At 40.6% G+C, this 60584-nt stretch overlaps 7 protein-coding genes across 10 annotated transcripts; all 7 read left to right on the forward strand.

The window, feature by feature from the left end:
• The first annotated feature begins 4462 nt into the window (after positions 1-4462).
• On the forward strand, positions 4463-10150 carry LOC114426558 (C-type lectin domain family 10 member A-like). 3 transcript variants are annotated; one of them, XM_028394052.1, is made up of 7 exons: positions 4463-4607; positions 4685-4786; positions 4905-5069; positions 5246-5388; positions 5975-6078; positions 9452-9624; positions 10035-10135. In XM_028394052.1, the coding sequence occupies exons 1-6, from the start codon at positions 4547-4549 to the stop codon at positions 9594-9596; spliced, it is 720 nt and encodes a 239-aa protein (XP_028249853.1). In that variant the 5' UTR covers positions 4463-4546; the 3' UTR covers positions 9597-9624; positions 10035-10135. The 3 variants fall into 3 exon arrangements, with proteins under 3 accessions (XP_028249853.1, XP_028249852.1, XP_028249854.1); XM_028394051.1 differs by having other exon boundaries at positions 9452-10150; XM_028394053.1 differs by lacking the exon at positions 4685-4786 and having other exon boundaries at positions 4463-4626; positions 9452-10150.
• A 9070-nt stretch (positions 10151-19220) lies between these two features.
• LOC114426319 (CD209 antigen-like protein C) lies at positions 19221-43765 on the forward strand. Of its 2 annotated transcripts, none has more exons than XM_028393654.1 (7): positions 19221-19344; positions 19422-19523; positions 19632-19796; positions 19989-20131; positions 20965-21068; positions 21358-21525; positions 43711-43765. In XM_028393654.1, the coding sequence occupies exons 1-6, from the start codon at positions 19284-19286 to the stop codon at positions 21500-21502; spliced, it is 720 nt and encodes a 239-aa protein (XP_028249455.1). In that variant the 5' UTR covers positions 19221-19283; the 3' UTR covers positions 21503-21525; positions 43711-43765. The 2 variants fall into 2 exon arrangements, with proteins under 2 accessions (XP_028249455.1, XP_028249456.1); XM_028393655.1 differs by lacking the exon at positions 43711-43765 and adding an exon at positions 21652-21822.
• On the forward strand, positions 23002-29881 carry LOC114426828 (neurocan core protein-like). Its single transcript, XM_028394474.1, has 10 exons — positions 23002-23049; positions 23127-23228; positions 23326-23481; positions 26429-26530; positions 26637-26816; positions 27056-27235; positions 28132-28396; positions 28979-29114; positions 29463-29572; positions 29654-29881. Exons 1-10 carry the CDS (start codon positions 23013-23015, stop codon positions 29820-29822), a joined length of 1437 nt encoding a protein of 478 aa, XP_028250275.1. The 5' UTR covers positions 23002-23012; the 3' UTR covers positions 29823-29881.
• LOC114426318 (CD209 antigen-like protein E) lies at positions 32587-34459 on the forward strand. Its single transcript, XM_028393653.1, has 6 exons — positions 32587-32721; positions 32799-32900; positions 32998-33144; positions 33544-33686; positions 34036-34145; positions 34232-34459. Exons 1-6 carry the CDS (start codon positions 32664-32666, stop codon positions 34398-34400), a joined length of 729 nt encoding a protein of 242 aa, XP_028249454.1. The 5' UTR covers positions 32587-32663; the 3' UTR covers positions 34401-34459.
• LOC114426829 (secretory phospholipase A2 receptor-like) lies at positions 36510-43637 on the forward strand. The gene is made up of 13 exons (XM_028394475.1): positions 36510-36643; positions 36721-36822; positions 36920-37066; positions 37466-37608; positions 39014-39123; positions 39238-39394; positions 40067-40118; positions 40199-40300; positions 40419-40505; positions 41063-41347; positions 41539-41681; positions 42998-43107; positions 43420-43637. The coding sequence occupies exons 1-13, from the start codon at positions 36586-36588 to the stop codon at positions 43562-43564; spliced, it is 1641 nt and encodes a 546-aa protein (XP_028250276.1). The 5' UTR covers positions 36510-36585; the 3' UTR covers positions 43565-43637.
• Positions 43766-45614: 1849 nt separating the features above from the next.
• Positions 45615-48494, forward strand: LOC114426770 (C-type lectin domain family 10 member A-like). The gene is made up of 5 exons (XM_028394387.1): positions 45615-46034; positions 46226-46368; positions 47685-47788; positions 48086-48254; positions 48382-48494. Exons 1-4 carry the CDS (start codon positions 45803-45805, stop codon positions 48186-48188), a joined length of 582 nt encoding a protein of 193 aa, XP_028250188.1. The 5' UTR covers positions 45615-45802; the 3' UTR covers positions 48189-48254; positions 48382-48494.
• A 1122-nt stretch (positions 48495-49616) lies between these two features.
• On the forward strand, positions 49617-52042 carry LOC114426830 (C-type lectin domain family 10 member A-like). The gene is made up of 6 exons (XM_028394477.1): positions 49617-49674; positions 49752-49853; positions 49951-50106; positions 50281-50423; positions 51144-51247; positions 51901-52042. The coding sequence occupies exons 1-6, from the start codon at positions 49617-49619 to the stop codon at positions 52040-52042; spliced, it is 705 nt and encodes a 234-aa protein (XP_028250278.1).
• The last annotated feature ends 8542 nt before the right edge of the window (positions 52043-60584 follow it).

Raw genomic sequence — 60584 nt, forward strand, 5'->3', positions numbered from 1 at the left:
AGTCAAAACTGCTGATAGTCAAAACTATCAGCAGTTTTAGACCTATGACCTATGAGTGCTGTGCAGCTGTTTGTTAATTTAATCTGCACTCTTAAAATTGATGAAGGACATTGATGTTAACATGGAGGAGGCTAAAGGTTGCCTAGACAAAAATGATAGTACCCATACCTCAATGTGTTGTTGCACCACTTTATAAGGTCATCACTGCAATCAAACGATTTCTGTCTATAAGACTTCTGCACCTGTCCACAGGTATTTTGGCCCATTCTTCATGAGCAAACTGCTCCGATTGTCTTTGGTTTGAAGGTTCTCTTCTCCAGGTGGCATGTTTCAGCTCCTTCCACATATGTTCAATAGAATTTAGATCAGGGCTCATAGAAGGCCACTTCAGAACAGTCCAATGTTTTGCCCTTAACCATTCTTGGGTGTTTTTAGCTGTGTGTTTTGGGTCATTATCCTGTTGTAAGACCCATGACCTGTGACTGAGACAAAGCTTTCTGACACTAGGCATCACATTTCACTCCAGAATGCCTTGATATTCTTCAGATTGTACCTTGTACAGATTCAAGACACCCTGTGCCAGATGCAGCAAAGCAACCCCAGAACATAACTGAGCCTTTGCCATGTTTCACAGTAGGGACAGTGTTCTTTCATTTTTGCATCTGTAAACATAGAGTTGATGTGCCCTGCCAAAAAGCTCTAGTTCTGTCTCATCCGTCCAAAGGACATTCTCCCAAAAGTCACTTTACATTTTGGCAAATTCCAGTCTCACTTTTTTTATGATGTGCTTTTAGCACTGGTGTCCTCCCTGGTCGTCTCCCATGAATTCCACTTTGACTCAAACAGCGACTGATGGTGCGATCTGACACTGATGTACCCTGACCTTGGATTTTGCTGTTATTGTCTTTGGAAGTTGTCCTCAGCTCTTTAGTTACCATTCAAATTATCAGTCTCTTCAATTTGTCATTGATTTACTGCGAACATGTAGGGACGTTGGCTACAGTCCTGTTGAAGGACATCAAGCTGCTTTGAGATGGTCCTACAGCCTTTACCTTTAACATGCTTGTCTATGGTTTTCTTTCTGATCTCCTGAGACAACTCCATGTTCAGTGTGGTACACACTATGTCACCAAACAGCACAGTGACTACTTGTCACCCTTTAAATAGGCAGACTGACTGATTACAAGTTTGAAGACACCTGTGATACAAATTAGAGGACAATCTTTTCTAATCTTTTCTTGGGTACCCTCATTTTTGTCCAGGCCAGTTTCATTAGTTAATTGTAAATGGATTATGTTGAACAAAAATTCAAAAGCAATGTCTGCTTTACATTGGTTAATTTTCAGTAATATTTATTTATTATTAGTTTTGTCAGTTTCAAGTTGTTTTTGTGTAGGTTTTTTTTTCTTGAAATAGGGGTACCAACAATTTTGTCCACGTGTGTATGTGTACTTTTTGTCATCATTACAGTTTCATTGATCTTTGCGTGTAAGGAGCTTCCATCAATGTTTATATTCAGCTGTGATTCTGAGACAGAAAGAGAAGTTAGAGGGTTCTGTGGCTGATTCTGCAATCTATATCCATCACTTCTGAAAAGCATCTTCCTGATCAAAGTCAAAACCAACAGCAGTTTCAGTTAAGACCTTTGAGTCCGGACAAATATACAACAGTCTGACCTGCACAGCTGTTCTAGATCTAATCTGCTCTCCTACTTGATGGAGGACATTGATGTTAACATGGAGGAGGCTAAAGGTGTCTCCTCAAACCACACAGGTAGGAGTTACCAGAGGAGGTGAGTAGATGTTATTCTTTGTCATCATTACAGTTTCATTGATCTTTACGCTGTTCAGGTGTGAGGAGCTCCCATCGACGTTTCTATTCAACTGTCATTCTGTGTTTGGGGCTGCTGAGTGTTTTCCTGCTGCTCAGGTTCATTATACTCGGTCTCTACTGTGAGTCTGCTTTATATTAATAAACAGTGTAAACACACTCTGACCTGATTGTGTGGAAATCCTGCAAATGTGCCTCACAATTCAATTTTTACCATTTCTGTGGTTTTATTTGTGTCAGATCAACGTGTGGGTGATCTCACCGCCATCAAAGACAACCTGACTGAACGTCTCCAGACCAGTGCTGTCAAACTCTCCTCCATGACTGAGGAGAGAGAAAGACTGACTGCCAACCTCACAGCCATGAATATAAAGCTTCAATGTTTGACTGCACAGAGTGAGTGGGGTTCTGTATCTGTCTATATGAAGATTCAGAATATGGCTTTACATACTGTTACAGCAACAAGTCTTAGTCTATAAAGTAAGAATCAAATTAAATATACTTTAGTTCTTCATGTCAGAAATCTAAATAAATTAACTGATGCAGATCAAACACCTTCAATCTGAATATGACTGAAGTTTGGCCCACATGTCTTTACATTTTGTACTGAGTATAATAATAACACAGTGATTTTTAACATTTTATTATTAACAGTTATTAGAAATAAAATCAGTCAGACTGTGAGGGATCATCAGAAGATGAAAATATTTTATCTTAAAAATCTGTTTCAATCCTTTGGGTTTGATCTTTAATGTTTTTATTTACATTTTACAGACAAACATTGTCCTGAAGGGTGGAGGTTGTGCAGATGTGGCTGTTATTTCTTCTCTGCTGACTCTGCTTCCTGGGAAAGAAGCAGACAGGACTGCAGAGAAAGGGGAGCAGATCTGGTGGCCATAGACAGCTATGAGGAGCAGGTAGGCTGACCTGATGGTGTCCATCACTCTGAAACAAGACTAAGCTGGAGTCTAGCTTTTTGTCCTTCAACGTAAACAGAAGTTTTTTTATTAACTTCAGTCATAAGTTTGTTTTTCTTGTGGTTGAAACTCATGTTGAGTTCTCTTCACAGCGTGCATGAGGAACTGATTACAAAAGTACAACTGTGTACAGCTGTTGTGGTTTTTTTCATCTGGGTTGTGGATCCCCATCCATGGGCTGTTAATATTGTATGTCAGAAATGTTTGAGGGAACTGTGATGCTATGTATGTTGTAAGATGTCAGCTACTATTATTAACATCTACTGCCTGGAAACACAAACTGATGTGTGGGAAAGATTATCCCTTAGAGGACAATAAAGATGATCTCTCTATGTAAATTAAGTTTTTCTTCATCCTGAACAGGTGTTCCTCACAGCAACCATCAATGAGTTTTCATGGATTGGTTTGAATGACAGAGACCATGAGGGCACCTGGAAATGGTCTGATGGGACTCCACTGGACACTCCAGCGTACGATTATTATGTGATTTAACGTTCAAAAATGACAAGTTTATAAACTTAATAACTAAATTAATTGGTTGGAATTGTTGGTTAACCGGTACTGGAGGGAAAAACAGCCTGATAATGGTGGTGGAGACAGGCTGTGGGGTGATGAGGACTGTGTACACATCACATCTGGTCTAGAGGCTAAAAATAACTGGAATGACCGGAAATGTGATGCCAGTCAGCGCTGGATCTGTGAGAAGAGGGCGAAGGAGTTTTAAAGCAACATGTGTATTCATACTTTAAACTGTAACCTGTGACTGAGGTTTTTAGTGTCACTATAGCAGAAGAGGAACTTAGACCTCTGACCCGTTTATCTCAGCTTTCAGCTCTGCCCTCTAGTTCCAAATCACTTCTGGCTCCAAAATGTCAAGATGGCGACCAGTCTGCGCATAGCATGACTGTACATATATGCTAATCGTAGTGACCATCGGATGGACACTACTTTCCATGATGCATTGTGGGATACAGAGGGCCCTTTACGGGGTCTACAATTTCTCACTACAAATTTGTACAGCTCTACAAAATGGCAGAGGCACTATATAGGGCCATATGTAGTGATCAGATAATGACACAGCCCGAGGCTTCATAAAGTGCTGATCTCTGCCGTCATCATGTTTTTTAACATTTTTCATTTGCATATATTAAACCCCCTCGACTTGCCTTCAGATGTCAGCATGCATGTCCAATAACTTGTGTTGAGATAAAATTCTCTGGCGGAAGTATAGAACATCAGATAATTGCCTGTTGCTTTCCATCATGTTGCACAACATTCTTTCTAAAACTGTAAGTTTCTCTCACACCCATGAATCAAATGTCTTTAACACTGCCTGATCAACTAATTTGCAGCATTAAAGCTTCAGATTATCAGTTCATATTTGTGTGGATTTTTGTCTTGTTGCTTTATCAATCCCTATATTTACTTCCATTCTCAGCTGTTCCGATCAGGGGTGGTATCGCCATATTTACACCATTTACTCCTGTTTAAAGGTGATTTGATGTCACCAGTTAAAAACGTAAGGCTCTGTTATTATCACATCAAGTAATCAGTTTTAAGACAACTGTGATATAAAGGATGTTGGGAGGGTTTTGACGCTGATTATGTTATCTGTATCCATCACTTCTGTAATCAAACCCAGTCAAAACCAGCAGCAAAGTCAGATAAGACCTGTTTCAGAATAAATGTACAGCAGTCTGAGCTGTGCAGCTGTTTGTTGAAGTAATCTGCTCTCTTACATGATGGAGGACTTTTATGTTAACATGCAGGAGGCTAAATGTTTCTCTTCAAACCACACAGGTAGGAGTTAACAGAAGAGGTGAGTAGATGTTATTCTTTGTCATCATTACAGTTTCATTGATCTTTACTCTGTTCAGGTGTGAGGAGCTCCCATCGACGTTTCTATTCAGCTGTTATTCTGTGTTTGGGGCTGCTGAATGTTTTCTTGCTGCTCAGGTTCATTATACTCGGTCTCTACTGTGAGTCTGCTTTATATTAATAAACAGTGTAAAAACACTCTGACCTGATTGTGTGGAAATCCTGCCACTGTGCCTCACAATTCAATTTTTACCATTTCTGTGGTTTTATTTGTGTCAGATCAACGTGTGGGTGATCTCACCGCCATCAAAGACAACCTGACTGAACGTCTCCAGACCAGTGCTGACAAACTCTCCTCCATGACTGAGGAGAGAGACCGACTGACTGCCAACCTCACAGCAAAGATAAAAGAGCTGGACAGGCTTCAGAGTTTACTCAAACAGAGTGAGTCTTCTTTTTTTTAACTAAAGTTCAGTCTTGTCTCTTCTAAGTCTGGGTCCTTAGTTTGTGATTCTTTAGACACAGGGTGGGCTTTGGTTTTCAAGGTGGTTACAAATCTTCATGGACTCACTTCAGAAAGACTTGTTTATTTTTATTGTCTCTCATTTGATGCCTTCTAGAGAAAACGTGTCCCTCAGAATGGACCATGTTTGGTTGTAGCTGTTATCTCGTCCCTTCTAAGTCTGGTTCCTGGGATGAAGGCAGAGCGGACTGCAGAGGAAAAGGAGCTGATCTGGTGGTGATCGACAGCATTCAAGAACAGGTACAGTGAAGAAATGTGTGCTGTTGTATTTACATGAATATTGCAGTATAGGTCGGTTAGTTTGTTAACAGGCAGCTGTTAATTCCGGGGCAGCATTTTTGCTTGACGCACCTCCGCCGGTGCCAGAGTACCAGCTGCAGGGTCTTCAGCTGGGAGCCATCCCTCACTGATGTTTCGCCCCTATAATCTCCAGAACAGTGGACAGGGACGTCTCCCTGCCGCTCCCTGCAGCTGGAATTTGGTGGTCAGCCTAACACTGGAGTCCCTCTTGTCATTTCTTCTCAGCCAGAGCCAGAAGGTTCCCTTCTCTGCTTCTTCTGAGAGATCCTTTAAGACCCTCTTGGCCTTGGCTGATGTGAATCTAATGTCCTTCAGGAAACATCTTAATACCTCTGATGTGAACATGCAGGTTGAGGGCGACCGGGTTGAAGGTAGAAATGGGATTGACCCTAGAAACAGCACAGGTTCATGTTTGGCGTCTTGTCTTTTTGATTTCATGCTGTAGTGCAGCATGAATGTTAAAAAGAAAACAAAATGATTATTTACGGCATCTTTTCATCTTGTTTGCACTCCCGATATTGAACAGACATTTCTCTCTACGTTCACCACTCAACGAAGTTGGATTGGTTTGACAGACAGAGAGAAGGAAGGAACCTGGAAATGGATAGATGGGACTCCTCTGACTCTGACGTAAGTCTTTATTTTACTAATAATTATATTTTCATATGATTAAAACTAGGGATGTCCCGATCAGGTTTTTTTGCCTTTGAGTCCGAGTCTGAGTCATTTGATTTTGAGTATCTGCCGATACCGAGTCCCGATCCGATACTTTCTATAAAGGCACTCTTTGCGGCAAAACCTGTGTGTGTGTGTGTGTGTAGGCCTGTCACGATAACGATTGGCGATTAATTGCCAAGAGAAATTATTGCGATAAGCGATAATATTGTCAACTAACATAATGATAACGACATATAATGCAAGTACACCCTTTAAAGATCAATAAACTTCAATTTCTAAAGAACATTTAACACTGGAAAGGCCCCCAATTATCAACACTATTATTATTATTATTATTGTTATTATTAATGATATTAATATTATTATTATGAGTAGTGGTAGGCCTATTACCATGGCTTATCTGAGCATAGTCAATGGAGTTAAGTCAAACCAACTAGCACGTCATGAGCAACAGAGAGCCAAACAACACGCACTCTACCTGCTGCTGGGAGTGGGCTCACCTGTGCGCACATGTGTTTGTGTGCGCACGCGTTTGCGTGTGTGTATGCGCATCAGCGAATTTTAAAAACGCCACCATGTAGACAGAAACACATAAAATAGCAGAGATGGCACAAGAGGACTGGGCAAGAGGACTAGACTGGGTGGCGCTGCAGCGAGTGCCGCCAGTGAGAAGGCAGAGAACTTCACTCGTACAACGCGGACTCTCTCTGATGGCACGTTGTATTCATAAGCATGTTTAGTCTTGTGGTGAATTGTGTCGAAGTGTTGAACCGGTGTTGTGCAGCTTCACAGCTCTCTGTGTTGCTGTGACGTCCAAGCCCTGCAGCACTGTGACGCACCGTGACGACGCAGACCGCGAGCTGGCCGTGGTCTGCTCAGAACATCCCGTAAACGTTACACAATGAGTTAAAAATAAGAACTACCTGTTGATTTGACACATTTTAAGACAGAAGCCGCGGGCCATATTAAATCTGACGGCCGGACTTTGCACACTTTATACGCTACGACGCACCGAGTGACGCCTTTTGTCATCCAGCCTCTTTGGCAGAGAGAGGGAGAGAGAGAGAAAGAGAGGAAAACAAACCAGCATGCAAATGTAATTTAACGCGGCCGAAAAACCTATCGAGCACATTTAAAGTTATCGTGCAATTAATTGATTTATTGTTTATCGCGACAGGCCTGTGTGTGTGTGTGTGCCGTGGCGGCGTTAACTTTGACAGCCCTAATAAGTATATATCCGAGTCCTGATCGGGAGGTAATGTCCGATTCCGATCGAGTCTGAAATCACGTAATCGGGCCCGATTTCCGATCATGTGATCGGATCGGGACATCCCTAATTAAAACATCAAATTATAGCCCGGGCCTTTATTTGCCTAAATCGCAAAATTGTCCTTGCTTATATTTGGGGCAGGCCTTTAATTATTCTGGCGAACAAGCCATCCAGAACTAGCTGAAAAGTTCTCCACATCCCTTCCATCATTAATGTCATCGTACATTTCTTTAGCCTTATTTATGTGTCTCCATGACAACGTCACATGTTGGCATGAATTGTTGTTGTTGTTTATGTTCTTCCCTCTCACCAGACACTTCCTCCAGCTACTCTGGGGGAATCCTGAGGTGTTCCCAGGCCAGCCGAGAGACATAGTTTTTCCACCGCGTCCTGGGTCTTCCCCGGGGCCTCCTCCCCGTGGGACATGCCTGGAACACCTCCCCAAGGAGGCGTCCAGGAGGCATCCGAACCAGATGCCCGAGCCACCTCAGCTGGCTCCTCTCGATGTGGAGGAGCAGCGGCTATACTCCGAGGTCCTCTCGGGTGACTGAGCTCCTCACCCTATCTCTAAGGGAGTGCCCAGCCACCCTTCGAAGAAAACTCATTTCGGCCGCCTGTATTCGTGATCTCATTCTTTTGGTCACTACACAGAGCTCATGACCATAGGTGAGGGTAGGAACGTAGATTGACCGGTAAATTGAGAGCTTCGCCTTTTGGCTCAGCTTCTTCTTCACCACAACAGACCGGTACAGCGACTGCATTACTGCAGAAGCTGCACCGATCTGTCTGTCAATCTCCCGCTCCATTTTTCCCTCACTCGTGAAGAGACCCCGAGATACACAAACTCCTCCACTTGGGGCAGGAGTTCTCCTCCCACCTAGAGAGGACAAACCACCTTTTTCCGGTCAAGAACCATGGCCTCAGACTTGGAGGTGCTGATTCGCATCCCAGCCGCTTCACACTCAGCTGCAAACCGCCCCAGTGCACACTGGAGGTCCTGGCTCGATGAAGCCAACAGGACAACATCATCTGCAAAAAGCAGAAATGAAATCCTGTGGTTCCCGAACCAGATCCCCTCTGGTCCCTCGCTACGCCTAGAAATTCTGTCCGTAAAAATTATGAACAGAACCGGTGACAAAGGGCAGCCCTGCCGGAGTCCAACATGCACCGGGTCTGACTTACTGCCGGCAATGCAAACCAAACTCCTATACAGGGACCTAACAGCCCTCAGCAGAGGGCCACGGACCTCATACTCCCAGAGCACCTCCCACAAGATGCAGCGAGATCGAACGCCTTCTCCAAATCCACAAAACACATGTAGACTGGTTGGGCGAACTCCCACGAACCCTCCAGACAGAGTCCCCGGTTGGGGCGTCATCCAGCACCCCTCCCAGAGACTGTAAGAAGGTCAAGAACTCTACACTGCTGTTCGGCACATACGCCGAAACCACAGTGAGAGACCTCTCCCCAACCCGAAGGCACAGGGAGGCGACCCTCTCACATACTGGGGAAAACTCCAACACATGGGCAAGCCAACACCAGCCCGCTGCCAGCCCCTTATGGTTCCCCCCATCAGTGGTGGGCCCATGGGAGCATTTGGACCGCTCTTAGTCTGACCCATCACCCAGGACCTGTTTGCCTTGGGAGACCCTGCTGGGGGCATTGAGCCCCCGACAACATAGCTCCTAGGATCACTCAAACCCCTCCACCATGATAAGGTGGCGGTCCATGGAAGGTGCCTTTATAAGTCCAAATCCATAATCGGACCAGGCGTCAGTTTGAGACTCGGCTATTCTTTGAAGTTTTTACGGTACTTTTTGTGGACAGATTTGGGGCATTCACAAAGCAGCTGGAGAATGGTGCTGGTGTAAAAAGTAGGAGTGAAACATTTTAAAATGTCCCAAAGAGCTGAAAGTTTGATTTGTATTTTTCCCCAGATTTTATTATTACAGACAAAGATTTTCATCTTACTTCTAGTATATATTTTTCTATATTTCAAGTCTGATTTCTGGGTACAAATTTAACAGTGTAATGCTTCTCTCCTCGACTCTGCAGGGACTGGGCTCAGAAGCAGCCTGATAATGGCAATGGAGACCCACAGTGGGGTGAAGAGGACTGTGCTCAAATTAGAACTGACAAGAACACTCGTTGGAATGATTTGTCGTGTGCAGCTCAGCTGAAATGGGTCTGTGAGATGTGACTTAAAGGTGTTTAAAGGTCGTACATATGTAAGTGTTTCACAGTTATACTCTTACTATTTTATTATTATGCTTTACTGCCTACTCAAATCAAGCCTTTGTGCCTGAAGACAGATTCATGACTTTAAATTCAGAAATCTTTTTTTTCAGTCTGAACATGATTCCTTTGTCATGGGGAAAATTGAGAAGAACCAGTTCTGGTGTGTTTAGAAGAAGTTCTCATTGGTTTATAGTTATACCAACAGATTGAGCCATTGATATGTGATGACCTCAAATGGTGTTAACATGATGGTTTTAAAGCCATGAATGGCCTGGCCCCCTCTTATATACAGGACCTTTTACAGTTTTTTCTGATTGCTTAAGCACATTTCTGTAACTATTGGCTATGTTACGTCCACTGGGGTGTCCGTTTTTTTGGTTTGTTCTGTGCTTTGTTTCAGATGCCCAATCAACGGGGAACCTCTACTGATCAGATGCACCTGGTCATCTGCTGAGGGTATAAGAAGGCCCTTCCTCCACTCCTCTCTCTCTCTCAGCCAGCAGGAGCAGAGCCACACCACACCACCTTGTTTATTTTGTTAGTTCTGTTGTAAATTAATTTGTAAATAAATGTAAATCTTATTTTAAACCACTTGCTGTGCTGTCATGTTGCTACCCCCTGAGCCAGGGTCGTAACAGGCTATTTGTACAAAACTCTACACACAAATAAAAAAACCTTACACCAAATATGCAAAACATTGTAGATCTCTTGCAAAAGCCAATACATCTTGCTTAACTCTTCAAACCTTTGTAAAAATGGTATTTTTGTAACCACACAGTTAACACAAACCATCATATTACTAAGCACACAATGTGCCAACTACACACTGATGGTATTAACTGAAAACACATCTGGCTTTTGCTTTCTCTGTGCACAAGGTGCGTCCATGTGAGGTCAATCTTTTGTCATAAATAGTTACAGTTTTTTCTGATTGCTTAAGCACATTTCTGTAACTATTGGCTATTTGTGCAAAACTCTACACACAAATTAAAAAACCTTACACCAAATCAGCAAAACATTGTAGATCTCTTACAAAAGCTAATACATCTTGCTTACAGTTTTTTCTGATTGCTTAAGCACATTTCTGTAACTTTTGGCTATTTGTGCAAAACTCTACACACAAATAAAAAAACCTTACACCAAATCAGCAAAACATTGTAGATCTCTTGCAAAAGCCAATACATCTTGCTTAACTCTTCAAACCTTTGTAAAAATGGTATTTTTGTACCACACAGTTAACACAAACCATCATATTACTAAGCACACAATGTGCCAACTACACACTGATGGTATTAACTGAAAACACATCTGGCTTTTGCTTTCTCTGTGCACAAGGTCTGTCCATGTGAGGTCAAACTTTTGTCATAAATAGTTCTATAAACACACAGGGATTCAAATTTCAAGTATGAATGTTTATTCACACACATCAAAACAATCACAAGAAAACATACAATTTCACTGAAAGAGAGAGAGAAAGAGAAAATCAGTCTCATTGTCTCTCTGGGTCCGGCCACAGAATTTCATCAACATCACATGCAATGTCTTCTAGTCCAAGGCACCGGGGAACATGTCTCCTGGAGTGCTGTATCCAGGCCTGACATGATGCCTGGTCCATATCCTCGCATGCCTCCTTCCAGATGCTGGATGTCTAGTAATTCTGTGGAGTAACAGTTTCAGTTTTACATGTACAGTATTGTTGTTTTTCTCATTAGATTATGGTACACCTACAAAACTTAGTGTGAAGGAACTGTACTAACCCATTCTCATCAATATGTCCTTATGATGCTTGCTACAGTGTAGCGGCTCAGGCTGAACCCGTCCAGCTTCCCTCAGGGTCAATCCATGGTTGATCACATGATCCACTATTGTAGCTCCGATGACATCAGTAATTCTATTTCTTCTTACCCTTCCTCCTTCCTCTTCACCTCCTCGTCCTCTTCCTCTAAATTCACCTCCTAGTCTTCGTCCTCCCCCTCTTCCTCATGTTCCTCCTCTAATTCTCACTCTTCTCAGTTTCCTTCTCCCTCCATTGTTCTCCACACTGAAGCTTACCTGTGTCATAATAATAATAATGCATTGGTCTTATACTGTGCTTTTCTGCTCTGTTGGGCAGGCACTCAAAGCGCTTACATTGAGATGCATTATTCTTTCACACCACATTCACACTGTGGCAGTGGTAAGCTACCAGTTGTAACCACAGCTCCCCAGGGGGAGACTGACGTCTTATTTATAGAGCTCATGCTGATTGCAAAGTGAACTAATGATGTAAAACAGTTCTCACATGTGACAGTGTAGCCAGACAGTTGGCAAAATAGTGTAAATACTAGCCATACATGTGTATAGTTTTACTAGGAGTGTGTTGATCATTTGGAAATTGTGTGTAAAGCAGTGCGTTGTGTTTACAGTTCAGCAAAAACAGTGCTGTGAAGTGGATTATATTTATACATTTGCAAATTGTGTGTTACAAAAGTGCAAATTGAGTGTAAAGCAGTTTTTTGGCTTTTAGTTTTGCAAACTCAGTGAGTGTTATTTTGCTATAACTATTAATAGTTTTAGAAATTGTGCTATAAGAATCATTGTTAGTGTTTAAGCATTCAGAAAAAACTGTAAACTGTTTTCATTCTACTTCACTTCATCTTGGTTTTGTTTATTTTGTTTTATTGTATTACTCCTTCTACAGTGCTGTTGTATCTAACTACTCATTCATTGTCATTTTACTTTGCTATTTTTATATACTTACTTTGTAACTGCAAGATATGAAGTTATTATTATTAAATGTGCATAATGCTAAATAACTGTAGTCTTTCTGTGTTGTTGTTGCTGGTAATACAAACCAAACAGTCACCAAACAAGTGGATTCATGGTAAAGTGGGATCATATTTCCTCCTGGTTAAAGGTGAGCTGATGTCACCAGTCCAACTAACGTTCCTGTATCCATCTACAGTTTATCTTTTTATTTTATAGAGATGTTTTCCAGGTCATTTTCGTTAAGACTAAAACCAGGTATCTGGACTTGTAGACTTTACACAGGACTGTGAGCTAAAACAGAAGTTGGAGAGTTCTGTAGATGACTATTCAGTGGACTATATTTGCCACTTCTGAAATGTGTAACTTCCAGTTTCAGATAAGACCTTTTTCAAAATAAATGTACAGCAGTCTGAGCTGCACAGCGGAATGTTGAAGTAATCTGCTCTCTTGCATGATGGAGGACATTTATGTTAACGTGGAAAAGACTAAAGGTGTCTCTTCAAACCTCACAGGTAGGAGTTAACAGAAGAGGTGAGTAGTTCTTATTCTTTGTCATCATTACACGTAGAGAAGATTGAAGCAAGGCGTCTGGACTTGTAGAGTTTTCTTGAAGACGTTTCACTGCTCATCCAAGCAGCTTCATCAGTTCTAACTGTTTAGTGGGGAAACATGGTTTATATGTGGTTACAGACCTCAGTGGGTGGGTCTGGGTAAAACTTAAAAAAACAATAGCACTAAATGTTTCCATACTTACCTGTGATGATCTGGCTGACTGGGCCAGGTGTGTCTAATGACTGGCTAACGACTATGAAACTGGTTGACCGCCCTTTGTTCTTGCTGTGAGTATGTGTAAACTTCCTGGGAATGGACGGAATCACTGCATTGTATGTGGTAGAAAGATGATGTCTGAGGCCACCACCTCTGTTAAGGGAAGGTTTTTCCAGCTTAACATAGATGGCTTCCTTGACTCCTCTTTCATACCACCTTTCCTCCCTGTCTAAAATATGAACATTGTTGTCATCAAAGGAGTGTCCTTTGTCTTTGAGGTGGAGGTGAACAGCTGAGTCTTGTCCTGAGGAGGTGGCTCTCCTGTGCTGAGCCATTCTTCTGTGGAGTGGTTGTTTAGTTTCTCCAATGTACAGATCAGAGCATTCCCCACTGCACTGGACTGCATATATCACATTGCTGTGTTTCTCCCTGGGAATCTTGTCCTTTGGGTGAACCAGTCTCTGTCTCAGTGAGGGCGACCGGGTAGAAGGTTGAAATAGGACTGACCTTAGAAACATGCAGGTTCATGTTAGGCCTCTTATCTTTTTGAGTTCATGCTGTAGTGCGGCAGTGAATCTTAACAAGAAAACAAATTGTTTTATGAGATGTACAGTGTCTTTTCATCTTGTTTGCACTTGTGATGTTGAACATAGATTTCTCACTACATTCACCACTCATTGAAGTTGGATTGGTTTGACAGATGGAGAGGAGGAAGGCACCTGGAAATGGATAGATGGGACTCCTCTGACTCCGACGTAAGTCTTTATTTTACTAATAATTATATTTTCATATGAGTACTTTTTGTGGACAGATTTGGGGCATTCACAAGGTACCTTGTTTGTGTCATGACCTTGTGTTTTGTTTTCCTTGTTTTGAGTTTCTGCTTTACCTTGTGCTCACTTATTGTTATTATCCTGGTAGTTGTAGGCTTGTGTTTTGTTTTTCGGGGTTTTTGTTAGTTCTTGTTGTCCTTTGTGGTGTTTGTCTTGTCTTGTGCTTCCTGTTTTACTTTGATAGTCCTGTCCTTCTTGTGCTTTACTTCCAGTGGTATCACCGTGTTTACATAATTTACTCCTGTTTAAATGTGCTTTGATGTCAACAGTCCAAATAATGTCTATAAAATGATCTTAACAATTGATCCATTTCTGAAATCTTCCTAAAAATCAACTGTACATTTCTGTAAAGTCCTCACAGTACTGTGATCTAAAAGAGAAGTTAGAGGGTTCTGGGGCTGATTAGTATGCAATTTATATTTATCACATTTGAAATGTGTAACTTCCTGACTGAAGTCAAACCTAGCAGCAGTTTCAGTTAAGACCTTAGAATCAGGACAAATATACAGCAGTCTGAGCTGCACAGCTGTTCTAGATCTGATCTGCTCTCCTACACGATGGAAGATATTTATGTTAACCTGGAGGAGGCAAAATGTTTCTCTTCAAACCACACAGGTAGGAGTTAACAGAAGAGGTGAGCAGATGTTATTCTTTGTCATCATTACAGTTTCATTGATCTTTACTCTGTTCAGGTGTGAGGAGCTCCCATCGACGTTTCTATTCAGCTGTTATTCTGTGTTTGGGGCTGCTGAGTGTTTTCCTGCTGGTTGGACTCATCACACTCGGTGTCCACTGTGAGTCTGCTTTATATTATAAGCAGTGTAAACACACTCTGACCTGATTGTGTGGAAATCCTGCCACTGTGCCTCACAATCCAAATTATTTCTACCCTTTTTTATTTGTGTCAGATCACCGCCATCAAAGACAACCTGACTGAACGTCTCCAGACCAGTGATGACAAACTCTCCTCCATGACTGAGGAGAGAGACCGACTGACTGCCAACCTCACAGCAAAGATAAAAGAGCTGGACAGGCTTCAGAGTTTACTCAAACAGAGTGAGTCTTCTTCTTTTTAACTAAAGTTCAGTCTCGTCTCTTCTAAGTCTGGGTCCTTAGTTTGTGATTCTTTAGACACAGGGTGGGCTTTGGTTTTCAAGGCGGCTACAAATCTTCATGGACTCACTTCAGAAAGACTTGTTTATTTGTATTGTCTCTCATTTGATGTCTTCTAGAGAAAACATGTCCCTCAGAGTGGACCATGTTTGGTTGTAGCTGTTATCTCCTCTCTTCTAAGTCTGGTTCCTGGGATGAAGGCAGAGCGGACTGCAGAGGAAGAGGAGCTGATCTGGTGGTGATTGACAGCATTCAAGAACAGGTACAGTTAAATGTTTGAGATCAATATCTTGTGTTAAAGATAGGTTTCCATTGCACAAATATTATACATGCAGTTCTGACCACAGTTATTTGCAATCATATTTCACAACATTCTTTATTTTACTGTACGTTTCTTCAATACTTAACATGTTTGCATCAAAGCTTTTGGACTTTTTGGAGACTGCCCGATCAATTCATTCATAATAAAGTTTTTTGGTGATCGGCTGGATTTCTGACAGGTCATAAATTTGATCAGCGCAGTTCCTCATTTGTCCACATGAATGTTTATTACAGTTTTTTCTGATTGCTTAAACACTAACAATGATTCTTATAGCACAATTTCTAAAACTATTAATAGTTTTAACAAAATCACTCACTGAGTTTGCAAAACTAAAAGCAAAAAAACTGCTTTACACACAATTTGCACTTTTGTAACACACAATTTGCAATTGTATAAATATAATCCACTGCACAGCACTCTTTTTGCTGAACTGTAAACACAACTCACTGCTTTACACACAACTTCCAAATGATCAACACACTCCTAGTAAAACTACACACATTTATGGCTGGTATTTACACTATTTTGCCAACTGTCTGGCTACACTGTCACATGTGAGAACTGTTTTACATCATTAGTTCACTTTGCAATCAGCATGAGATCTGTAAATAAGACACAGGTAAGCTTCAGTGTGGAGAACAATGGAGGGAGAAGAAGACTGAGAAGAGAGAGAATTAGAGGAGGATGAGGACATGAGGAAGCAGGAGGAAGAGGAGGAGGACGAAGACTAGGAGATGAATTTAGAGGAAGAGGACGAGGAGGTGAAGAGGAAGGAGGAAGGGTAAGAAGAAATAGAATTACTGATGTCATCGGAGCTACAATAGTGGATCATGTGATCAACCATGGAATGACCCTGAGGGAAGCTGGACAACGGGTTCAGCCTGAGCCGCTACACTGTAGCAAGCATCATGAGGACATATTGATGAGAATGGGTTAGTACAGTTCCCTCACACTAAGTTTTGTAGGTGTACCATACTCTAATGAGAAAAACAACAATACTGTACATGTAAAACTGAAACTGTTACTCCACAGAATTACTAGACATCCAGCATCTGGAAGGAGGCATGCGAGGATATGGACCAGGCATCATGTCAGGCCTGGATACGGCACTCCAGGAGACATGTTCCCCGGTGACTTGGACTAGAAGACATTGCATGTGATGTTGATGAAATTCTGTGGCCAGACCCAGAGAGACAATGAGACTGATTTTCTCTCTCTCTCTCTCTTTCAGTGAAATTGTATGTTTTCTTGTGTTTTGATGTGTGTGAATAAACATCCATACTTGAAATTTGAATCCCTGTGTTTATAGAACTATTTATGACAAAAGTTTGACCTCACATGCACATACCCTATGCACAAAGAAAGCAAAAGCCAGATGTGTTTTCAGTTAATACCATCAGTGTGTAGTTGGCACATTGTGTGCTTAGTAATATGATGGTTTGTGTTAACTGTGTGGTACAAAAATACCATTTTTACAAAGGTTTGAAGAGTTAAGCAAGATGTATTAGCTTTTGCAAGAGATCTACAATGTTTTGCTGATTTGGTGTAAGGTTTTTTTTATTTGTGTGTAGAGTTTTGCACAAATAGCCAATAGTTACAGAAATGTGCTTAAGCAATCAGAAAAAACTGTAAGATCTGCAATTTGTCTTTGCTTCCACAGACACAGTAAACAAGTGTGCATAACTAGCTGGCCATTGCTGGTAATGCCTATCATATAGTAACCAAGCTTCAACAAACAATTTTAGTAAAAGTGGATTTGTGGTATCACCATGTTTACATCATTTACTCCTGTTTAAATGTGCTTTGATGTCACCAATCCAAATAATGTCTGTAACTATCACATCAAACAATACATTTCTGAAATCTTCCTAAAAATCATCTGTACAGTTCTGTAAAGTTCTCACAGTACTGTGATCTCAAAGAGAAGTTAGAGGGTTCTGTGGCTGATGATTCTGCAATCTGTATTCATCACATTTGAAATGTGTAACTTCCTGACCGAAGTCAAAACCAGCTGCAGTTTCAGATAAGACCTTTGAGAAAAGACAATTATAAAGCAGTCTGAGCTGCCCAGCTGTTCTAGATCTAATCTGCTCTCCTACATGATAGAGGAAACTTATGTTAACATGGAGAAAGCTAAAGGTGTCTCTTCAATAGGGATGTCCCGATCCGATCACGTGATCGGAAATCGGGCTCGAGACGTGATTTCAGACTCGATCGGATGTTACCTCCCGATCAGGACTCGGATCAGGGCTCTCAAAGTGACCGCCTTCTGTGCAGGGTGGCTCTGTGTCCTGTAGTGTAGGGGTATGACTAGGCCTGTCGCGATAAACAATAAATCAATTAATTGCACGATAAATTAAATGGGCTCGATAAGTTTTTCAGCCGCGATAAATTACATTTGCATGCTGGTTTGTTTTCCTCTCTTTCTCTCTCTCTCCCTCTCGCTGCCAAAGAGACTGGATGACAAAAGGCGTCACTCCGGTGCGTCGTAGCGTATAAAGGCCGTCGGACTTTATATGGCCCGCGGCTTCTGTCTTAAAATGTGTCAAATCAACAGGTAGTTCTTGTTTTTTAACTCGTTGTGTAACGTTTACGGGATGTTCTGAGCAGACCATGGTCAGCTCGCTGTCTGCGTCGCCACCCACGGTGCGTCACAGCGCTGCAGGGCTCGGACGTTACAGCAACACAGAGAGCTGTGAAACACCGTTTCAACACTTTGCCACAATTCACCATGACACTAAACATGCTCATGTACACAACGTGCTATCAGAGAGAGTCCGCGTTGTACGAGTGGAGTTCTCTGCCTTCTCACTGGCGGCACTCGCTGCAGCGCCACCCATTCTAGTTCTCTTGCCCAGTCCTCTTGTTCCATCTCTGCTGTCAGTTTCTATGTGTTTCTGTCTACATGGTGGCGTTTGTAAAATTCACTGCAGCTGTCTGCACAGCGGCCTGATGCGCATACACACATGCAAACGCAAACGCGTGCGCACACAAGCACATGTGCACACAGGTGAGCCCACTCCCAGAGAGTGCGTGTTGTTTGGCTCTCTGTCGCTCATGACGTGCTAGTTGGTTTGACTTAACTCCATTGACTATGCTCAGATAAGCCATGGTAATAGGCCTACCACTACTCATAATAATAATATCAACATTAATATTAATATCATTAATAATAACAATAATAATAATAATGTTGATGATTGGGGGCCTTTCCAGTGTTAAATGTTCTTAAGAAATTAAAGTTCATTGATCTTTGAAAGGGTGTACTTTCATTATATGTTGTTATCATTATATTAGTTGAACATGGTCTCAAAACGACAATATTATCGATTATCGCAATAATTTCTCTTGGCAATGAATCACCCAGCAGAATCTGTTATCATGACAGGCCTAGGTATGACAGTTGCTTTTGGTGCGAGGTCTCGATGAGCTGCTGTGTGGCTGAAATCCTATTTACCGCCTTTATAGAGAATCTTGAAAGTATCGGATCGGGACTCGGTGTCGGCAGATACTCAAAATCAAATGACTCGGACTCGGACTCAAAGGCAAAAAAACCTGATCGGGACATCCCTACTCTTCAAACCACACAGGTAAGAGTTAACAGAAGAGGTGAGTAGATGTTATTCTTTGTCATCATCACAGTTTCATTGATCTTTACTCTGTTCAGTTCTGTAAAGTTCTCACAGTACTGTGATCTTAAAGAGAAGTTAGAGGGTTCTGTGGCTGATTCTGCAATCTATATTCATCACTTCTGAAATGCAACTTCCTGATTGAAGTCAAAACCAACAGTTAAGACCTTTGAGTCCAGACAAATATAAAGCAGTCTGAGCTGCACAGCTGTTCTAGATCTAATCTGCTCTCTTACATGATGGAGGAAACTTATGTTAACATGGAGGAGGCTAAAGGTGTCTCTTCAAACCACACAGGTAAGAGTTAACAGAGGAGGTGAGCAGATGTTATTCTTTGTCATCATTACAGTTTCATTGATCTTTACTCTGTTCAGGTGTGAGGAGCTCCCATCGGCGTTTCTATCGAGCTGTCATTCTGTGTTTGGGGCTGCTGAGCGTTTTCCTGCTGGTTGGACTCATCACACTCTGTGTCCACTGTGAGTCTGCTTTTTTATTAATAAGCAGTGTAAACACACTCTGACCTGATTGTGTCACTGTGCCTCACAATTCAATTCATACCATTTCTGTGGTTTTGTTTGTGTCAGATCAACGTGTGGGTGATCTCACCTCCATCAACGCCAACCTGACTGAACATCTCCAGATCAGTGCTGACAAACTTTCCTCCATGACTGAGGAGAGAGACCGACTGACTGCCAACCTCACAGCAAAGATAAAAGAGCTGGACAGGCTTCAGAGTTTACTCGACCACTGTGAGTCTTCTGCATTTATAAAGATTTACCTTTTAACTAAAGTTCAGTCTCATCTCTTCTAAGTCTGGGTCCTTAGTTTGTGATTCTTTAGCCACAGTGTGGGCTTTGGTTTTCAAAGCGGTTATAAATCTACATGGACTCACTTCAAAAAGACTTGTTTATTTGTACTGTCTCTAATTTGATGTCTTCTAGCGAAAACGTGTCCCTCAGGATGGACCATGTTTGGTTGTAGCTGTTATCTCGTCCCTCCTAAGTCTGGTTCCTGGGATGAAGGCAGAGCGGACTGCAGAGGAAGAGGAGCTGATCTGGTGGTGATTGACTGCATTCAAGAACAGGTACAGTGAAGAAATGTGTGCTATTGTATTTACATGAATATTGACCTTCATACGTTCTAAATGTGTGTACACTCCTGTAGTGGGGAGTATCATTAAAAACACTAGTGCCAGTGTCACCAAGTAAAAAATATAAAAGTAAGTAAAAAGTCAAGTGGCACTAATATTTGCAAATATTTATTATTTACTTTTAATACTTTTAATTTATGTGTATAGTTGTTTCCAATAAAAAAAATTGTCAACCAAAGCTGCAACCAGTGTCTTCAACGTTTACACTCGGTGTGTGTATCGTTGTGTTTGACTGCCTGGAGGTGCTGGTCCAATCACAAGATGTTAGTCATGACAATATGCAAAATCATGCAAATCAACACTAATGTATTACTAAATATTGTAGCACTAAATGTATTTTTTAACGTTTTCCATACAGTATAGGTCATAAATATGGACACATGATTTGATGTAGAGCAATGATTGTTGTGATTTGTAGTTTCTTATTTATGCTGTAAATGCATTTGTCAGTCTTCCTCTTTGAAGGCTTATGTGGCTCTAAACCTCCTTCAAACTGAGAATCAGCAACACCTCTGATGTGAACATGCAGGGTGAGGGCGGCCGGGTAGAAGGTAGAAATCAATGGGACTGACCTTAGATACTTTTAAACATCCATTCCAGAAATAGTTTGTGAGCTAGCCTCCCTGCTTTGTGCACAGATAAAGCTTCATGTTAGGCGTCTTGTCTTTTTGATTTCATGCTGTAGTGCAGCAGTGAATGTTGAAAAGAAAACAAAATGATTATTTACGGCATCTTTTCATGTTGTTTGCACTCCTGATGTTGAACAGAGATTTCTCACTACATTCACCACTCAACCAAGTTGGATTGGTTTGACAGACAGAGAGGAGGAAGGAACCTGGAAATGGATAGATGGGACTCCTCTGAATCTGACGTAAGTCTTTATTTTACTAATAATTATATTTTCATATGAGTACTTTTTGTGGACAGATTTGGGGCATTCACAAAGTACCTTGTTTGGCTGAAAGCAGCTGGAGAATGGTGCTGGTGTAAAAAGTAGGGGTGAAACATTTTAAAATGTCCCAAAGAGTTGAAAGTTTGATTTTTATTTTTTCCCAGATTTGATTATTACAGACAAAGATTTTCATCTTACTTCTAGTATATATTTTTCTGTGTTTCAAGTCATCACAAAATTTAACAGTGTAGTGCTTCTGACTCTGCAGGGACTGGAATCAAGGGCAGCCTGATAATGGCAAAGGAGACCCAAGGTATGGTGAAGAGGACTGTGTTCATATTAGAGCACAAGGGACCTCTCATTGGAATGATTTGTCATGTGCAGCTCAGCTGAAATGGGTCTGTGAGCTGTGACTTTGTTTGAAGGTCGTACACATGTAAGTGTTTCACAGAAATCTATTTTTTTTAGTCTGAACATGATTCATTTTTCATGGGGAAATTGAGAAGAACCAGTTCTGATGTGTTTAGAAGAAGTTCTCATTAGTTTATATTTATACCAACAGATTGAGCCGTTGATATGAGATGATGTCAAATGAGGCCACGCAATGAAAAGAAGAGATCAGCTTCACATCAACGTTGCTTTTTAGTGTGTGTGTGTGTTTTTTTATACGCTTGTGTTCAGGGATGCTTAAAGTCAGTCAGAGGAAGACCGATATAATGACATCATGTTACAAATAATCCACACTTATGATTCAGATTCATCTTTTTGTGTTAATGGTGTTGTGGTAAATGCATTTCATATCCATGAGCGATCAATATCTTGTGTTAAAGATAGGTTTCCATTGTGCAAGTATTATACATGCAGATCAGAGGTTTATTAAGCTGACCACAGTTGTTTGCAATTATATTTCACAACTTTCTTTGTTATACTGTACGTTTCTTCAATACTTAACATGTTTGCATCAAAGCTTTTGGACTTTTTGGAGACTGTCCGATCAATTCATTCATAATAAAGTTTTTTGGTGATCAGCTGGATTTCTGACAGGTCATAAATTTGATCAGCGCAGTTCCTCATTTGTCCACATGAGGTTTTATTAAGATCTGCAGGTTGTCTTTGTTTCCACAGACACAGTAAACAAGTGTGCATAACTAGCTGGCCATTGCTGGTAATACCTATCATATAGTAACCAAGCTTCAACAAACAATTTTAGTAAAAGTGGATTTGTGGTATCACCATGTTTACATAATTTACTCCTGTTTAAATGTGCTTTGATGTCACCAATCCAAATAATGTCTGTAATTCTCACATCAAACAATCCATTTCTGAAATCTTCCTAAAAATCATCTGTACAGTTCTGTAAAGTTCTCACAGTACTGTGATCTGAAATAGAGTTAGACGGTTCTGTGGCTGATTAGTATGCAATTTATATTCATCCCATTTGAAATGTGTAACTTCCTAATCGAAGTCAAAACCAGCTGCAGTTTCAGATAGGACCTTTGAGACAAGACAATTGTACAGAAGTCTGAGCTGCCCAGCTGTTCTAGATCTAATCTGCTCTCTTACACGATGGAAGATATTTATGTTAACATGGAGGAGGCTAAAGGTGTCTCTTCAAACCACACAGGTAGGAGTTAACAGGAGAGGTGAGTAGATGTTATTCGTTGTCATCATTACCGTTTCATTGATCTTTACTCTGTTCAGTTATGTAAAGTTCTCACAGGGCTGTGATCTTAAAGAGAAGTTAGAGGGTTCTGTGGCTGATTGTGCAATCTATATTCATCACTTCTGAAATGCAACTTCCTTATGGAAGTCAAAACCAGCAGTTAAGATCTTTGTGTCAGGACAAATATACAGCAGTCTGAGCTGCACAGCTGTTCTAGATCTAACCTGCTCTCTTACATGATGGAGGAAACTTATGTTAACATGGACGAGGCTAAAGGTGTCTCTTCAAACCACACAGGTAGGAGTTAACAGAAGAGGTGAGCAGATGTTATTATTTGTCATCATTACAGTTTCATTGATCTTTACTCTGTTCAGGTGTGAGGAGCTCCCATCGGCGTTTCTATCCAGCTGTCATTCTGTGTTTGGGGCTGCTGAGCGTTTTCCTGCTGGTTGGACTCATCACACTCGGTGTCCACTGTGAGTCTGCTTGATGTTAATAAACACTCACTGGCATAATTGTGTGGAAATAAATCCTACAACTGTTTATGCCCTTTGTGCTCCTCATCGATGTCAGATCACCGTGTGGGTGCAGATCTCAACAACCTGACTGAACGTCTCCAGACCAGTGCTGACAAACTCTCCTCCATGACTGAGGAGAGAGACCGACTGACTGCCAACCTCACAGCAAAGATAAAAGAGCTGGACAGGCTTCAGAGTTTGCTCAAAAAGAGTGAGTCTTCTTTGTCTGGGTCCTTAGTTTGAGATTCTTTAGACACTGGGTGGGCTTTGGTTTTCAAGGTGGTTACAAATCTTCATGGACTCACTTCAGAAAGACTTGTTTATTTGTATTGTCTCTAATTTCATTCTTCTAGAGAAAACGTGTCCCTCAGAATGGACCAGTTTTGGTTGTAGCTGTTATCTCGTCCCTTCTAAGTCTGATCAAAGGAAATCCCAAAGGAATCTTGTCCTTTGGGTGAACCAGTCTCTGTCTCACTGAGGGCGACCGGGTAGAAGGTAGAAATAGGACTGACCTTAGAAACAGCGCATGTTCATGTTAGGCCTCTTATCTTTTTGATTTCATGCTGTAGTGCGGCAGTGAATCTTAACAAGAAAACAAATTCTTTTATGAGTTTATGAGACATAGATTTCTCACTACATTCACCACTCATCGAAGTTGGATTGGTTTGACAGACAGAGAGGAGGAAGGCACCTGGAAATGGATAGATGGGACTCCTCTGACTCTGACGTCTTTATTTTACTAATAATTATATTTTCATATGAGTACTTTTTGTGGACAGATTTGGGGCATTCACAAAGTACCTTGTTGGTGTCATGACCTTGTGTTTTGTTTTCCTTGTTTTGAGTTTCTGCTTTACCTTGTGCTCAGTTATTGTTATTATCCTGGTAGTTGTAGGCTTGTGTTTTGTTTTTCGGGGTTCTTGTTAGGGCCCGAGCACCGAATGGTGCAAGAGCCCTATTGAAACCCTTAGGATTATTATTTTTCCTTCCCCCCCTTAGATCGCATTTTTGGGGGCCTTAACATGCCCAAAAACTCACCAAACTTGGTAGAAAAATTCATTCGCCCGAAAAATTTTGAAATTTGCTGACTTTTGAAACTCACATAGAAAAATGGCTCTATAGCGCCCCCAACGCGTAGCCCCTCTGGTCGGTTTGACACAGGATTATGAAAATTGGCACACATATGTATCACCTCAAGACGCACAAAAAAGTCTCTTGGACCCCCCCCCCCCCCTCCAAACCCAACAGGAAGTCCGCCATTTGAAAGTTTGTGGCCATGGCGATGTGTGACCCTGCTGCAAAACTTTTCACGCCTCGCATACTTTATCGGATTGAGCTGAAAGTCACCGTGTCCACTCAGGACACCATAGGGAATAGACGCATTCCAAAACTCTTACAAAAGTCTGACGGTGTGGCCAGGGCGTGGCCTCAAAGTTTGACCATTTCAGAGGAAACAGGAAGTCTCTATAACTTTTTCGTTTTCTGTCCGATCTGTACCAAATGTCACATGTATGATCAGAGTCTGACCCTAAACACATCTATACAACAATATTGAGGCTTTGACAGAGCGCCACCTACTGGCTACACAAAATGTTGTGTTTTCATAGGTTTTTCTGCCTGCCCCTGTGGCCTGTTTTGAGTAGGGTCATAAAAATTGGCACACATGTGTATCACCCCAAGATGCACAAAAAAGTCTCTTGGACCCCCCCTCCAAACCCAACAGGAAGTCTGCCATTTTGAAATTTCTGTTAATTTTTGGCCATTTGTGACCCTGCTACAAAACTTTTCACGCCTCGCATACTTCATCCAATCAAGCTTTAAATCACTGTGTCCACTCAGGACACGATAGAGAATAGACACATTCCAAAACTCTTAAAAAAGTCTGATGGTGTGGTGGGGGCGTGGCCTTAAAGTTGACCATTTGCCATTACAAAGGAACTCCCTGTATTTTTTGCCCTAACGCGTAGCCCCGCTGGCCAGTTTGACACCGGATCATAAAAATTAACACACATGTGCATCACCCCAAGACGCACAAAAAAGTCTCTTGGACCCCCCATCCAAACCCAACAGGAAGTCCGCCATTTTGACTTTTGTGGCCATTTTTTGCCTATTTGTGACCCTGCTTCAAAACTTTTCATGCCTCTCATACTTCATTCAATTGAGCTGAAATTCACTGTGTCCACTCAGGACACCATAGGGAATAGACGCATTCCAAAACTCTTTCAAAAGTATTACCGTGTGGCGGGGAAGTGGCCTCAAAGTTGACCATTCGCCATTACAAAGGAACTCGCTGTGTTTTAAGCAGTACCACCCATATACTTTATGCAATGTGCACAAAATCTTACAGTACTGCTATGGACCCGAGTCTGAACAGATATATCTGCTAATGGGATGATACGGTCATAGCGCCACCTACTGGTAGCAGGAAAGTTTGGTTGTAAACATGTGTTTGTTGTATATCTGTGGAAATGAGAGGAGGAGAGCATAGGACAGGAGAGCATAGGAGACGAGAGCATAGGAGAGAAGACTGCGATGGCCCCGCGGATCGCAAGGTGCGCGAGGGCCCGCAATGCTGCTTGCAGCTTTAATTAGTTCATGTTCTCCTTTGTGGTGTTTGTCTTGTCTTGTGCTTCCTGTTTTACTTTGATAGTCCTGTCCTTCTTGTGCTTTACTTCCAGTGGTATCACCGTGTTTACATAATTTACTCCTGTTTAAATGTGCTTTGATGTCAACAGTCCAAATAATGTCTATAAAATGATCTTAACAATTGATCCATTTCTGAAATCTTCCTAAAAATCAACTGTAAATTTCTGTAAAGTCCTCACAGTACTGTGATCTAAAAGAGAAGTTAGAGGGTTCTGGGGCTGATTAGTATGCAATTTATATTTATCACATTTGAAATGTGTAACTTCCTGACTGAAGTCAAACCTAGCAGAAGTTTCAGTTAAGACCTTAGAGTCAGGACAAATATACAGCAGTCTGAGCTGCACAGCTGTTCTAGATCTGATCTGCTCTCCTACACGATGGAGGACATTTATGTTAACATGGAGGAGGCTAAAGGTGTCTCTTCAAACCACACAGGTAGGAGTTAACAGAAGAGGTGAGCAGATGTTATTCTTTGTCATCATTACAGTTTCATTGATCTTTACTCTGTTCAGGTGTGAGGAGCTCCCATCGACGTTTCTATTCAGCTGTCATTCTGTGTTTGGGGCTGCTGAGTGTTTTCCTGCTGGTTGGACTCATCACACTCGGTGTCCACTGTGAGTCTGCTTTATATTATAAGCAGTGTAAACACACTCTGACCTGATTGTGTGGAAATCCTGCCACTGTGCCTCACAATTCAAATTATTAATGCCCTTTCTGTAGTTTCATTTGTGTCAGATCAACGTGTGGGTGATCTCACCGCCATCAAAGACAACCTGACTGAACGTCTCCAGACCAGTGCTGACAAACTCTCCTCCATGACTGAGGAGAGAGACCGACGGACTGCCAACCTCACAGCAAAGATAGAAGAGCTGGACAGGCTTCAGAGTTTGCTCAAACAGAGTGAGTCTTCTGCATTTATAAAGATTTCATTTTTTTTTAATTATATTTATTCAGTTTTCCTTTTTTTTTACAAACAAGAGAAAAAACACCCAGATAAACAAGAAAACAAAAACTGCCAGACTATAAGACAAAGTGTGCAACTAGTATTGTACAGTAGAGTGTAAACACACTCTGACCTGATTGTGTGGAAATCCTGCCACTGTGCCTCACAATTCAAATTATTTCTACCCTTTCTGTAGTTTCATTTGTGTCAGATCAACGTGTGGGTGATCTCACCGCCATCAAAGACAACCTGACTGAACGTCTCCAGACCAGTGCTGACAAACTCTCCTCCATGACTGAGGAGAGAGACCAACTGACTGCCAACCTCACAGCAAAGATAGAAGAGCTGGACAGGCTTCAGAGTTTACTCAAACAGAGTGAGTCTTCTGCATTTATAAAGATTTCATTTTTTTAAAATATATTTATTCATTTTTCTTTTCTTTTTTTACAAACAAGAGAAAAAACACCAAGTTGAATAAAGTTAGTGTAGTAAGAAGGTATGGCCATTCTATTCTGTCAATGTTTTTTTGAGCATCTAGCGACAGTATATCTGCACCTTCACCATCTTTGTGATCTGTGTATAGAACATTAAGAATTTTGCGTATGTTGCAGAAAGAGTATCTACCCGGAATGAAGCCCGTTTGATCTGGGTGTACAGTGCTTGCTATGCATTTGCCTAATCGTGTAGCTAAAATCTTAGTGATTATTTTCAGGTCATAATTTAATAAGGTAATGGGCCTGTAGTGGCCGAGCTGAATGGCGGAGTCCGGGATGCTGTCATTCAGCCATGTTTCCGTAAACACAAACACACAACACTCCCTATAGTCCTAGCGCGAAGTAGCCGAATATAGTCCATTTTATTGTCCCAAGAACGTACGTTGGCCAGTACGATGCTAGGGATGGCCGGCTTATGTGGGTTAGCCGCTAGCCTGGTCCGTATCCCTCCGCGCTTGCCCCTCTTCTGCTTCCTTTCACACCGTCTGTGGCGCTTCCACTGCGGGCGAGATGGTGTTGCAGGGGCCGGTAGACGTGCCGGCAGGCGGAGTAGTTCACAGTCCTGTAGCTCTTCAGTGAGTGCAGGATCTAACTCAACAATTACACTTCTGCTGATGTTAAAAAGTAGCTCACGACTGTATGTGCGCTTCCTGACATACAAACACGGCGATGACTTACTATAAGTCTGCGACATGTGCAACATAGAACACAAAAACAGAGAGAGAAGCCGCCGCACGTGTCTGCGCCGCCATCTTAAAGCATTCTGCTTTTATATGAGGAAGGGGGGATGAGGAGACGGAGACCAAGGCTAAAGGTGCAGGAGACGCTGGTGATGGCGAGGATGTAGGACCAGCTGACACAGGAACACACAGGGTAGTCCCAACCGGCTCCGTAGAAGGCTCAGGATCACCGGCTGGCACAGGAACTGATGGGACATGTTCAGCTGGCAGTGGGGTAGATGTCAGCCCACCAGCTGACACTGGGACAGGCAGGGAAGGGAATCCAGCTGGCTCTGCTGAAGACAAGGAGGGAGCCTCAACAGGGTCAGGGGAAGAGGAGACAGAGAATCCAGCTGGAGCAGAAACAGACAGGGAGGAGTGAACCAGTGGAGATGAAGACGTCAGACCACCAGCTGCTGCAGAAACCCATGAAGATGGTAATCCAACTGCCTCCATTGAGGACGAGGGGCAAACCTCAACAGGGTCAGGGGATGAGGAGACGGAGGCTGGAGCTGGAGTAGGAGTAGGAGCAGGCAGGGAGAGACTAGCTGGCAGAGGCAGGGATGGACCAGCTGGTTTGAGGACTGGCTGGGTGAGCCGGGGGGAAGCATTGAGGCCACTGGCGTGGGGAACCTCTCCATTTCCTCATACACAGGTAGAAGTGTAGGCAAGCAATCGTAAAGGCGGGACACACAAGGAAGTAAAACACACAGGAACACAAGGGGAAACATGGACTTCCAAAATAAAACAGGAAACACAAGACAACTGCAAACACACAGATCACAGACTCAGGGCAGGAATGAAAACTAAACAGAAAACAAGTCAAGAAACACAGAATCCTAACAACTTGTTTCAATCCTTTGGGTTTGAGCTTTAATGTTTTTATTTATATTTTACAGACAAACATTGTCCTGCAGGGTGGAGGTTGTTCAGGTGTGTCTGTTATTTCTTCTCTGCTGACTCTGCTTCCTGGGAAAGAAGCAGACAGGACTGCAGAGAAAAGGGAGCAGATCTGGTGGCCATAGACAGCTATGAAGAGCAGGTAGGTTATCAGTTTGTCACTGATGGTGTCCATCACTCTGAAACAAGACTGAGCTGGAGTCCAGGTTTTATCCTCCAAAGTGAACAGAAGCTTTTTTTTTAACTTCAGTCATAAGTTTGTTTTTCTTGTGGGTGCAACTCCTGTTGAGTTCTCTTCACAGCGTGCATGAGAAACTGATTACAAAAGTACAACTGTGTACAGCTGTTGTGGGTTTTTTTAATTTTCACACAGTAACACCATTATAAAGAGATTGTCTTTAAATTATCTCTCTTAATCCATCCTAGCTATGTAGAGGTAAGAACCTCTCTTCAGGTATGTACATTAGTTTTTTTTTTTCATCCTGAACAGGAGTTCCTCACTACAACCATCAACCAGACATCATGGATCGGTTTGAATGACAGAGACCATGAGGGCACCTGGAAATGGTCTGATGGGACTCCACTGGACTCCACTCCAGCGTACGATTATTATGTGATTCAACGTTCAAAAATGAAAAACTTTAAAAACAAAACTAATGGAATTGTTCGTTAACCTCACAGGTACTGGAGGGAAGATCAGCCTGATAATGGTAATGGAGACCCACTGTGGGGTGAGGAGGACTGTGTATACATCACAGCTCAGCAAGAGGCTAAAAAAAACTGGAATGACCGGAAATGTGTTGCCAGTCACCGCTGGATCTGTGAGAAGATGGTGTTGAAAGAGTTTTAAAGCAACATGTGTATTCATACTTTTAAACTGTGACTGAGGTTTATAGTGTCACTATAGCAGGAGACGACTTCAGACTTCTGACCCGTTTATCTCAGCTTTCAGTAGGCATCAAGTATAAATGTGCTTTTAACTTTTAGAGAAAGAAAATGATTAATTATTTAATTCGTTACTAAAGTTTTTTTTCTGTTTTAACCATGTCAGTTTCATATGTAGTTTGTATTGCAGAAGTTAGAAGAACTGATGAGATGTCTCTGTACACATTTTCACTAAATAATAGTTTTTAACGAATAATGTATTCGGAGAAGTCCGAGTTCTCAAGTCTCATTTTCTATTTTCAGTATTGCTGGTTCTCTGAATTGAAACTTTAGAATTCTTTCATATCTGGGAAAACATCATCTTTTTTGTTCTGAATTTAACGAATGTGAGGAGAAGACGGTACTGGTTTAAGTAGGAGAAATGATTGATTATTCTTTATGCCACTAGATGGTGGTATTGAAACGGGTATGTTCTAAAATGTAAGCGAGCTTATTATAAAATTATTTGCATAAAATTCAGCATACCGGAAGTTTTAGGTCTTCAATTTGTGTTTGTCTTATGTTTCACTTGTGTCACATTTGCTTGTGCTGTTTTTTGTGTTTGGTTATACATTAACTATTCTCATGTTTTGTTTTGTGTTTGGTTCTTTGTGTGTGTCCATATGTGCTGTACATATTGGGGTGCTGTGTGGCCCTTGTGGACCCTTGACATGATTAGGCCTAACCTGTTCCTGAGTATGCATGGAGCACCTGATTTCTGATTCTGATTAGGTCTTTCCACAGCTGACTCAAACCACAGACATCACTAGTATCCACTCTTGAACTGTCTGTGTCTACCTGACTCTAATTTGAAAGTAGGTAAAGGGGTGAAGTGTAGAGTTTAGGTAGACATGTGACACCCAGAGACAGCTAACAGCAAAAGATGGCATCCACCTGTCACTCAGGTCAAAGAATAAACTAACATCTATCTTTGAAGCTTTTGTTGGATGGCAACATTTAATAAACATGTGTACTGATGGTGATTAAAAAACAAATGAAGTCAAGTATTTTATTAGAAACACCACTAAAACCTCTGTGAAATAGTTCTTGTATAGTTCCTATAATTTTTAGGCTACCATTGTAAACTTCAAACCAGATGTGCAGTCTAAAAATATGAATACAATTCAGAGCTCCGGTGCCTTCATTGGTCATTAAAAAAGAGTATCTGTCTAAATTTGTTTATCCATCAACAACACTGGAAATATGACAGGATGTGATTGATGAATAGATCAGCCTATAACCAAATTTACAGTAAAGTGTAAGTAGTTTGAATATTTATGGGGGGCACTTCTAATAACTATATATAAATTGCAGTACAAACGGTAACTAGAGGAACAATAATACTTGATATAACCTGTCTGATGTAGCAGTCTGTCATTTTAAAAAAACATCAGGTTGCTCATCTTGTATGTAATTTTAGAGAAATGTAGACATGAATGGTATTAAATCGGCTGCTAAAAAGTTTACCTCATATTAAACAAGTCCAGAACAGTTAGCTTGGAGACTGCCCGGCCGTGTTGGTGGCCGCCTGGCCGGGTGTAGCCGGCTGTATCCGCCGCTCGCTGCCTCCCAGCTCTGCCCTCCAGTTCCAAATCACTTCTGGCTCCAAAATGTCAAGATGTTGACCAGTCTGCGCATAGCATGACTGTACATACTGTATATGCTTTGTATTTGTAGCAACCATCGGATGGACACTACTTTTCATGATGCATTGTGCATCTTACTACGAATTTGTACAGCTCTTTCCAATGGCGCAGGCACTATAAAGGGCCATATTAGGTAGTGACACAGCCCGAGGCTCCATAACGTGCTGATCTCTGGCGTCATCACGTTTTTTAACATTTGTCAATTGCATTATGGGCAAATCGCGGCATTTTTGAGTGTTTCAACCCCCTCGACTTGCCTTCAGATGTCGGACTTCTCCGTATTATTTCTGCAACGCAATTAGTGATTCAACTGAACATGTCGAGGATTTATTTTTTTTACATGTTGTTGGAGCAGCAGAGAGACTAACCGAGATGCTTTGGGTGAGTTTTATGTTCTTCTTTCTATCGAGTCAAGCCAGACTTATGTTTGTAGTGTAGCATAAGGCTAAAGCTAGGTTAAGCTAGGTGAAAGAGAGAATGTAGGTGTTGTACTGCAGTCTAATATATTAGTATTTTCTTTTTTAACAGGGAATTAGTGTGGCTGTATTTTTGACATTTTGTGTGTTTAGGTTTTTCAAGTCGCTGAGGGGGGAGGCAAGAGAGGTTGTGTCACACTTGCGCCCATACACCTGCATGTGAGAACACTGTCAGAGCGGTGCGTTCATCCTGAACAGTTGATTATGCAATTATTGGTGCAGACAAATATTACACACTTGTGATTCAGATTAATCTTATTTAAGGCCAATGTTTGCAAAATAATTTTCAAGTTAAATTGGAAAATGCATATGTAGCATGCATGTCCAATATCTTGTGTTGAGATAAAATTCTGTGGAGCAAGTATAGCATAGTATAGTATAATGTCTGTAACTATCACATCAAACAATCAATTTCTGAAATCTTCTTAAAAATCATATGTACAGTTCTGTAAAGTTCTCACAGTACTGTGATCTAAAAGAGAAGTTAGAGGGTTCTGTGGCTGATTCTGCAATCTATATTCATGACTTCTGAAATGCAACTTCCTGATCAAAGTCAAAACCAGCAGTTAGGATCTTTGAGTCAGGACAAATATAAAGCAGTCTGAGCTGCACAGCTGTTCTAGATCTAACCTGCTCTCTTACACGATGGAAGACATTTATGTTAACATGGAGGAGGCTAAAGGTGTCTCTTCAAACCACACAGGTAGGAGTTAACAGAGGAGGTGAGTAGATGTTATTCTTTGTCATCATTACAGTTTCATTGATCTTTACTCTGTTCAGGTGTGAGGAGCTCCCATCGACGTTTCTATTCAGCTGCCATTCTGTGTTTGGGGCTGCTGAGCGTTTTCCTGCTGGTTGGACTCATCACACTCTGTGTCCACTGTGAGTCTGCTTGATGTTAATAAACACTAACTGGCATAATTGTGTGGAAATAAATCCTACAACTGTTTATGCCCTTTGTGCTCCTCATCGATGTCAGATCACCGTGTGGGTGCAAATCTCAACAACCTGACTGAACGTCTCCAGACCAGTGATGTCAAACTGTCCTCCATGACTGAGGAGAGAGACCGACTGACTGCCAACCTCACAGCCATGAACATAAAGCTTCAATGTTTGACTGCACAGAGTGAGTGGGGTTCTGTATCTGTCTATATGAAGATTCAGAATATGAATTTACATAATGTTACAGCAACAAGTCTTAGTCTATAAAGTAAGAATCAAATTAAATATACTTTAGTTATTCATGTCAGAAATCTAAATAAATTAAGTGATGCAGATCAAACATCTTAAATCTGAATATGACTGAAGTTTGGCCCACATGTCTTTACATTTTGTACTGAGTATTAATAATAACAGTGATTTTTTTTATTTTTCTGTTATTAGAAATAAAATCAGACTGTGAGGGATCATCAGAAAATGTCCCCTCATAAAATCATACAAAAATTCTGTCACTTTGATCTGGATACCTAAATGTTATTTTCATGGTGTCTCTTTCTCTTTGTAAATGTTTTCATGTATTTTACAGACAAACATTGTCCTGCAGGGTGGAGGTTGTTCGGATGTGGCTGTTACTTCTTCTCTGCTGACTCTGCTTCCTGGGAAAGAAGCAGACAGGACTGCAGAGAAAAGGGAGCAGATCTGGTGGCCATAGACAGCTATGAAGAGCAGGTAGGTTATCAGTTTGTCACTGATGGTGTCCATCACTCTGAAACAAGACTGAGCTGGAGTCCAGGTTTTATCCTCCAAAGTAAGCAGAAGCTTTTTTTTTAACTTCAGTCATAAGTTTGTTTTTCTTGTGGGTGCAACTCCTGTTGAGTTCTCTTCACAGCGTGCATGAGAAACTAATTACAAAAGTACAACTGTGTACAGCTGTTGTGGGTTTTTTTTAATTTTCACACAGTAACACCATTTTAAAGAGATTGTCTTTAAATTATCTCTCTTAATCCATCCTAGCTATGTAGAGGTAAGAACCTCTCTTCAGGTATGTACATTAGGTTTTTTTTTTCATCCTGAACAGGAGTTCCTCACTACAACCATCAACCAGACATCATGGATCGGTTTGAATGACAGAGACCATGAGGGCACCTGGAAATGGTCTGATGGGACTCCACTGGACTCCACTCCAGCGTACGATTATTATGTGATTCAACGTTCAAAAATGACAAACTTAAAAAACAAAACTAATTGGTTGGAATTGTTCGTTAACCTCACAGGTACTGGAGGGAAGATCAGCCTGATAATGGTAATGGAGACCCACTGTGGGGTGAGGAGGACTGTGTATACATCACAGCTCAGCAAGAGGCTAAAAAAAACTGGAATGACCGGAAATGTGTTGCCAGTCACCGCTGGATCTGTGAGAAGATGGTGTTGAAAGAGTTTTAAAGCAACATGTGTATTCATACTTTTAAACTGTGACTGAGGTTTATAGTGTCACTATAGCAGGAGACGACCTCAGACTTCTGACCCGTTTATCTCAGCTTTCAGTAGGCATCAAGTATAAATGTGCTTTTAACTTTTAGAGAAAGAAAATGATTAATTATTTAATTCGTTACTAAAGTTTTTTTTCTGTTTTAACCATGTCAGTTTCATATGTAGTTTGTATTGCAGAAGTTAGAAGAACTGATGAGATGTCTCTGTACACATTTTCACTAAATAATAGTTTTTAACGAATAATTTATTCGGAGAAGTCCGAGTTCTCAAGTCTCATTTTCTATTTTCAGTATTGCTGGTTCTCTGAATTGAAACTTTAGAATTCTTTCATATCTGGGAAAACATCATCTTTTTTGTTCTGAATTTAACGAATGTGAGGAGAAGACGGTACTGGTTTAAGTAGGAGAAATGATTGATTATTCTTTATGCCACTAGATGGTGGTATTGAAACGGGTATGTTCTAAAATGTAAGCGAGCTTATTATAAAATTATTTGCATAAAATTCAGCATACCGGAAGTTTTAGGTCTTCAATTTGTGTTTGTCTTATGTTTCACTTGTGTCACATTTGCTTGTGCTGTTTTTTGTGTTTGGTTATACATTAACTATTCTCATGTTTTGTTTTGTGTTTGGTTCTTTGTGTGTGTCCATATGTGCTGTACATATTGGGGTGCTGTGTGGCCCTTGTGGACCCTTGACATGATTAGGCCTAACCTGTTCCTGAGTATGCATGGAGCACCTGATTTCTGATTCTGATTAGGTCTTTCCACAGCTGACTCAAACCACAGACATCACTAGTATCCACTCTTGAACTGTCTGTGTCTACCTGACTCTAATTTGAAAGTAGGTAAAGGGGTGAAGTGTAGAGTTTAGGTAGACATGTGACACCCAGAGACAGCTAACAGCAAAAGATGGCATCCACCTGTCACTCAGGTCAAAGAATAAACTAACATCTATCTTTGAAGCTTTTGTACCATTGTAAACCTCAAACCAGATGTGCAGTCAAAAAATATGAATACAATTCAGAGCTTCAGTGCCTTCATTGGTCATTGAAAAAAAATATCTGTCTAAATTTGTTTATCCATCAACAACACTGGAAATATGACAGGATGTGATTAATGAATAGATCAGCCTATAACCAAATTTACAGTAGTGGGCACAGCCCGAGGCTCCATAACGTGCTGATCTCTGGCGTCATCACGTTTTTTAACATTTGTCAATTGCATTATGGGCAAATTGCGGCATTTTTGAGTGTTTCAACCCCCTCGACTTGCCTTCAGATGTCGGACTTCTCCGTATTATTTCTGCAACGCAATTAGTGATTCAACTGAACATGTCGAGGATTTATTTTTTTTACATGTTGTTGGAGCAGCAGAGAGACTAACCGAGATGCTTTGGGTGAGTTTTATGTTCTTCTTTCTATCGAGTCAAGCCAGACTTATGTTTGTAGTATAGCATAAGGCTAAAGCTAGGTTAAGCTAGGTGAAAGAGAGAATGTAGGTGTTGTACTGCAGTCTAATATATTAGTATTTTCTTTTTTAACAAGGGAATTAGTGTGGCTGTATTTTTGACATTTTGTGTGTTTAGGTTTTTCAAGTCGCTGAGGGGGGAGGCAAGAGAGGTTGTGTCACACTTGCGCCCATACACCTGCATGTGAGAACACTGTCAGAGCGGTGCGTTCATCCTGAACAGTTGATTATGCAATTATTGGTGCAGACAAATATTACACACTTGTGATTCAGATTAATCTTATTTAAGGCCAATGTTTGCAAAATAATTTTCAAGTTAAATTGGAAAATGCATATGTAGCATGCATGTCCAATATCTTGTGTTGAGATAAAATTCTGTGGAGCAAGTATAGCATAGTATAGTATAATGTCTGTAACTATCACATCAAACAATCAATTTCTGAAATCTTCTTAAAAATCATATGTACAGTTCTGTAAAGTTCTCACAGTACTGTGATCTAAAAGAGAAGTTAGAGGGTTCTGTGGCTGATTCTGCAATCTATATTCATGACTTCTGAAATGCAACTTCCTGATCAAAGTCAAAACCAGCAGTTAGGATCTTTGAGTCAGGACAAATATACAGCAGTCTGAGCTGCACAGCTGTTCTAGATCTAACCTGCTCTCTTACACGATGGAGGACATTTATGTTAACATGGACGAGGCTAAAGGTGTCTCTTCAAACCACACAGGTAGGAGTTAACAGAGGAGGTGAGTAGATGTTATTCTTTGTCATCATTACAGTTTCATTGATCTTTACTCTGTTCAGGTGTGAGGAGCTCCCATCGACGTTTCTATCCAGCTGCCATTCTGTGTTTGGGGCTGCTGAGCGTTTTCCTGCTGGTTGGACTCATCACACTCAGTGTCTACTGTGAGTCTGCTTTATGTTAATAAACACTAACTGGCATAATTGTGTGGAAATAAATCCTACAACTGTTTATGCCCTTTGTGCTCCTCATCGATGTCAGATCACCGTGTGGGTGCAGATCTCTACAACCTGACTGAACGTCTCCAGACCAGTGATGACAAACTCTCCTCCATGATTGAGGAGAGAGACCGACTGACTGCCAACCTCACAGCCATGAACATAAAGCTTCAATGTTTGACTGCACAGAGTGAGTGGGGTTCTGTATCTGTCTATATGAAGATTCAGAATATGCCTTTACATAATGTTACAGCAACAAGTCTTAGTCTATAAAGTAAGAATCAAATTAAATATACTTTAGTTATTCATGTCAGAAATCTAAATAAATTAAGTGATGCAGATCAAACATCTTAAATCTGAATATGACTGAAGTTTGGCCCACATGTCTTTACATTTTGTACTGAGTATTTATAATAACAGTGATTTTTTTTATTTTTCTGTTATTAGAAATAAAATCAGACTGTGGGGGATCATCAGAAAATGTCCCCTCATAAAATCATACAAAAATTCTGTCACTTTGATCTGGATACCTAAATGTTATTTTCATGGTGTCTCTTTCTCTTTGTAAATGTTTTCATGTATTTTACAGACAAACATTGTCCTGCAGGGTGGAGGTTGTTCGGATGTGGCTGTTACTTCTTCTCTGCTGACTCTGCTTCCTGGGAAAGAAGCAGACAGAACTGCAGAGAAAAGGGAGCAGATCTGGTGGCCATAGACAGCTATGAAGAGCAGGTAGGCTGACCTGATGGTGTCCATCACTCTGAAACAAGATTAATATTCCTCCCAAGCAGAGAGACGCTCTTTTATTAGCTTCCATCATAAGTTTGTTTTTTATTGTGGTTTTGTGGGTGTTAAGTCTTCACTGTTTGAGTTCTCTTCACAGTGTGCATGAGGAACTGAGTAGTCACGCAGACATGTTTTCACCCTGCATTAAGTTTCAATTTGAAGTGAAGAAGTGCCATGTACTGATCCATATATTGTAGAAATACTTGTGTAAGCAGTACAGCAAAAAGTCTGTCACCTGTCATACATGATTAGTGTGATAGCAGTGCAGGACAACAGTGATGTCGTAGAATCAATGCCCAAAATGCACGATGTGTATTTACAGTGTGGCTTTAAATTTTCATGAACTATTTAAAAATTCTATAATTCTAAATCATCTTCAGATTTTCACACACAAAAAATGAACCCAGAGAACCAGTTCACATGAACTGCTGCTGTTAGTCGGACAGTCAAAGAGGGGCAGTCACAGGTTTTATGTCTTGGGCGTGTGAACTTTTCAGACTCCACCTCCTGCCACCTCTTTCAGACCCAAAAAAAGAAAAAGTGTTAAATACAACTGATGACAACACGATGAAAGTAAAGTGTGCGCCTCATTTCGACTACAGTGCATTGTCAAAATGTCTAAACAGACTGAGCCTATGTGTCATACCTTCGAGTGACTATAAAGAAAATGACCAAGGTGAGCCTTTTTATACAGTTTGGTGAAAGTAAATAGTTAATTTTATCCCACTGGACACAAAATTCCTGTTGGAATATGGTCAGGACTTTGACTTGAACATTTCAGCAGTTTCTTCTTTAATCATTCTTTTTTGAAACGACTTGTGTGATTGTTATTGTATGATCCACTTTGTCTTGTTTTATTCATTGCTATCATTCAGAATCAGACGAGTCATCCTGGTTCAGATGCAGCAAAACAGGCCCAAACTATGATACTACTACCACCACGTTTAACAGATTATATAGGTTCATATACTGGAATGTAGTGTCATTCTTTCTGCCAACATTAGGCTTCTCATTTAAGTCAAATAATTCGGTTCTGGTCTCATCTGTCCACTAAACATCCTCCCAGCAGTCCTCTTGTTTGTCCACATGATCTTTATCAAACTGCAAACAGGCAGCAGTGTTCTGACATGCACACCATCAGTGTTCTTCTAATGGTGGATTCATGAACATTAACATGGGCTTTTCTCTACTTAGGGGTCACCCTGTGTTCCTTGTAGCCTGAGTGAAACATTCCTGTTTCATTGATTAGGGTGCAATAACACTTCAAAGTGATTGTCTTGACACTGATCTTTGTGAAATGAATGTAAATTATAGTTAAACCTACAAACATGTTTTTTCCTCCCTTCAACAGGTGTTCCTCAGTGAGAGCATCAACAAAACATACTGGATTGGTTTAAATGACAGGGAGCAGGAGGGCACATGGAAGTGGAGTGATGGGACTCCCCTGGACTCCACTCTGACGTGAGACATATTTCAGTTTATTTCTTCTTAGTTTTCTGCACAAAAATAAGTTCACTGAGAAACTTTAGTGTCACATTACCTTATTAGAAAATGCTGTAAATATTTTACTCCTAGGTACTGGGCGAGACAATCTAATCAGCCTGATAATGGACAAGGAGTCCCACCAGTTGGTGAAGAAGACTGTGTGCATCTTTATGCTCGAACAAAAATCACAGGAAACTGGAACGACCTGGGATGTCGTTACTCTGTGCAGTGGATCTGTGAAAAGATGGCTGAGATGGAATGAGTTTAAAAAATGGATGTTGCTAGTATGTATGTGTCTGTCTGGTTACAAACCTTTTGGACTTTTTGGAGACTGTCCGATTGATTAATTCATTATAAAAAATTTTTTGGTGATCAGCTGGATTTCTGACAGGTCATAAATTTGATCAGCCCAGTTCCTCATTTGTCCACATGAGTGTTTATAAAGATCTGCAGTTTGTCTTTGTTTCCACAGACACAGTAAACAAGTGTGCATAACTAGCTGACCATTGCTGGTAATACCTCTCATATAGTAACCAAGCCTCAACAAACAATTTTAGTAAAAGTGGATTTGTGGTATCACCATGTTTACATAATTTACTCCTGTTTAAATGTGCTCTGATGTCACCAATCCAAATAATGTCTGTAACTATCACATCAAACAATACATTTCTGAAATCTTCCTAAAAATCATCTGTACAGTTCTGTAAAGTTCTCACAGTGCTGTGATCTGAAATAGAAGTTAGAGGGTTCTGTGGCTGATGATTCTTTGATATGTATTCATCACATTTGAAATGTGTAACTTCCTGACTGAAGTCAAACCCACCTGCAGAGTCAGATAAGATCTGTTTCAGAATAAATGTACAGCAGTCTGAGCTGTGCAGCTGTTTGTTGAAGTAATCTGCTCTCTTACATGATGGAGGACATTGATGTTAACATGCAGGAGGCTAAAGGTGTCTCTTCAAACCACACAGGTAAGAGTTAACAGAAGAGGATGTGAGTAGATGTTATTATTTGTCATCATTGCAGTTTCATTGATCTTTACTCTGTTCAGGTGTGAGGAGCTCCCATCGACGTTTCTATTCAGCTGCCATTCTGTGTTTGGGGCTGCTGAGTGTTTTCCTGCTGGTTGGACTCATCACACTCGGTCACTACTGTGAGTCTGCTTTATATTAATGAGCAGTGTAAACACACTCTGACCTGATTGTGTGGAAATCCTGCCACTGTGCCTCACAATTCAATTTATACATTTTCTGTGGTTTCATTTGTGTCAGATGACAAACTCTCCTCCATGACTGAGGAGAGAGACCGACTGACTGCCAACCTCACAGCAAAGATAGAAGAGCTGGACAGGCTTCAGAGTTTACTCAAACAGAGAGAGAGATTTCATTTTTTTTAAATATTATATTTATTCATTTTTCTTTTTTTTTTTACAAACAAGAGAAAAAACACCCAGATAAACACGAAAACAAAAACTGCCAGACTATAAGACAAAGTGTGCAACAAAATTCTGACCCATTCAATAAAGTTAGTGCAGTAAGAAGGTATGGCCATTCTATTCTGTCAAAGGTTTTTTGAGCATCTAGAGACAGTATAGCTGCACCTTCACCATCTTTGTGATCTGTGTATAGAACATCAAGAATTTTGTGTACGTTGCAGAAACAGTATCTACCCGGAATGAAGCCCGTTTGATCTGGGTGTACAGTGCTTGCTCTGCATTTGCCTAATCGTGTAGCTAAAATCTTAGTGATTATTTTCAGATCACAATTTAATAAGACAACAGGCCTGTAGTTGCCTGGATTTGTTTTAGAAGAACACAAACGTTGGCATCACCTAGAGAGGATGGCAGCAATTTACTTATAAAGGTTTGATGAATCATTCTTAATAATTAAGAATTTTTTTCCAAAAGCCTTGTAAAATTCAGGGCCATATCCATCCGGCCCAGGAGCCTTTCCGGTAAGAAATGCCTTTATGACCTCCTGTATTTCCAAAACAGTGAAATCTGAATCTAGATATTCCCTAGATGATGCGTCCAACTGTGGAAGGGTGGGTGATCTCACTGCCATCAAAGACAACCTGACTGAACGTCTCCAGACCAGTGCTGACAAACTCTCCTCCATGACTGAGGAGAGAGACCGACTGACTGCCAACCTCACAGCAAAGATAAAAGAGCTGGACAGGCTTCAGAGTTTACTCAAACAGAGTGAGTCTTCTGCATTTATAAAGATTTACTTTTTAACTAAAGTTCAGTCTCGTCTCTTCTAAGTCTGCGTCCTTAGTTTGTGATTCTTTAGCCACAGGGTGGGCTTTGGTTTTCAAGGCGGTTATAAATCTACATGGACTCACTTCAGAAAGACTTGTTTATTTGTATTGTCTCCAATTTCATTCTTCTAGCGAAAACGTGTCCCTCAGAATGGACCATGTTTGGTCGTAGCTGTTATCTCGTCCCTCCTAAGTCTGGTTCCTGGGATGAAGGCAGAGCGGACTGCAGAGGAAGAGGAGCTGATCTGGTGGTGATTGACAGCATTCAAGAACAGGTACAGTGAGTAAATGTGTGCTGTTGTATTTACATGAATATTGACCTTCATACGTTCTAAATGTGTGCACACTCTCCTGTGGTGGGGAGTATCATTAAAAACACTAGTGCCAGTGTCACCAAGTAACAAATATAAAAGTAAGTAAAAAGTCAACGGGCACTAATGATTGCAAATATTTATTATTTACTTTTAATACTTTTAATTTATGTGTATAGTTTTTTTTCCAATAAAAAAATGTGTGTCTTTGTCAGGGTTAGTAAGATGGCGGACACAAATGCAGACTTAGCCGGAGGTAACAGTAGACTCACTTCTTTAATTCAGTCCAAGGTTCGGTACACAGAAAAGCAGTCGGCGAGGCGAAGGTACAAAAGGGCTCAAGCAAAAGCGATAGTCAAAATCCAGTCCTGATCAATACACAAGAAATCCAAAAAACACTCAAGAGGAACTCAGGAAAATACTAAAGCTTCTGGCTGCTTGAGATGGCTGGCACGTTAGGTTCACTAACAAAATGAACTGGCAACGCGAGGGAAGAAACACACAGATTTTATACAAAGGAGGGAGGGAAGACAATAGGACACAGCCGAGGCACATTAGGGTGGAGCAGGTAATCAACAGGAGGAGGGAACACACACGAGGAAGGGGAAGGCAAAACACCAGGAACAAGAGGGAGAACAGTGACTACAAAATAAAACAGCAAATAACTGGTAAAACTAGAACTAATGCAACAGAAAAAGAACTACAAAATAAAAGACCTGGCTGAAACCATGACTGTCTTTGTGTTTGACTGCCTGGAGGTGCTGGTCCAATCACAAGGTGTTAGTCATGACAATATGCAAAATCATGCAAATCAACACTGTATAATGTTCATGTAAGAAATTTATTTTTTAACATTTTCCATACAGTATAGGTCATAAATATGGACACATGCTTTGATGTAGACTAGAGCAATGATTGTTGTGATTTGTAGTTTCTTATTTATGCTGTAAATGCATTTGTCAGTCTTCCTCTTTGAAGGCTTATGTGGCTCTAAACCTCCTTCAAACTGAGAATCAGCAACACCTCTGATGTGAACATGCAGGGTGAGGGCGGCCGGGTAGAAGGTAGAAATCAATGGGACTGACCTTAGAAACTTTTAAACATCCATTCCAGAAATAGTTTGTGAGCTAGCCTCCCTGCTTTGTGCACAGATACAGGTTCATGTTAGGCGTCTTGTCTTTTTGATTTCATGCTGTAATGCAGCAGTGAATGTTGAAAAGAAAACAAAATGATTATTTACGGCATCTTTTCATGCTGTTTGCACTCCTGATGTTGAACAGAGATTTCTCACTACATTCACCACTCAACCAAGTTGGATTGGTTTGACAGACAGAGAGGAGGAAGGAACCTGGAAATGGATAGATGGGACTCCTCTGAATCTGAGGTACCGGTAAGTCTTTATTTTACTAATAATTATATTTTCATATGAGTACTTTTTGTGGACAGATTTGGGGCATTCACAAAGTACCTTGTTTGGCTGGTGTTTATTTGGCTGAAAGCAGTTGGAGAATGGTGCTGGTGTAAAAAGTAGGAGTGAAACATTTGAAAATGTCCCAAAGAGCTGAAAGTTTGATTTTTATTTTTTCCCAGATTTGATTATTACAGACAAAGATTTTCATCTTACTTCTAGTATATATTTTTCTGTGTTTCAACTCTGATTTCTGGGTAACAAATTAACAGTGTAGTGCTTCTGACTCTGCAGGGTCTGGGATTGGAAACAGCCTGATAATGGCAATGGAGACCCAAGGTATGGTGAAGAGGACTGTGTTCATATTAGAACTATGGAGAGCACTGATTGGAATGATTTGTCATGTGCAGCTCAGCTGAAATGGGTCTGTGAGCTGTGACTTTGTTTGAAGGTCATACATATGTAAGTGTTTCACAGTTAGAAATCTATTTTTTTTAGTCTGAACATGATTCATTTTCATGGGGAAATTGAGAAGAACCAGTTCGGATGTGTTTAGAAGAAGCTCTCATTGGTTTGTATTTATTGATTGAGCCGTTGATATGAGATGATGTCAAATGAGGCCACGCAATGAAAAGAAGAGATCGGCTTCACATCAAGGTTGATTTTTACATTTGTGGAAATTTAATAAAGGTTTTGAGGTGTTAGTGTGTGTTTTTTCTACGCTTGTGTTCAGGGATGCTTAAAGTCAGTCAGAGGAAGACAGATATAATGACATCATGTTACAAATAATCCACACTTATGATTCAGATTCATCTTTTTGAGTTAATGGTGTTATGGTAAATGTATTTCATATCCATGAGCAATCAATATCTTGTGTTAAAGATAGGTTTCTATTGTGCAAGTATTATACATGCAGATCAGAGGTTTATTAAGCTGACCACAGTTGTTTGCAATTATATTTCACAACATTCTTTGTTATACTGTACATTTCTTCAATACTTAATATGTTTGCATCAAAGCTTTTGGACTTTTTGGAGACTGTCCGATCAATTAATTCATTATAAAAAATTTTTTAGTGATCAGCTGGATTTCTGACAGGTCATAAATTTGATCAGCACAGTTCCTCATTTGTCCACATGAGTGTTTATTAAGATTTTTGTTTCCACAGACACAGTAAACAAGTGTGCATAACTAGCTGACCATTGCTGGTAATACCTCTCATATAGTAACCAAGCTTCAACAAACAATTTTAGTAAAAGTGGATTTGTGGTATCACCATGTTTACATAATTTACTCCTGTTTAAATGTGCTCTGATGTCACCAATCCAAATAATGTCTGTAACTATCACATCAAACAATCCATTTCTGAAATCTTCCTAAAAATCATCTGTACAGTTCTGTAAAGTTCTCACAGTGCTGTGATCTGAAATAGAAGTTAGAGGGTTCTGTGGCTGATGAATCTGTGATATGTATTCATCACATTTGAAATGTGTAACTTCCTGACTGAAGTCAAACCCACCTGCAGAGTCAGATAAGACCTGTTTCAGAATAAATGTACAGCAGTCTGAGCTGTGCAGCTGTTTGTTGAAGTAATCTGCTCTCTTACATGATGGAGGACATTTATGTTAACATGGAGGAGGCTAAAGGTGTCTCTTCAAACCACACAGGTAGGAGTTAACAGAAGAGGTGAGCAGATGTTATTCTTTGTCATCATTGCAGTTTCATTGATCTTTACTCTGTTCAGGTGTGAGGAGCTCCCATCAACGTTTCTATCCAGCTGTCATTCTGTGTTTGGGGCTGCTGAGTGTTTTCCTGCTGGTTGGACTCGTCACACTCGGTCACTACTGTGAGTCTGCTTTATATTATAAGCAGTGTAAACACACTCTGACCTGATTGTGTGGAAATCCTGCCACTGTGCCTCACAATTCAATTTATACATTTTCTGTGGTTTCATTTGTGTCAGATGACAAACTCTCCTCCATGACTGAGGAGAGAGACCGACTGACTGCCAACCTCACAGCAAAGATAAAAGAGCTGGACAGGCTTCAGAGTTTACTCAAACAGAGTGAGTCTTCTGCATTTATAAAGATTTCATTTTTTTTGAAATATTATATTTATTCATTTTTCTTTTTTTTTTTACAAACAAGAGAAAAAACACCCAGATAAACAAGAAAACAAAAACTGCCAGACTATAAGACAAAGTGTGCAACAAAATTCTGACCCATTCAATAAAGTTAGTGCAGTAAGAAGGTATGGCCATTCTATTCTGTCAAAGGTTTTTTGAGCATCTAGAGACAGTATAGCTGCACCTTCACCATCTTTGTGATCTGTGTATAGAACATCAAGAATTTTGTGTACGTTGCAGAAACAGTATCTACCCGGAATGAAGCCCGTTTGATCTGGGTGTACAGTGCTTGCTATGCATTTGCCTAATCGTGTAGCTAAAATCTTAGTGATTATTTTCAGGTCACAATTTAATAAGACAACAGGCCTGTAGTTGCCTGGATTTGTTTTAGAAGAACACAAACGTTGGCATCACCTAGAGAGGATGGCAGCAATTTACTTATAAAGGTTTGATGAATCATTCTTAATAATTAAGAATTTTTTTCCAAAAGCCTTGTAAAATTCAGGGCCATATCCATCCGGCCCAGGAGCCTTTCCGGTAAGAAATGCCTTTATGACCTCCTGTATTTCCAAAACAGTGAAATCTGAATCTAGATATTCCCTAGATGATGCGTCCAACTGTGGAAGGGTGGGTGATCTTACTGCCATCAAAGACAACCTGACTGAACGTCTCCAGACCAGTGCTGACAAACTCTCCTCCATGACTGAGGAGAGAGACCGACTGACTGCCAACCTCACAGCAAAGATAAAAGAGCTGGACAGGCTTCAGAGTTTACTCAAACAGAGTGAGTCTTCTGCATTTATAAAGATTTACTTTTTAACTAAAGTTCAGTCTCGTCTCTTCTAAGTCTGCGTCCTTAGTTTGTGATTCTTTAGCCACAGGGTGGGCTTTGGTTTTCAAGGCGGTTATAAATCTACATGGACTCACTTCAGAAAGACTTGTTTATTTGTATTGTCTCCAATTTCATTCTTCTAGCGAAAACGTGTCCCTCAGAATGGACCATGTTTGGTTGTAGCTGTTATCTCGTCCCTCCTAAGTCTGGTTCCTGGGATGAAGGCAGAGCGGACTGCAGAGGAAGAGGAGCTGATCTGGTGGTGATTGACAGCATTCAAGAACAGGTACAGTGAGTAAATGTGTGCTGTTGTATTTACATGAATATTGACCTTCATACGTTCTAAATGTGTGCACACTCTCCTGTGGTGGGGAGTATCATTAAAAACACTAGTGCCAGTGTCACCAAGTAACAAATATAAAAGTAAGTAAAAAGTCAACGGGCACTAATGATTGCAAATATTTATTATTTACTTTTAATACTTTTAATTTATGTGTATAGTTTTTTTTCCAATAAAAAAATGTGTGTCTTTGTCAGGGTTAGTAAGATGGCGGACAGAAATGCAGACTTAGCCGGAGGTAACAGTAGACTCACTTCTTTAATTCAGTCCAAGGTTCGGTACACAGAAAAGCAGTCGGCGAGGCGAAGGTACAAAAGGGCTCAAGCAAAAGCGATAGTCAAAATCCAGTCCTGATCAATACACAAGAAATCCAAAAAACACTCAAGAGGAACTCAGGAAAATACTAAAGCTTCTGGCTGCTTGAGATGGCTGGCACGTTAGGTTCACTAACAAAATGAACTGGCAACGCGAGGGAAGAAACACACAGATTTTATACAAAGGAGGGAAGGAAGACAATAGGACACAGCCGAGGCACATTAGGGTGGAGCAGGTAATCAACAGGAGGAGGGAAGACACACGAGGAAGGGGAAGTCAAAACACCAGGAACAAGAGGGAGAACAGTGACTACAAAATAAAACAGCAAATAACTGGTAAAACTAGAACTAATGCAACAGAAAAAGAACTACAAAATAAAAGACCTGGCTGAAACCATGACTGTCTTTGTGTTTGACTGCCTGGAGGTGCTGGTCCAATCACAAGGTGTTAGTCATGACAATATGCAAAATCATGCAAATCAACACTGTATAATGTTCATGTAAGAAATGTATTTTTTAACATTTTCCATACAGTATACGTCATAAATATGGACACATGCTTTGATGTAGACTAGAGCAATGATTGTTGTGATTTGTAGTTTCTTATTTATGCTGTAAATGCATTTGTCAGTCTTCCTCTTTGAAGGCTTATGTGGCTCTAAACCTCCTTCAAACTGAGAATCAGCAATACCTCTGATGTGAACATGCAGGGTGAGGGCAGCTGGGTAGAAGGTAGAAATCAATGGGACTGACCTTAGAAACTTTTAAACATCCATTCCAGAAATAGTTTGTGAGCTAGCCTCCCTGCTTTGTGCACAGATACAGGTTCATGTTAGGCGTCTTATCTTTTTGATTTCATGCTGTAGTGCAGCAGTGAATGTTGAAAAGAAAACAAAATGATTATTTACGGCATCTTTTCATGCTGTTTGCACTCCTGATGTTGAACAGAGATTTCTCACTACATTCACCACTCAACCAAGTTGGATTGGTTTGACAGACAGAGAGGAGGAAGGAACCTGGAAATGGATAGATGGGACTCCTCTGAATCTGACGTAAGTCTTTATTTTACTAATAATTATATTTTCATATGATTACTTTTTGTGGACAGATTTGGGGCATTTACAAAGTACCTTGTTTGGCTGAAAGCAGCTGGAGAATGGTGCTGGTGTAAAAAGTAGGAGTGAAACATTTTAAAATGTCCCAAAGAGCTGAAAGTTTGATTTTTATTTTTTCCCAGATTTGATCATTACAGACAAAGATTTTCATCTTACTTCTAGTATATATTTTTCTGTGTTTCAACTCTGATTTCTGGGTAAAAAATTAACAGTGTAGTGCTTCTGACTCTGCAGGGTCTGGGATTGGAAGCAGCCTGATAATGGCAATAGAGACCCACAGTGGGGTGAAGAGGACTGTGTTCATATTAGAACTCACGATAACAGTCATTTGGAATGATTTGTCATGTGCAGCTCAGCTGAAGTGGGTCTGTGAGCTGTGACTTTGTTTGAAGGTCATACATATGTAAGTGTTTCACAGTTAGAAACCTATTTTTTGTGTGAACATGATTCGTTTTTCATGGGGAAATTGAGAAGAACCAGTTCTGATGTGTTTAGAAGAAGTTCTCATTGGTTTATATTTATACCAACAGATTGAGCCGTTGATATGAGATGATGTCAAATGAGGCCACGCAATGAAAAGAAGAGATCAGCTTCACATCAAGGTTGATTTTTACATTTGTGGAACTTTAATTAAGGTTTTGAGGTGTTAGTGTGTGTTTTTTTATACTCTTGTGTTCAGGGATGCTTAAAGTCAGTCAGAGGAAGACAGATATAATGACATCACACAAATAATTACAAATAATCCACACTTATGATTCAGACTCATCTTTTTGTGTTAATGGTGTTGTGGTAAATGCATTTCATATCCATGAGCGATCAATATCTTGTGTTAAAGATAGGTTTCTATTGTGCAAGTATTATACATGCAGATCAGAGGTTTATTAAGCTGACCACAGTTGTTTGCAATTATATTTCACAGCTTTCTTTGTTATACTGTACGTTTCTTCAATAATTAACATGTTTGCATCAAAGATTTTGGACTTTTTGGAGACTGTCCGATCAATTCATTCATAATAAAGTTTTTTGGTGATTAGCTGGATTTCTGACAGGTCATAAATTTGATCAGCGTAGTTCCTCATTTGTCCACATGAGTGTTTATTACGATCTGCAGTTTGTCTGTTTAAATGTGCTTTGATGTCACCAATCCAAATAATGTCTGTAATTCTCACATCAAACAATCCATTTCTGAAATCTTCCTAAAAATCATCTGTACAGTTCTGTAAAGTTCTCACAGTACTGTGATCTGAAATAGAGTTAGAGGGTTCTGTGGCTGATTAGTATGCAATTTATATTCATCCCATTTGAAATGTGTAACTTCCTGATCGAAGTCAAAACCAGCTGCAGTTTCAGATAAGACCTTTGAGACAAGACAATTATAAAGCAATCTGAGCTGCACAACTGTTCTAGATCTAATCTGCTCTTCTACATGATGGAGGAAACTTACGTTAACATGGAGGAGGCTAAAGGTGTCTCTTCAAACCACACAGGTAGGAGTTAACAGAGGAGGTGAGTAGATGTTATTCGTTGTCATCATTACCGTTTCATTGATCTTTACTCTGTTCAGTTATGTAAAGTTCTCACAGTACTGTGATCTTAAAGAGAAGTTAGACGGTTCTGTGGCTGATTCTGCAATCTATATTCATCACTTCTGAAATGCAACTTCCTTATGGAAGTCAAAACCAGCAGTTAAGATCTTTGTGTCAGGACAAATATAAAGCAGTCTGAGCTGCACAGCTGTTCTAGATCTGATCTGCTCTCCTACACGATGGAAGACATTTATGTTAACATGGAGGAGGCTAAAGGTGTCTCTTCAAACCACGCAGGTAGGAGTTAACAGAAGAGGTGAGCAGATGTTATTATTTGTCATCATTACCGTTTCATTGATCTTTACTCTGTTCAGGTGTGAGGAGCTCCCATCGGCGTTTCTATCCAGCCGTCATTCTGTGTTTGGGGCTGCTGAGCGTTTTCCTGCTGGTTGGACTCATCACACTCGGTGTCCACTGTGAGTCTGCTTGATGTTAATAAACACTAACTGGCATAATTGTGTGGAAATAAATCCTACAACTGTTTACGCCCTTTGTGCTCCTCATCGATGTCAGATCACCGTGTGGGTGCAGATCTCAACAACCTGACTGAACGTCTCCAGACCAGTGCTGACAAACTCTCCTCCATGACTGAGGAGAGAGACCGACTGACTGCCAACCTCACAGCAAAGATAAAAGAGCTGGACAGGCTTCAGAGTTTGCTCAAAAAGAGTGAGTCTTCTTTTTTTAACTAAAGTTCAGTCTCGTCTCTTCTAAGTCTGGGTCCTTAGTTTGAGATTCTTTAGACACAGGGTGGGCTTTGGTTTTCAAGGCGGTTACAAATCTTCATGGACTCACTTCAGAAAGACTTGTTTATTTGTATTGTCTCTAATTTCATTCTTCTAGAGAAAACGTGTCCCTCAGAATGGACCAGTTTTGGTTGTAGCTGTTATCTCGTCCCTTCTAAGTCTGGTTCCTGGGATGAAGGCAGAGCGGACTGCAGAGGAAGAGGAGCTGATCTGGTGGTGATCGACAACATTCAAGAACAGGTACAGTGAGTAAATGTGTGCTGTTGTATTTACATGAATATTGACCTTCATACGTTTTAAATGTTGTGAACATTAGGCTTTCTCCTGTGGTGTGGAGTATCAGGACACATTAAAAACTTGAATGCTAGCCCATGCAGTATAGGTCGGTTAGTTTGTCAACAGGCAGCTGTTAATTCCTGCGCAGCATTTTTGCTTGATGCACCTCCGCCGGTGCAAGAGTACCAGCTGCAGGGTCTTCAGCTGGGAGCCATCCCTCACTCATGTTTCGCCCCTATAATTTCCAGAACAGTGGACAGGGACGTCTTCCTGCAGCTGGATTTTGGTGGTCAGGCTAACACTGGAGTTCCTCTTGCCTCCCCCAACTCTTGTCATTTCTTCTCAGCCAGAGCCAGAAGGTTCCCTTCTCTGCTTCTTCTGAGAGATCCTTTAAGACCCTCTTGGCCTTGGCTGATATGAATCCAATACCCTTCAGAAAGCATGTAGAACAATGATTGTTGTGATTTGTAGTTTCTTATCTTAATACCTCTGATGTGAACATGCAGGGTGAGGGCGACCGGGTAGAAGGTAGAAATGGGATTGACCCTAGAAACAGCGCAGGTTCATGTTAGGCATCTTGTCTTTTTGATTTCATGCTGTAGTGCAGCAGTGAATGTTGAAAAGAAAACAAAATGATTATTTACAGTGTCTATTTATCTTGTTTGCACTCCTGATGTTGAACAGAGATTTCTCACTACATTCACCACTCAACCAAGTTGGATTGGTTTGACAGACAGAGAGGAGGAAGGAACCTGGAAATGGATAGATGGGACTCCTCTGACTCTGACGTAACTCTTTGTTTTACTAATAATTATATTTTCATATGATTACCGTAAAACTTCAAATTATAGCCCGGGCCTTTATTTGCCTAAATCGCAAAATTGTCTCTGCTTATATTTGGGGCAGGCCTTTAATTATTCTGGCGAATAAGCCATCCAGAACTAGCTGTAAAGTTCTCCACATCCCTTCCATCATTAATGTCATCGTACATTTCTTTAGCCTTGTTTATGTGTCTCCATGACAAAGTCACATGTTGGCATGAATTCTTGTTGTTTATGTTATATTTCTAGTTATATATTTGCTCCTTACCTTATGAGAAAATCAGACCCGGCTTATAATTGAGGCCGGCCTTTATATGTCCAAATACATAATCAGACCAGGCCTGTAAACGGGACCGGCATCAGTTCAGGACTCTGCTATTCTTTGAAGTTTTTACGGTACTTTTTGTGGACAGATTTGGGGCATTCACAAAGCAGCTGGAGAACGGTGCTGGTGTAAAAAATGTCCCAAAGAGCTGAAAGTTTGATTTTTATTTTCCCGCAGATTTTATTATTACAGACAAAGATTTTCATCTTACTTCTAGTATATATTTTTCTATATTTCAAGTCTGATTTCTGGGTAAAAATTTAACAGTGTAATGCTTTTCTCCTCGACTCTGCAGGGACTGGGCTTATAAGCCTGATAATGGCAATGGAGACCCACGGTGGGGTGAAGAGGACTGTGTTCATATTAGAACTGACGAGAACACTCGTTGGAATGATTTGTCATGTGCAGCTCAGCTGAAATGGGTCTGTGAGCTGTGACTTTGTTTGAAGGTCGTACATATGTAAGTGTTTCACAGTTAGACTCTTACTATTTTAAGATTTATTATTATACTTTACTGCCTACTCAAATCAAGCCTTTGTGCCTGAAGACAGATTCATGACTTCAAATTCAGAAATCTTTTGTTTTCAGTCTGAACATGATTCCTTTGTCATGGGGAAAATTGAGAAGAACCAGTTCTAATGTGTTTAGAAGAAGTTCTCATTGGTTTATATTTATACCAACAGATTGAGCCATTGATATGTGATGACATCAAATGGTGTTAACATGATGGTTTTAAAGCCATGAATGGCCTGGCCCCCTCTTATATACAGGACCTTTTAATTCCTCATGAGCCTGAACACAGCCTGAGTCCGTCCTGTCAGTCCCCAAATCCCAGCTGGCCACACAGGGTGACTTCCTGTCAGTGTTCTCTTTTAAAAACTCCTAAAACTCACTTTTATCGCTTAGCTTTTTAAAGGTACTGATTGATTTTATTTTATTTTTTACTTGTTTTATTGTCTGGTTTTATGTTATTAACCTGTTTTTATTCTGCTTTACTTTATCTTGGTTTTGTTTGTTTTGTTTTAGTGTATTTCTCCTTATACAGTGCTGTTGTATTTAACTACTCATTCACTGTCATTTTACTTTGCTATTTTTATATACTTACCTTGTAACTGCAAGCTTGGAGTTATTATTATTAAATGTGCATAATGCTAAATAACTGTAGTCTTTCTGTGTTGTTGTTGCTGGTAATACAAACCAAACAGTCACCAAACAAGTGGATTCATGGTAAAGTTGGATCGTATTTCCTCCTGGTTAAAGGTGAGCTGATGTCACCAGTCCAACTAACGTTCCTGTATCCATCTACAGTTTATCTTTTTATTTTATAGAGACCAGGCATCTGGACTTGTAGACTTTACACAGGACTGTGAGCTAAAACAGAAGTTGCAGAGTTCTGTAGATGACTATTCAGTGGACTATATTTGCCACTTCCAGTTTCAGATAAGACCTTTTTTCAGAATAAATGTACAGCAGTCTGAGCTGCACAGCAGATTGTTGAAGTAATCTGCTCTCTTGCATGATGGAGGACATTTATGTTAACGTGGAAAAGACTAAAGGTGTCTCTTCAAACCACACAGGTAGGAGTTAACAGAAGAGGTGAGTAGTTCTTATTCTTTGTCATCATTACTCGTAGAGAAGATTGAAGCAATGCATCTGGACTTGTAGAGTTTTCTTGAAGACGTTTCACTGCTCATCCAAGCAGCTTCATCAGTTCTAACTGGTGGGGAAACATGGTTTATATGTGGTTACAGACCTCAGTGGGTGGGTCTGGGTAAAACTTAAAAAAAAACAATAGCACTAAATGTTTCCATACTTACCTGTGATGTTCTGGCTGACTGGGCCAGGTGTGTCTAACGACTGGCTAACGACTATGAAACTGCCGGAGGGGGACTGGTTGACAGCCCTTTGTTCTTGCTGTGAGTATGTGCAAACTTCCTGGGAATGGATGGAATCACTGCATTGTATGTGGTAGAAAGATGATGTCTGAGGCCACCACCTCAGACATCAGGTTTGGTTTTTCCAGCTTAACATAGATGGCTTCCTTGACTCCTCTTTCAAACCACCTTTCCTCCCTGTCTAAAATGTGAACGTTGTTGTCATCAAAGGAGTGTCCTTTGTCTTTGAGGTGGAGGTGAACAGCTGAGTCTTGTCCTGAGGAGGTGGCTCTCCTGTGCTGAGCCATTCTTCTGTGGAGTGGTTGTTTAGTTTCTCCAATGTACAGATCAGAGCATTCCCCACTGCACTGGACTGCATATATCACATTGCTGTGTTTCTCCCTGGGAATCTTGTCCTTTGGGTGAACCAGTCTCTGTCTCAGTGAGGGCGACCGGGTAGAAGGTAGAAATAGGACTGACCTTAGAAACAGCGCAGGTTCATGTTAGGCCTCTTATCTTTTTGATTTCATGCTGTAGTGCGGCAGTGAATCTTAACAAGAAAACAAATTCTTTTATGAGTTTATGAGACATAGATTTCTCACTACATTCACCACTCATCGAAGTTGGATTGGTTTGACAGACAGAGAGGAGGAAGGCACCTGGAAATAGATAGAGGGGACTCCTCTGAATCTGACGTAAGTCTTTATTTTACTAATAATTATATTTTCATATGAGTACTTTTTGTGGACAGATTTGGGGCATTCACAAACTACCTTGTTTGTGTCATGACGTTGTGTTTTGTTTTCCTTGTTTTGAGTTTCTGCTTTACCTTGTGCTCACTTATTGTTATTATCCTGGTAGTTGTAGGCTTGTGTTTTGTTTTTTGGGGCTCTTGTTAGTTCTTCTTGTCCTTTGTGGTGTTTGTCTTGTCTTGTGCTTCCTGTTTTACTTTTGATAGTCCTGTCCTCCTTGTGTTTTGTCTTGTGCTTTACTTCCAGTGGTATCACCGTGTTTACATAATTTACTCCTGTTTAAATGTGCTTTGATGTCAACAGTCCGAATAATGTCTATAAAATGATCTTAACAATTGATCCATTTCTGAAATCTTCCTAAAAATCATCTGTACATTTCTGTTCTCACAGTACTGTGATCTAAAAGAGAAGTTAGAGGGTTCTGGGGCTGATTAGTATGCAATTTATATTTATCACATTTGAAATGTGTAACTTCCTGACTGAAGTCAAACCTAGCAGCAGTTTCAGTTAAGACCTTAGAGTCAGGACAAATATACAGCAGTCTGAGCTGCACAGCTGTTCTAGATCTGATCTGCTCTCCTACACGATGGAAGATATTTATGTTAACCTGGAGGAGGCTAAAGGTGTCTCTTCAAACCACACAGGTAGGAGTTAACAGAAGAGGTGAGCAGATGTTATTATTTGTCATCATTACAGTTTCATTGATCTTTACTCTGTTCAGGTGTGAGGAGCTCCCATCGACGTTTCTATTCATCTGTCATTCTGTGTTTGGGGCTGCTGAGCGTTTTCCTGCTGGTTGGACTCATCACACTCGGTGTCCACTGTGAGTCTGCTTTATATTATAAGCAGTGTAAACACACTCTGACCTGATTGTGTGGAAATCCTGCCACTGTGCCTCACAATCCAAATTATTAATGCCCTTTCTGTAGTTTCATTTGTGTCAGATCAACATGTGGGTGATCTCACTGCCATCAAAGACAACCTGACTGAACGTCTCCAGACCAGTGCTGACAAACTCTTCTCCATGACTGAGGAGAGAGACCGACTGACTGCCAACCTCACAGCAAAGATAGAAGAGCTGGACAGGCTTCAGAGTTTACTCAAACAGAGTGAGTCTTCTGCATTTATAAAGATTTCATTTTTTTTAATTATATTTATTAATTGTTCCTTTTTTTTTACAAACAAGAGAAAAAACACCCAGATAAACAAGAAAACAAAAACTGCCAGACTATAAGACAAAGTGTGCAACTAGTATTCTGTACAGTAGAGTGTAAACACACTCTGACCTGATTGTGTGGAAATCCTGCCACTGTGCCTCACAATTCAAATTATTTCTACCCTTTCTGTAGTTTCATTTGTGTCAGATCAACGTGTGGGTGATCTCACCGCCATCAAAGACAACCTGACTGAACGTCTCCAGACCAGTGCTGATAAACTCTCCTCCATGACTGAGGAGAGAGACCGACTCACTGCCAACCTCACAGCAAAGATAAAAGAGCTGGACAGGCTTCAGAGTTTACTCAAACAGAGTGAGTCTTCTGCATTTATAAAGATTTCATTTTTTTTAAATATTATATTTATTCATTTTTCATTTTTTTTTACAAACAAGAGAAAAAACACCCAGATGAACAAGAAAACAAAAACTGCCAGACTATAAGACAAAGTGTGCCACTAGTATTGTACAGTAGAGTCAAATAAAAATAAAATATCATTATTGGATAAACCATACAACGTCCCTCTCTTCCAGATCATGTAGTGATAAGGCACTGAGCCAAGAAGGGTCTCTCCTTCCGTCTGTATTACAGACACCATTTCCTTAAGCCAGTGATCCAAACTTGGGGAAGTGGTAGATTTCCAGTTGAGTAGCACAAGTTTTTTCACAACCACCATTCCAGGATGCAAGACCATTTGCAGGTCAGATGTGCAACCCAACGTCTCTGTGGAACATCCAAATATTGCCAGGTTGTGGTTTGGTAAAATGTCTCTAGAGTAACATTTGGAATAACATTTGAAAACTGCAACAATTGGGGGCAGAACCAAAAGAGATAAGCCAAAGACCCTTCAGCAGAGGAACATTTGTCACATAGAGTGGATACTGCTGGAAACATTTTGTTCAGTTTAGTTGAATAATGCAATCTATGGATCACCTTGTATTGTATCAGACGATAACAAGTGTTAATAGAACAAGAGTGAACCAGTGCTAAGGCTTTTTCCCAAAGTTCTGCTGAAACATCAGATTGTAGGTCACTAGCCCAGGCTTGTAGAAGAGAGTCAGAGGAGACAGAGACAGTAAAGCAATCTACAAATTAAATGTTTTGAATCTGGAGCAAGCATTAGATTATCATAAAAAGGATGAGAGGTTGGAATAGTTTCAAAATGTTCAAACCTTTGTTTGACATAATGCCTAATTTGGAGGTAACGAAAGAAGTGTGAATTAGGAATGTTATATTTATAGCATAATTGGGCAAACAAGGCAAAATAACCGTCAATATACAAATCAGCTAGAGTTACGATACTCTTCCTCTTCCAAATAACAAATGTCACATCCAATTGCCTGGGCTTAAAAAAAGGGTTTTGACAAATTGGAGTATATATGGAATCTTTAGGAATCTTATTGCCCACTTTAACCTGACGTAATAAGCTCAAGGAATTCCTTAGGGCAAACTTTTTCTGAGTTGATTTATCAAATGTAGAATCAGAAAATAAACATGTACAAAGCGATATGTTCTTATTGTCATGATCAGGGGTTTCAAGTTGTAACCAGGAGGGAATATCTACCTGTCCCTCATCTGTAGGGTTTCTGTGTTTCCAATAAGTGAGAGCCCTGGAGTTAGCTGCCCAATAATAATGCTTACAAACTGGAAAGCCAAGACCACCTTTGTTGATTTGTGTACATGAGCTTTAGATATTCTATGTGACCTATAGCCCCATACAAAGGGTCGTATGATAGAATCCAACTTCTTGAAAAAACTTGTACTTAAATAGATGGGTAAATTCTTGAACAAATCTAGGTAAATTAACCATTTTAATTGCATTAACTCGTCCGATCATAGTTAAAGGTAATATCCTCCAAGCCTCGATATTAGGTTTAAGTTTGTTTATTATCTCAGTAAAATTGGCTTTAAAGAGATTTGTGGCATCCTTTGTCAGTTTTAACCCTAAGTAATTGAAATACCTATCTACTACTCTGAAAGGCAAGGTGTACCCTAGAGGCATAAATTCACTCTTCACCCCAGTTTATTGTGTAACCAGAAATGTTGCCAAATGAATTAACATAGTCCATGAGAGCAGGGATGAAAACCTTAGGGTTGGCTAAACAAACAAGAAGATCATCAGCATAAAGTGCCACTCGGGTCTCTATTTTGCCCAGTTTGATACCCCTGATGTCTGGGTGTGCCCGGATTCCTATTGCAAGTGGTTCCAGCGCAATGTCAAACAACAGGGGGGGCAATGGGTCCCCCTGCCTGCACACCTCTTTGTAACAGGAAGGGTTTTGATTTGTTCCCATTTGTAACAATGGAGGATCTAGGATTTGTGTACAAAATTCTGACCCATTCAATAAAGTTAGTGTAGTGTCAACGGTTTTTTGAGCTTCTAGCGACAGTATAGCTGCACCTTCACCATCTTTGTGATCTGTGTATAGAACATTAAGAATTTTGTGTATGAATGAAGCCCGTTTGATCTGGGTGTACAGTGCTTGCTATGCATTTGCCTAATCGTGTAGCTAAAATCTTAGTGATTATTTTCAGGTCATAATTTAATAAGGCAATAGGCCTGTAGTTGCCTGGATTTGTTTTAGAAGAACACAAACGTTGGCATCACCTAGAGAGGATGGCAGCAATTTAGTTATAAAGGTTTGGCGAATCATTCTTAATATTTAAGGTGCTAACATTTTTCCAAAAGCCTTGTAAAATTCAGGGCCATATCCATCCGGGCCAGGAGCCTTTCCGGTAGGAAATGCCTTCATGGCCTCCTGTATTTCCAAAACAGTGAAATCTGAATCTAGATATTCCCTAGATGATGCGTCCAACTGTGAAAAATTGCTAAAAACATCAGCCAATCCTCCGGGTGGACCCTGCGCGGAGTATTGGCTGGTTGTCACTCTCTTCCTGCTCTGTGCGCACCAGAGAGGTTCGTGCCATTTTGCTATTCGACTTGACAGGATACCGTGGACAAATAAACACTTCTTGTTTTTAGACACAACAGAGGTCTAAAGGTTCACTGAAAGTGGTGTTTTAGAACGATGAATGGTCGTGCCATTAGGAGCTCCAAAAAACACGTATACTCAGTGGCCATCTGTCTAGCACCCCCTAAAGATTTCCTTTTTAACTAAAGTTCAGTCTCGTCTCTTCTAAGTCTGGGTCCTTAGTTTGTGATTCTTTAGCCACAGGGTGGGCTTTGGTTTTCAAGGCGGCTACAAATCTACATGGACTCACTTCAGAAAGACTTGTTTATATTGTCTCTCATTTGATGTCTTCTAGAGAAAACATGTCCCTCAGGATGGACCAGTTTTGGTCGTAGCTGTTATCTCGTCCCTTCTAAGTCTGGTTCCTGGGATGAAGGCAGAGCGGACTGCAGAGGAAGAGGAGCTGATCTGGTGGTGATCGACAGCATTCAAGAACAGGTACAGTGAGTAAATGTGTGCTATTGTATTTACATGAATATTGACCTTCATACGTTCTAAATGTTGTGAACATTAGTCTTTCTCCTGTGGTGGGGAGTCAGGATACATTAAATCTTTAATGCCAGTGTCACCAACTAAAAAAAAGTAATTAAATAAAATAGTCAACTGGCACTATTGCAATGATTGCAATATTTTATATTTTTTAAAAGTTTTCCACGCAGTATAGGTCAGTCAGTTTGTTAACAGGCAGCTGTTAATTCCTGGTGGTGACAGAGTACCAGCTGCAGGGTCTTCAGCTGGAAACCATCCCTCACCGACGTTTCGCCCCTATAATCTCCAGAACATCTCTGGATAGTGGGGCAGTGGACAGGGACGTCTCCCTGCAGCTGGATTTTGGTGGTCAGGCTAACACTGGAGTTCCTCTTGTCTCCCCCAACTCTTGTCATTTCTTCTCAGCCAGAGCCAGAAGGTTCCGTTCTCTGCTTCTTCTGAGAGATCCTTTATGACCCTCTTGGCCTTGGCTGATGTGAATCCAATGTCCTTCAGGAAGCATGTAGAACAATGATTGTTTATGCTGTAAATGCATTTGTCAGTCTTCCTCTTTGAAGGCTTATGTGGCTCTAAACATCTTTCAAAAATAGAATTAGTAGACCAACACTGCTGATGTGAACATGCAGGGTGAGGGCAACTGGGTAGGAGGTAGAAATGGGACTTAGAAACAGTGCAGGTTCATGTTAGGAGTCTTATCTTTTTTATTTCATGCTGTAGTGCAGCAGTGAATGTTAACAAAAAACAAATTGTTTTATGAGATGTACAGTGTCTTTTCATGTTGTTTGCACTCCTGATGTTGAACAGAGATTTCTCACTACATTCACCACTCAACCAAGTTGGATTGGTTTGACAGACAGAGAGAAGGAAGGCACCTGGAAATGGATAGATGGGACTCCTCTGACTCTGACGTAAGTCTTTATTTTACTAATAATTATATTTTCATATGAGTACTTTTTGTGGACAGATTTTGGGCATTCACAAACTACCTTGTTTGGAAAATGTGGAAAAATATTAAAATGTCAAAGAGCTGAAAGTTTGATTTTTAATTTTTTTTATCACCCCAGATTTGATTATTACAGACAAAGATTTTCATCTTTCTTCTAGTATATATTTTTCATGTTTCAAGGTTGATTTCTGGGTAAAAATTTAACAGTGTAGTGCTTCTCTCTTCGATTCTCCAGGGACTGGGATCAGAAGCAGCCTGATAATGGCAATGGAGACCCACGGTGGGGTGAAGAGGACTGTGTTCATATTAGAACTGAAGAGAACTCTTGTTGGAATGATTTGTCATGTGCAGCTCAGCTGAAATGGGTCTGTGAGCTGTGGCTTTGTTTGAAGGTCGTACATATGTAAGTGTTTCACAGTTAGACTCAGATTCATGACTTTTCAGAAATTCAGAAATCTATTTTTTCCCCCCACTGGCTCTGAAATTCATCAATCTGAACATGATTCCTTTTTCATGGGAAAATTGAGAAGAACCAGTTTAAATGTGTTTAGAAGAAGCCCTCAGAGATTGAACAGATTGAGCCATTGATATGTGATGACCTCAAATGGTGGTCATAAAACATGATGGTTTTAAAGCCATGAATGGCCTGGCCCCCTCTTATATACAGGACCTTTTAATTCCTCCTGAGCCTGAACACAGCCTGAGTCCCTCCTGTCAGTCCCCAAATCCCAG

This window comes from Parambassis ranga, chromosome 21 (genome assembly GCF_900634625.1).
Source record: "Parambassis ranga chromosome 21, fParRan2.1, whole genome shotgun sequence".
In the NCBI taxonomy this organism is placed as follows: domain Eukaryota; kingdom Metazoa; phylum Chordata; class Actinopteri; family Ambassidae; genus Parambassis; species Parambassis ranga.

Bases quoted from the DNA above. Each gene is read 5' to 3' on its own strand.
- LOC114426558 (XM_028394051.1), top strand. From the start codon at position 4,547: ATGATGGAGGACTTTTATGTTAACATGCAGGAGGCTAAATGTTTCTCT. The intron at 4,608-4,684 runs GTAGGAGTTAAC...TACTCTGTTCAG, and splicing joins TTTCTCTTCAAACCACACAG to GTGTGAGGAGCTCCCATCGA. The intron at 4,787-4,904 runs GTGAGTCTGCTT...TATTTGTGTCAG, and splicing joins CATTATACTCGGTCTCTACT to ATCAACGTGTGGGTGATCTC.
- LOC114426318 (XM_028393653.1), top strand. From the start codon at position 32,664: ATGGAAGACATTTATGTTAACATGGAGGAGGCTAAAGGTGTCTCTTCA. The intron at 33,687-34,035 runs GTAGGTTATCAG...CATCCTGAACAG, and splicing joins TAGACAGCTATGAAGAGCAG to GAGTTCCTCACTACAACCAT. The intron at 34,146-34,231 runs GTACGATTATTA...TTAACCTCACAG, and splicing joins CCACTGGACTCCACTCCAGC to GTACTGGAGGGAAGATCAGC.
- LOC114426319 (XM_028393654.1), top strand. From the start codon at position 19,284: ATGATGGAGGAAACTTATGTTAACATGGAGGAGGCTAAAGGTGTCTCT. The intron at 19,797-19,988 runs GTGAGTCTTCTG...GATGTCTTCTAG, and splicing joins TCAGAGTTTACTCGACCACT to CGAAAACGTGTCCCTCAGGA. The intron at 20,132-20,964 runs GTACAGTGAAGA...GATGTTGAACAG, and splicing joins TTGACTGCATTCAAGAACAG to AGATTTCTCACTACATTCAC.
- LOC114426829 (XM_028394475.1), top strand. From the start codon at position 36,586: ATGGAGGACATTTATGTTAACATGGACGAGGCTAAAGGTGTCTCTTCA. The intron at 40,301-40,418 runs GTGAGTCTGCTT...CATTTGTGTCAG, and splicing joins CATCACACTCGGTCACTACT to ATGACAAACTCTCCTCCATG. The intron at 41,348-41,538 runs GTGAGTCTTCTG...TCATTCTTCTAG, and splicing joins TCAGAGTTTACTCAAACAGA to CGAAAACGTGTCCCTCAGAA.
- LOC114426770 (XM_028394387.1), top strand. From the start codon at position 45,803: ATGACCTCCTGTATTTCCAAAACAGTGAAATCTGAATCTAGATATTCC. The intron at 46,369-47,684 runs GTACAGTGAGTA...GATGTTGAACAG, and splicing joins TTGACAGCATTCAAGAACAG to AGATTTCTCACTACATTCAC. The intron at 47,789-48,085 runs GTAAGTCTTTAT...CTGACTCTGCAG, and splicing joins GGGACTCCTCTGAATCTGAC to GGTCTGGGATTGGAAGCAGC.
- LOC114426828 (XM_028394474.1), top strand. From the start codon at position 23,013: ATGGACGAGGCTAAAGGTGTCTCTTCAAACCACACAG. The intron at 26,531-26,636 runs GTGAGTCTGCTT...CCCTTTCTGTAG, and splicing joins CATCACACTCGGTGTCCACT to TTTCATTTGTGTCAGATCAA. The intron at 29,573-29,653 runs GTACGATTATTA...TTAACCTCACAG, and splicing joins CCACTGGACTCCACTCCAGC to GTACTGGAGGGAAGATCAGC.
- LOC114426830 (XM_028394477.1), top strand. From the start codon at position 49,617: ATGGAAGACATTTATGTTAACATGGAGGAGGCTAAAGGTGTCTCTTCA. The intron at 49,675-49,751 runs GTAGGAGTTAAC...TACTCTGTTCAG, and splicing joins TGTCTCTTCAAACCACGCAG to GTGTGAGGAGCTCCCATCGG. The intron at 50,107-50,280 runs GTGAGTCTTCTT...TCATTCTTCTAG, and splicing joins TCAGAGTTTGCTCAAAAAGA to AGAAAACGTGTCCCTCAGAA.